Source organism: Tenrec ecaudatus, chromosome 1, assembly GCF_050624435.1.
Source record: "Tenrec ecaudatus isolate mTenEca1 chromosome 1, mTenEca1.hap1, whole genome shotgun sequence".
In the NCBI taxonomy this organism is placed as follows: Eukaryota; Metazoa; Chordata; class Mammalia; order Afrosoricida; family Tenrecidae; genus Tenrec; species Tenrec ecaudatus.
In genome coordinates, this window is record NC_134530.1 from 143,020,510 (window position 1) to 143,092,196 (window position 71,687).

Below are 71,687 nucleotides of genomic sequence, written 5' to 3' on the forward strand. Positions count from 1 at the left end.
GTGTGTTCTTCCATGTGGGCTTTGTTGCTTCTGAGCTAGATGGCTGCTTGTTTACCTTCAAGCCTTTAAGACCCCAGACGCTATATCTTTTGATAGCGGGTACCATCAGCTTTCTTCGCCACATTTGCTCATGCACCCACTTTGTCTTCAGCGATTGTGTAGGGAGGGTGAGCATCATGGAATGCCAGTTAGAACAAAGTATTCTTGCATTGAGGGAGTACTTAAGTGGAGGCCCAATGTCCATCTGCTACCTTATACTAAATCTATACTTATATACACATAGATCTACTTCCACATCCTCATATATAAATATAATTACATATGTACATGCCTATATTTAGACCTCTATAAATACCCTTTGCCTCCTAGCTCTTTCCTCTATTTCCTTTGACTTTCCTCTTGTCCCACTATCATGCTCAGCCTTCATTAGGGTTTCTGTAACTCCTCTCTGTTACATTGCCCTTGATCATGCCTACCAGGCCTCCTACACCCTCCTCGCCACCGATTTGGGTCCCTTGTTGTTCCCTTGTCCCTGGGTTTGTTAACACCACTTCCTTTCCTTCCACCTCCCCCTCTCCCATGTCCCCCCCGGAACTGTCGGTCCCATTGTTTTCTCCTCCAGATTGTTCATCCAGCCTATTTTATTTAGACAGAGCTGCGGATAGATTAACATGCACAAAAACAAGACAGAGCAAAACCAAGCAACAACATAAAACAAGCCAATGACAAAAAAAAAAAACACATGAAAGAAAAGCTTGTAGTTAGTACAAGGACTCTTTGTTGTCCTTTTGGAGTGTTTTCCAGTGGGGTCTGTTGGGGCTCCAAGCCCTGCCCCCAAGGTCTATTTTTGGTATTCCCTGGGGACTTCATTGCTCTGTTCCCCTTGCTGTTCTGTTCCACGTCCTTAGTGTTTTGCCTCCGTGTGGTGGGGTCAGATTGGGTGCAATTCCCACACTGTGTCTCCAGTGTTGTCCCCTGTAGGCCTATGGCTCAGTGAGGGATGTCGTCGTGTCTTATATGGGGCTGGCCGTGTGGTCCTCTCTGTGGACTGGCTGCTCTGAGCAGGAATATTGTCCTCATGGCCTGGTAGGCCAGGATGTCAGCACATTTTTAAATGCAGGTTTGCTGGTTAAATGAGGTGCCTTGGTGTGGATTTGTGTCAGCTTATACTCGAGAATGCACGGTGTATTAAGCAAAATAACATCTTTGCTTGGCATAGCAAGCATTTTGGGTAAACACCCAGGAACTCCTTGCAATCTTGTGTTTGTTGTTTATGTGTGTCACTGTGGACATCCTGACTCAAGGCAACCCGGTGTGTCACAAAACACTGCCCAGTCCTGCACCTCCCCCACAGCTGTGACATTGGAGCCCATTAAGTACAGCCACCAATATCAATCCATCTCCGGGAGAGTCTTCCTTTTTACTAAAACTGTGTTCTTCTCCAAGGACCGTTCCCTCCTGGTAACCTGTCCAAGGTTCCTGTGGTAGTTACATAATCCGGTGTCAACTTGTGAAGGGGTGGAGTCTAACCTGTCCAACAGGTTGCAACCTGATGAACTCATTTGGAGGCTCCACGGAGATAAATAGCTCACTGGAAGCTGATACAGGGAGATTCTCTCTGCTTCGTCTTTCCTGCTGACAAGCCACATGGAGCTCTGCTGATAGAACCAGAGCCCTGGAGCAGGAGGAGCACGTGGAGACCACTGCCAGGATTAAGATGCTTACAATCCTAGTGGATCCACAAGAATTTCCACCCACTGGCCTGTGATCTTCCATTACATGTGTTGTGTGAGGCTGAAGAAGGCTTTATAGATTGGTATCAGACATATGGGCTAATATTGGACTTAAGGACATGATCTGGACTGGACTGGGATATTGTCTTACTATCCAATTACTCTTTATAAAAAAGCTCTTTCTTATACATATATGAGGGTCTCTGGATTTGCTTCTCTAGTCCACCCAGACTACCACAGTCCTGTAATCCGGCTGTACTCTTTTCACGAAAGATTTGTTTGTGCTTCTGTCAGCCTGTGGTTCTTTCAACATTCTTCATCAACACTACATTCCAATGCACCTATTCTTCTCGGGTCTTCCGAGTTCTGTGTCCAACTTTCATGCATATGAGGCAGTTAATTAAAAACACCAGGGCTTTAGTGAGAAGCACTTTAATTTTCAATGTGATATTTTCTGATCCTTAATCCACTCCCCTTTTTTGTGTATTAGGTGGGGGTTTACATTTCAGATCATCAATTTTGTATTCAGCCGCTTAAACTATTCACCCACCCCCCTAACAGTTTACCCCTCACCTGCTCCTCGACTTCTCTTCTTCCTCTTGTGGCCCACCACCTTCCATCTGATCCATGTCAGCCCCAGTGAATTGTTGGCTCCTTAAGCCTTCGGAGACAGGCACGGAGGTGTCACTTCAGCACACACTGAAGGGACAGCCTAGAGGTTGGTGTTCACCACCAGCTCCAGCCTCGAAGAATGTCTTCCTTCCACTTTGACTTCTTTCTGACCTGGTCTGAACATGTACTTCCGAAATAACGAGTCTAAACTCTGTAGCACTACCTGAAACCCTAAACCCATCCCACTTGTGACCGCAACCAGTCACCAAATGCATGCACTAGACTGTCTTTGGTTTTTTATCTACATCAATTTGCATGACAAAATGTCAATTGAAGTCATCAGTTTTCCCTTGAAGACTGCTGTCCCCTACATCCAGGTACAATTGTCGTCAGAAGTGTTGTTGCTATTTTCAGCAGCAGCAGGCACAGGTGAACAAAACACTGTCTGGTCCGATGCCATCCTCACAGTGGTTGTGTTGGGATCTGACTGTGTCAGTCCATTTTGCTGAGCATCTTCCTCTTTCTCGTGAGCCCTCTCCAGTCCCCTCCCAGGCGCTGGTCTGTCCTGCCAACATGGCCACAGTAGAGGAGGCAACGTCTTGCCATTCTCCCTTCCCAGGACTCTGGGTGCACTTCTTTTGAGAGTGGTCAGTCTGTTCTCTCCGCAGTCCGTGGCACTTGGACTATTCTTTGCAAGCGCCTTAATCCTAATGCACCAATTCTCCTGCTATCTTCCTCATGCATTGCCCAACTTCCACGTGCATATATGACAAGGACAATAGCATCGCTTGGGTGGGGGCACCTCAGTCCTCAAAGTGACAACCTTGCTCTTCAGCACTTGAAAGAGCCCCCATGTGGCAGATTTACCCAGTGCAATGTGTCCTTTGATTTCCTGACTTCTGCCTCCATGAACACTGATTATGAATCCAAACAAAATGAAAGTATTGATAACTTCAATCTTTCTTCCATGTCAATTGGTCTATTTGTGAGGATTTGGGGCTTTGGGGTTTTTTTAACTCAGAATTGCTTTATGGACAATGCCCCAAGCTGTCCTCTGCTCGTAGAACAGCTCTCGGCATCAAGACCCCAACTGAAGCCACTCAGGTCCCTGCAGTTGGCATCTTAGCATGGCTCTCCTCCCTGCAGGAGGGCAGAGCACGCCCCCGCCTGCTCCCATCAGGCCTTTGGATGGGGAGATGCCTGAGCATCACAAAGCGCCACCCTCTCTGCAGCCGCGACTGCAGGGGTCACATTTACTGGGTTGCAGAGGTGGTGTGGCCCCTGCCTGTCCTGAGGCCACCCTAGAACAGTCACCCTGGGAAGGACAGAAACCAGACCCAACACACCCTTTTGCCCCCTGTCCTTCAGACTGTCCCCACCACCACTCCCCGAGCTCCAGGCCATGGCAAAGGGGCTGGCAAGGAGGGAATGGGGAAGGGGAGGGCCAGAGTCCCCCGTTCTGTTCCCCTGGTCTCTGAGGGGCTGGGTTTGGGGGTCTTCACAGTGAGTTGCAATCCTTACAAGGCTGCGGCCTTTGTCAAATTCTCAAGTCCTCCTCACTTTCAGTAAGCAAGCTTGTGTCATCTGCATATTACAGGTTGTGAATAAGCTTTCTTCAATCCTGATGCCACATCCTTCTTTATAATTAAAAAATATATCTTCAGTAAATGTTTACTTGCATGTAATATTAATTCTGGGAGCCCTGGTGATGTAGTGGTTACACATTGGGCTGTGATCCAAAAGGTCCGCAGTTCGGAACCACCAACCACTCCTTGAAGACAGGACTTTCCACTGCCATAAACAGCCTCAGACATCCTCAGAGGCAGTTCTGCCCTGTCCTACAGGGTCACTCTGAGTTGGCATTGACTTGATGGCAGTGAGTGAGCGAGGTAAGGACTCGTAATTATATTGTTAGATAATTTTTGCATTCTGTTGGGTCACCTTTCTTTGGAAGGGGCACAGATATGGATCTCTTCCAGTTGGTTGGACCTCTGAATTTCTCGATACTTGAACAAGCTCTTCCAGTTCCCGCGGCCTTGGTTTTTGTCAGGGCTTTCAGACACCTTCCTTCAACACACTCAGTTCTTGATCATATGCCACCTCTTGAAATGGACTTCCACTCACCAAGGCTGACTTGCCACTGCCACTGCTGAATGCCCCATCTGTCAGCAGCAGAGACCAACATTGAGTTCAAGATATGGGACCATTCCTCGGGGAGATCAACCGGCAACTTGGTGGCAGGTTGATTACATAGGACCACTTCCATCATGGAGGGGACAGCGTCTTGTTCATACTGGAATAGACACCTACTCAGGATATGGATTTGCCTTCCCTGCACGTGATGCTTCTGCCAAATCTACCATTCGTGGACTTCCAGAATGCCTCATCCACCACCATGGCATCCCACATAGCATTGCTTCAGATCAAGGAACTCACTTCACAGCAAATACAGTGCGGCAATGGGCCCGTTCCCATGGAATCCACTGGTCGTATCATGTTCCTCATCATCCTGAAGCTGCCGGCTCGATAGAACGATGGAATGGGCTCCTAAAGACACAATTATGGCGCCAACTAGGTGGCAACAACTTGTGGGGCTGGGGCAATGTTCTCCAGGAAGCTGTATACGCTCTAAACCAGCGGCCAATGTATGGTGCTGTGTCTCCAATAACCAGAATTCATGGGTCCAGGAATCAAGGGGTGGAAGTTGGCCTGGCACCACTCACTATTACTCCTAGTGATCCCCTTGCAGCATTCTTGCTTCCTGTCCCAGCAACCCTGTGTTCCTCAGGCCTGGAGGTCCTGGTCCCAAAGGAAGGAACTCTCCCACCTGGAAACACAGCACGGATTCCATTGAACTGGCAGCTGAGAATGCCCCCTGGCCACTTTGGACTTCTCATTCCTTTGGATCAACAGGTCAGGAAGAGTGTCACCGTACTGAATGGTGTGACTGATCCTGATTACCAAGGAGAAATTGGACTGGTGTTACATAATGGAGGTAAAGAAGAATATGTCTGGAATCCAGGAGATCCCATAGGCCGACTCTTAGTGCTCCCATGCCCTGTGATTAAAGTAAATGGTAAGTTACAGCAACCCAATCCTGACAGAGCATCTAATGACCCAGACCCCTCAGGAATGAAGGTCTGGGTCACCCCACTACAGCCAGCTGAGGTGCTAACAAACTACAGCCAGCTGAGGTGCTTACAGAGGACAAATGTAACACAGAATGGGTAGTAGTAGAAGGTAGTTCTACCTATCAGTTATGACCATGTGATCAGTTGCAAAAGCAAGGTTTGTGAATATTAATGTATTTTCTTTATATGTGCTTATTGAATATCTTTCCTTTGTTCACGTATGATATATCAGATACAATTAGACTCAGTGTGTATGAGTCTTAGTGTGTACTTCATGATAGATGTGTGATGTTAAGTATGTGTGATTTCCTTAATGTCTGGAAATTATATATGGCTACAGAATTGTGTACAGGTGCCAAGTTGGCATGGGGTGGATTGTGATAGGTAGGTTTGTTGTACCAATCTGCCCATTTAACACATGTGGAGGGAGAGAGAGTTCTTTAATGCTAGCCCAGGCTTTTTATATTCTCTGGGGACATGCAAGCCCCCTAATTACAGGTGAGTACAAACGTCACAGAAAGGGGTTGTGCTATAGGTAATACAGTAATGAGAGGGGGTGGTCTAGGGACATACAATAGGGAGAGGAGGGATTGGGACATACATAAGTCAAGATGGGCGGATCATAGATATGGGATGGCAACTTAACTTCAGATGTCACAGAGCCAGTTTGGCCTGTTCCCTGACTCAACTGATAGAGACCATTATTGGTAGGGTGTGAAGGCTTGATGCTTGGTCGCAGGCCTCAGGGAGGAATAGTTTATTGTCCCCAGTAGCAGGGAGTGAGGCCTACTCTGCAGTCTGGTGACTAACTGCCCTGGGGAGGATGTCTGTAAGCATCTGACCTCTCCCCACAGGAGCCCCCAATAAAATGATTAAAATAAATGAATAAGCAAAATGCCAGGTAGCTGTTCTCCTGATAGGACTACAGCCTAAAGCACACTTAGCCACAAAGTCAGAGGTGTCTTCAGGTGGCCTGTTTTATCTCTGCTGAGCTACTGTAACCAATTGCCATCCAAGCTCCAAAGTTAAAAATACCCCACTCACCAGCCAGCCAGAGAACGAAGCAGCTGCTTTGGTCAGCATCAAAACCGTCCAAGTGGGACTGGTGTCAGCCCCCTCCTCACAGTGATCCAAGTTCTGGAGTTCCAAGGAAGCAAGTGCGCCCTGTTTGGCGTGAGCGGGGCTGGGAGCCCTCATAAAGGGGGACCCGCTGCTCAGTCTTAAAGCAAGCAAACCTTGTTTTAGCAGCAAAAGCTTACTCTGACAATCTGTATTAAATGCTACTAATTAAAGAGTCTCTGCTTCAGGATCTGAATAAATTGTCTTCACTTTTACTACAGTCTTGTTTTGTTTGTTTGTTGAAAATATACACCCTACCCAGAACCCGCTCCCACGCCATCACTTCTAGATCTAATGATCCCAGTTTCCACTGTGCATCCCCTGGCTTCAAGAAATGTTTGTTTATAATCTACATAGGTGATAAGCATTTCATATACTACAGATAGCAAATACAAATAGCCTCCACAGCTTCCTGTTTTATTTTGCAAGTGCAAACACTTGAGATGTTTGTGTAACTTTGCAGAAAATGTGTACAAACCATACACAAATGGTCACACTAATGAAAAGACCAGTACGGATCATCTGTAAGATAGTGAATAAAGCAATTAAATCTCTCTCTCTCTCTCTCCCTCCACGTGGACCACCAAGGGGGGCTGAGAATAAAGCTGATGGACTCCCTTTAGAAGGACACAACCACATTTGGAGAAAGATGGACAAGGAAGAGATGGAGAAGCCACTAAATATTAATCATAAATCCTTTCTCAGCCCCAGAACGAGAGCCATCTGAACCAGCAGGGGCTAACATGGCAGCTAAGAGGCCAAGAGACCTGGGCAGCCATCTAAACCCTCCGGGATGGGAGGGTTGAGCCAAGTGATCAGGAGTGGATGCAGGTTAGATGTCCACAATCTTGGCCAATGCAGGACGGCGGTGTCCTGGCACTGTGGGAGCTGGCATCCTGAAGAGGGCCACCTTGAGGCTCTCTCTGTACATCTTGGACAAAGCAGCTGTCTTTTGGGACCTATGGCCGTTACATCATCTGTTGTCAATTTGAGGCTATTATGAGCAAAGGGGTAGCTTAGCCTGTCAATCAGGTTGCAAGGCACTAAAGAGATAAACAGCTCACTGGAGGAAGACATGCTCACTCCCTGTGACATTCCTGTGGACAAGACACATGGAGCTACTCTAGAGTCCTGGAGCTGAAGGAGCCATGTGGAGACCCCGCCAGCACTGAGATGCTTACACCACCACTGGATCCACAAGACTTTCCACCCACTGGCCTGTGATCATCCTGTATTCGGCGTCATTGCATGTGTTGTGTGTGTCTGAAGAGGAATTTACAGGCTGGTATCGGATATATGGACTCATATTGGACTTATGGACTTGATCTGCACTGGGATGGGATGTTTTCTTACTGTTCAATGACTCTTTGATATAAAACCCTCTCTCACACACATATGAGTGTGTCTATGGATCCGGTTCTCTAGTCCACCCGGACTCACACGGGACTATTTGAGGAGGCAGATCAGCTCACAGAAGAACACGGGCTGGGGAGGGCAGAGAGAAAGATGTTTTGGGGATAAGCAGGAGGAGCCTGCAGGAAACCTCTTTTGCCTCAACCAGCTCCCAGAAGCAAGACCAGCAAACACGTGGCGCAGGATAGAGGCCAGACTTCTGGACCCCCAGCCACCGGTGGGAGCAGCAAAGACCTATGAGACCTTGCAGGGTGCAGCCAACCGCCAACACCCGCAATGATACGCAAAGCACTGTAGCTATCAAAGATTTACATTGTGCCATGAGACGGGCAGGGGGTGGGGGTGGGATGAAAAGGTTCTAAAATTGATTGTGGGATCAACTCTGATGGAATTGAACTACTGAACTGAGTGATGTGTGGGTTAAGTGCCAATAAAGCTGTTTTAAAAAGAAAAAAAAGATAGTGAATAAAGCAATTGCTTTATTCACTATCTTACCGATGATCCGCGCTAGTCTTTTCATTGGCTGCAGAATATGAACTGTATACCTATGCTATTCTATTATGAATCGCTCATGGACAGTCTTTACAGTAGTGCGATTTGGGGCGAGCCCCTTGTAGACCTGTCATGGCATATTTGTAAGCGTTTTCCACAAATTCCTGGAAATAGATTGGCTGGTCAGTGGGTATGTGTTTGGGGAATTTTATAGACGATGGCTCTCAAATGGTTTCCAAAATTGCACTGATCTATACTTGGTGGACTGACAGCGTGGCGGCAGCAACGCCCTGGACGCAAAGCCGTTGTTTCACTCTGCTGTGCCTCGGTCACTGTGAGTCGAACCGACTCGATGACGCCCAACAACATCTGCAAGTGCCTGTTCTCTCCCAGCTGCGCTGCCCGCGAGGCGTTTCTACCCTGATTTGGGCAGGCTAGTAAACAAGGGGCCTGAGTGGCTCAGTGGTTAAGCACTTGGCTGCTAATCAAAATGCCAGAGGTTCAAGCTCAGCTGTTGCCAGTAAGCTAAATGTTGGCTTAATTGTTTTTATTTCCTTTATTGTGCATGAGGAAGAACATAGATTTGTCTTAAAATAAATACTTGTTAGTTGATTCTTTGCTTAAAAATCAAAGATACATTTTTTTCTCATTAAAGCACCTTCATTACTCATTTCTTACAATGTTGTTCTTTTTCTGGAAAGTCACTTTCCCAACTTGTGTAGCAAGTGAAAATGAAATCCACCCGTCCTTCCCACCTTTCTGTTCGGAAGATCAAGTTTTCTTCGTGGTTGGCCTTCTAATCCCGGCTGCCCGGCACGGAGCTAGTATTGGAGGCGTATCCTCTGCCTGCGCACTTTGTCCAGATCTTCTGCAATCGATTTGATCATCTGATCCGTCGTTTCTTTCAAAACGGTGGCCGTCCGGAGCGCGTGGTCCAGAGCCGAGTTTAGTGTCTACAGAGGAAGAGACCGCACATTTTAGCTCCCCACGCTGCCTCGCTCTTCCTGTTTATTGCGTTCTCTCCTTGGTGAAACACTGCGAGGTGGGGCTCTGGAAGTATGCTCTTTTCCACGCAGTCTATTTCTGTATTTGAGGACTGGTTTCCTAGGAAACTGCCCTGGGCTGGAATATGTGTGCTCAGGAAAAAGATGAAAAAGACTGGCATGTGACTGGGGAGCTGAATCAGAGGGAGGAGGCTGGCAGCTGGCTGGGTTTTACCCCTGCTGCGAGGCCCAGAAGGCAGGCTGGAGGGTGGGGGGCCAGAGAGAGGGCACCCCGGGTTTGCATGAAGTTTTTGAAAGAGGCCTGGAGAGTGGTTACTGGTTTGCTGGGGGGACCCGATCCTGACCACCATGCCACCATGTCATTGGATCAGAATTGTGACCACAGCCCAGGACAGACTCCAAGCTGGGCGCTCAGCCAATCATTTGGCTGAGGGGAAAAGCCTCATCCAAACATTTTCTCCAGGAATTTTCCAGGGGAACTAGCTGAGGAAGATTTAGGTTGGAGCTGAGCACAAAATTGTTTCCAGCAGCAATCTCTTCCAGCCCACTGTAGTCACTCAACTCACTGCCATCGAGTCAATGCCGACTCCTGGTGACCCTGTAGGGCAGGGTCGAACTGCCCTGTGAGTGTGACTCTTTATGGGGGTAGAAAGGCCCGCCTGTCTCCTTCAGGGTGGCTGGCGGTTTCAAACTGCTGGTCTTTGCGATCCCAGCCCAACACATAACTACTCCACCAGGATCCCCGCCCCGCACTGTAGTAGTGCCAGAGTTATCAGCGCTGTGACTTCCGATTCCCCCCTCCCCCCATGCCCTTCATAAAGCCTCACCTCAAACTCCATTTCGTCAACCCTCTGAAAGTCGCACATGGATTTGCTTGCATAACCCCTCTGGGCGTGGGCGCAGGGCGAGGATGCAGGCTGGTCTGCGAGGTAGGGGGGCAGCACCTGCAGATCCGTGCTGGGAGGGAAAGCACAGGGACAATGAGCGGCCCAGGTCTGCTCTGTGGTTCCGGAAGGCCCCTGCGTGTTGAAGTGAGGCCCCCTTATTCCCCACGGTCCTGTTGTCGCCGATGACCGCGCAGCTTCCAAAGGAGTTTTGCTGCCCTAACCAGGAAGGACGTTTCCTCTTGGGATGCGCCTTAACCTTTGCTATGGAGAAAGGCAAGGCTCCAGAGGGATTTGTACTCCACATTGATTCTTTGGGGGCCAACCTTCTAGCCCCTGAATGTTTATAAAATGTGCACACACACAAACAACATTGCAGGCGCCGTGCATGTGTGTTGGGCTCATTCTGGCACCAGTGGGCTGCCGTGGCCGGGAGGCAGCCGCAGCAGAAACGTGACGGCAGCACCTCTCCCCGCTGCCGCCGGGGCTGGTCTCAGGGTGCCCGCTAGGTGCCCATGTTCCGGCTGTGCAGGGCGCAGCTCTGGGAGGGGTCATTCGGCTGATCTGAAGGGCACTCGGTGAAGGGATACTTTGCCCAATCACCAATCCTTGAGCAGCGCGAAGGGGCTACAAAAACTTGCCTGCCTGCCGACCTGCCATGGATGCCTCCGACCCCATGTTAAGTCTTCCCCAAACACTTGGGAGGGGTGCCAGCACCAGAAAAGCTCTATGCAAACACTTGTGACCTCAAAACCTCCTAGCGTGCCTCACCCCCAGCACGTGACCTTGGGTTGGTTGCAAGTAGGTTGAGTTACCACGATGGAGAGGGGACTCAGCAGCTGGCAGGCCTACATCCAGGGAGATGCCTTGCAGGGCAGCGCCTGGAGCCCGGAGTCCTCCGTCAGCCCCACAGCCACCCCTGGAAACCAAACCCATCCATGGGGTCAACCCAGACTCACGGCGACCCTGCACGGCGCTCCGAGCCACGCCCTGGGGTGTCCAAGGCTGCTGTTTTCATGGGGCAGACTGGCTCTCCGTTCTCGTGTGGAGCTGCTGGTCGGTTCCAAGTGCCCCCCTTTCAGTGCACAGCCTAGGGCTTTAACCCCTGCGCCACCAGAGTCTACCAGGCGCTCTCGTACTGAGTGGGTATTAGGAGCCAGGCGCCATTCTAAAAGGTTTAAGCGCATGGACGCACTTTACCTTGGATGGATTGAGTCCTATCAGCAGCAGCAGCAGTTTCAATATCGGAAATGGGCACGGAGAGGTGGAGGAGAGAGGACCTAGATTCAAACCCAAGAAGTCCCGGGAGGCAGGTTCAAGCCTGGCGAGTGTGGCCACACAGTACTTAGAGCCTGGGTCTTCAGTAGCCCTGGGATCCATCCCTTCTCCATCTCCGCCTCTGGTACCCCAGGCGTGCATCCGCTCACTCTCACTGGGCAGCCTGCGTGGGGAGCACTGTAACCTGGCCCCCTACCCCCCATGTGTTCCAAGTCTCAACTCCTCTAAGCCACCCCCTTCTCTAACCTCACACCTACCCTCCAAGGCGATCTTAAAGAGACTGAAATAAAATATATGTTTTAAAAGCCTCGCCGGCTTCCCTTGTTCCCAAGACTAGAGACTGAGGTCCCTGATGTTCCCCACAAGGTCCACAGCCGACCTGCCGGCCTCGGGACCTTCTCTCGCCAGGCTCATCTTGCCGCACTGCGACCCCTCTTCTGGGGTCCAGTTCCAACGCCCTTGAACTTGCCAGGGCCTGCCTACCTCCACCTGGAGAGACCCCGCACGCTCAGTCCCTGGACCCCCATGCTTCTCATGCCCACCTCCACCTGCCTTGCGGCTGGCCAATGCGCATCCTTTGGAGCTCAGCCTCCTTGAAGCCACATCTGGCCAGTAGTGCTCTACGCCGCTGCCGCCTCTCACCATTGCCAACGCTAGCTGGCTCTGCCAGGAAGGCAGGGACGGTGACTGACCTTTTTTTGTCACTGTGTCTCCTCTGCACACTTTTGACATTAAAATATGATTCTCGAGGGAATGCATGAGTGCATCACATCTGAGACAGGAACTGGCTTGGATCCCGAGTCCCTACAGCTGTGACCTAGGTGATTTGAGACATATGCCTCAACCAGTGGTGAGGGTTAATGCTTCCATCGACTCATCACTATCGAGTACATTCTATCTCATGTCAATCCTGCATGGGTTTTCTGAGACTGTAAATCTTTAAGGGATCCAACAGTCTCATGTTTCTCCTGAGGAGCAGCTAGGGGTGTTGAACCACCAACCTTGTGGTGAGCAGTCCAGTGCCTAATCCACAGCCCCACCGTGGCTCTTTTTGGTACTGTTGCCATCAGGTGTGTTCGTCAGTTCTGATCCAGGGCATCTTGCATAGAACAGAACGACACTGCCTGGTCCCACACCATCCTCCCCACTGTGGTTATGCCAGAGCCCTGGCTGCAGCCGTGTCGCCCATCAGTCCGTCGGTCACTCCGTCTCCTCTTCACTGACGCTCCACTTCACTAAGCAGGATGTCCTTTTCCAGGGAATGGTCTCTTCCGACAACCTTGGTTATCATCAGAAATAGTAAAGGAACACTTACTTCTCTGGTGTGGGTTCATGTTCATCCTGAGGGAACTTCACCTTTGTTCTCTGGGAATTGATCCCTGTGGGTTTTGAATAAGCTGAAATATGGAAACAATGATTATACTCAGAGGATCAAAAGTTATCCTAATTATTGCTTCTCGGCCTTTTGGCTAAGATCAAGTGTAGTATCTGTTCTTATCAGTTTAATATCTGATACGTCCTCTTTCTGAGGGCAATATATTAAATGGATTTTTGGAATTAGGAGCTGGAATAGGAGCTTGCTCCGTCCACTCCACGCATCGACCTGGTATTGCAGTACTTTCAGGAACTGTGCACTAAAAAAAAAAAGTTATCCTAATTTAATATCCAGAATAAATGAAGAACTGGGAAAGGTAGCAACAAAAACCCAAGTCCCCCAGTCTGAACATGGGCACAGCACTTGAGTAGATTTCACCAGAGGATCTACAAATGGCCACCAAGCTCATGAAATGATGGTTGACATCCTAAGTCTTTACCCAAACCCAAACCTGTTCCCTCAAGTCCATTTTGACCCATAGGGCAGGGGAGAACTGTCCTGAAGGGGCTCCAGTGCGGTACTGTTCATGGTAGCAGGCTGCCAGGTCTCTCTCAAACAGAGCAGCTGGTGGATTCAAATCACTCACTTTGTGTTACCAGCTGAGGGCTTAACCACTGAGCCGCCAGGGCTCCTTGTCAGTCAGTCAACCCAAAGACCAAACCCACGGCCATCAAGTCTATTTCAACTCATAGTGACCTTCTACTGGGCTTCTGAAAGCAAATCTTCATGAGAGCAATCCGTCTCATCTTTGTCGCATGCATGGGATAGCTGATGGGTTTGAACCGCCAACCTTGCAGCTAGTCGCCTGACGCCAAAGTGACCATGCCACCATGACTCCTAAGCCACATCAAACCAAACGCACTACTATGGAGTCGATGTAGTAACCCCAACAGGGTAGAATTGCACCTGTGGGTTTCTGAGACGGTAACACTTAATAGGAGTAGAGAGCCTCATCTTTCTCCCTCAAAGCTGGCTGGTGGTTTTGACCTGTGGTTAGCAGACCAACGAATAACCACTATGCCACCAGGGCTCCTCCTATGGGGATGCAAACCAAAACCACGATGCAATACCACTCCATCCTCTCTAGAATGGTGACGACATCAAAGCAAAACAAAAACAAACAAGCCGGAGTGGTAGAGGGAGTGGAGAGATTGGAATGCTTGTCCATTGCTGGTCAACACGCTGTGGCTGGTGGTTTCAAACTGCAGATGTTGAGGGTAACAGTCCACCTCATAACCACTACGTCACCGGGCTCCTGGGACCTATGGTAGTTGCATGATTAACTATTTGAGAAACAGCCACAAAGGGAGAAAGATGTCCGATGCATGCTCTCTCTTAGCCAAGTCCATCGCCACCCCTCTCAGCCCCTCGAGGGTTCCCAAGGCTGGGATCGTTGGCAGCAGATCACCACTTTTTCTCCCCAAACTGCTGACCTTTGGGTTGGCACCAACGTGCTAAACTATTCTGTCACCAGGACTCTTGATGTACCAACAACAGGAAAACAGCTGAGTCAAACAAGTCCATCCGAAAGGACAAAGACTGGATGACCCCACATGCTGCTCAACTCATCAAGCGCAGTCCCCTCAGCACCCCGCTGCTGCTGCTGCTCCCCCTGTGCTCGCCGCTGCCACTTCTTCCCCAGCCTGATCGGGGTTGTGGGGTTCCTGCTGCCCCTCAGATGGTGAATCGCTGATTGTTCCACCACAGGCAGTTCAGACCTGAAGGGTCACTAGGGTCATTGTCTGGGATTCCCCCTGTCTCTATCTGACCAGTTACACATCTTTTGTTATACGTATTTTTATCACAATGAACAAATAGCTAGTGAGTCCCCCTAATGGGGGATATCATTTTCCAGAACTTTACTGTGGGATATTTTGTAAAATTTTTTTTAACAAGAGAAGGAGCATAGAAAGAAAGAGGATTGCACAAAGTGTTCGGAATTCAGGAAAAGACACTCGACTTCGAAGAAGTTATTCCAGCAGCCAAGTCCTGGGGAGTCTGGGTTCCCTGCGTGCGACCACGCGACCGGGCCTGCTGGTGACCACCTCTGTGCACAGCTCTGCCATCCAAAGGGCAGGCCCTAGCCTCTCCCTGGAGACCCAACCAATGGGATTCTGGAGGCCCTCTCCCCTGCGGACAGGATTCCTGGATTCTAGGCTAGTGATTGTTACCAGGAGGAGGCCAGGAAGGAGAGAGGCTCAGAGCTCTTGTGCAGGCAGTCCCCTGGACTCACCTCGATTGAAGTTCTCACCACAGTTGACCGAGACCAGGGGGCGGCAAACGTTTTGGCATAAGCAACAGCGGCCTTCCACTCTGGGACTTTGAGTGGTTATGTGTTGGGCTGCTAACCTCAAGGTCAGCAGTTCGAAACCACCACCTCTCCATGGGAGAACGATGAGGCTTCCTACCCCGGCACGGATTTCAGACTCAGAAACCCACTGGGGAAGCTCTCCTCTGTCTCTCACGGTCACTCTGAGTCAGCAGTGAGTTCAGTTACAGGGAGCTTCTTGCCAACTCTGTGCCGCGCTGGGTGTGGAAGTGTCCCTGTAAGCGAGCGCTGGGGACTTGAGAAGCAGAGTGGGGGGTGGGCAGGGGCACCCCAAGAGACGCAGTAGCCAGTGTACTGTGGGTCTGCTGGCAGCTGGGGCATGAGGCTGTGATGCAAGCGCAGGGGATGTCCATATGAGGGGATGTTTTCATTTAAAGAACGGAGCTGAACAAAGCAGCTTTTGCTCTAAATCACCCTATGCTGGGTGTTTCATCTAGAACAAAAATGTCGAAAGATAAAGAAGCCACGGCTGGTGGCCTGGGAGGGAGCAACAGCAGTCCCACGGCCACTTGCTTCCTAAGGCCCGAGTGACTCACCTTTAGGCGGGGCTTCGCGGCTGGCTCTTCGGGAGGGAGGGGTGTTGGCGCCACATTTCTCGCATTTGTTTCTCTGCAGCCCCATGCCCGAGTCGGAACAGGAGCTGTCTGCTGCTGCTTCCGAACCTGGGAGAGCCCAAGTGACACAAAGGGAGGGTGAGCTTCTCGCAGAGCTCTGGTTGGGCCAGGGGCGCCCAAGGCCAAAGTACCAGTCCCCCGGGCTGGGAGTCCAGGAGCGGCAGGTGAGATGCTTAGGCGCAGCCCTGACACATGGAAGTCTCAAGGTGGGCCTAGCACGGAAAACCAAAAGGGGACAGCCATTGAGAGGACTCTGATCAGGGAGACCCCTTCTGGGCCCCGGCGGTACTGCACTCCACACGGTTTTCCAGTATGGCGGCATACTGGTTACATGGTGAGCACCTAACCTCAAGATCGGCAGTTCAAAACCACCAGCCCCTCTGAGAGACAGGCAGACAGAGACAGAAAGAGAGAGAGAAAGAGAGCGAGAGCGAGAGAGAGAGAGAGAGAGAAGGCTTTCCATTCCCATAAAGAGTTCCAGTCTTGGAAACCCACAGGGGCAGGTTTAGCCTGTCCTACAGGGCTGCTATGAGTCAGAGCAGTGAGTGGGCTTGGTTTTCCGTGGTCCTTCAGAAACAGATCGCCAAGTCTTTCTTCGGAGGTACCTGAGAGGACTTACACCACCGTCCTCTTGATTAGCAGCTGAGCACGTGGCTGCTTGTGTCTCTCAGTGCAAACCTCCGCCACCGAGTCTGTGCTGACCCATGGAGAGCCCTGTAGATTGTGAGGCTGTAACTATTTACAGGAGTAGAAACCCAGTTGTTCTCCCTAGGAGTCGATGGTGGTTTCGAACTGTCAACCATGCAGATCGCAGCCCAGTGATAACCACCACAACACCCCAGGGCCTGTCTAGCTCATACCAGAGACTCCAAGCTGGGCAGAACAGAGCTGCCCCGGGGGCTCCCAGGCTGTCCGCCTGAAGGAAGCAGACTGACTTTCTCCCACGGAGCCGCTGCGGGTTTGCATTCCCGCCTTCTCTCGGCAGGCGAGTCCTCTAAGCCCTGTGCCACCTGCACTCCTCTGCCTGGCACACCCGGTGTTCAGCTAAGGTCTGCATGGATGTGGAAGAGCATCTGAGAACATTGTGTTTGTGGTTGTCTGTTCAGATTTGCCCCGACATCCTCATTCTTTCTCTCAAAACCTGCTGGGGCAGAGTTTGTGTTTTGTCAGGCGGGCGACTGGAAAGCCAGTTTCTCCTCCAGGAAATCCATGAGCTCTGTGGAGCTCCTCGCTGTGGTCGGGCGCATGGGCACACGGTGGACAGTGTCACACAGGCGTAGGAGCGGGCCCAGGCAGGGGCACACGGGCTCCAGAGGTCCAAGCAGCATCTCAGTGCCAGGCAAGGTGCAGCCAGGGAACCAACCTCCTCCCCGCCTTCCTGCCGTGGTGCATTACTGGCTGCACTCCTTGTCAGCATCCTCTTACAAAGTAGGAACCAGGGCTTGAACTTTAGGGAGACTCTTCCTCCAGACCTCATTCCGTGAGCCGCACTGAGGGCCCTCTCAATGTGAGCCTGAGGAAAAACCAGGAGCAGATGGGGACCCGCCTGAAGGGGGTGCTGTGAACCACAGAGAGATCGGGAGGTTCAAATGGGACGTAGTTAAAGTCTAGCTCTGTGAGGGCTTCAAAGAGGTCCACAAGTTGGACCAAGTGAAAATCAGGAAGGCTGAAAGAGAAATCGATGCGTTTAAATTACGGTGCCGGCGAGGAATATTGCGAGGGCCACGGACCGCCAAAAGAAGCAGCGCATCCATCCTGGGAGATGTCCAGCCAGAGCGTTCTTTAAAGGCAAGGATGGCCAGACTCGCTCTCACATATTTTGGACACGAGCGTGCAGTTGGTGGGGAAGTGCAGCAGGCTTGGTGACGGAGAGGGCCAGGGAATGAGGCGGCGGCCCTGACACAGTGGCTTCAACAAGGGGCCCAAACTAAGAACTATCGTGAGGACGGAGCAGGGTCGGCAGTGTGTCCTCCTGTTGCGCACGGGTGGCTGTCAGACCCAACTCGACGGCACCTAACAGTAACCCCCCAGGGTCTATTGCCCTCCTAAAGTCAATGAGCTGTATGCACGCGGCTTGACCTGCCACATGGCACATCCCTGCGAGCGTATCTATCTGTGGTGGTGAAGTCCCCTCCTGCCCGGGGCTCGCTGTCCTACATGCTCAGGGGTGGAGATGGGGAGGCCGTGAGAATCAGTCAGATCTTCCTGCTGGACCATCCTGTGGCTTTTAAAAGGAATTTAAAATGAGAAGCTTCAAAACGTTTTTCATTTTTTATGTCATTTAGAAGTAACACTAATAAATCCCTTTCATGTTAACAAAATACCATATTTTTTATGGAAAAATCATCATATTTTTCCAAATTAAAAATATGCAGTGAGAAGAATGGCATTGTTTTCTGCTTTGGCAGCTGTCTGGAGTGTCTGGCTTCGCCAAGGCAGCCTGCGGCATAGCTGCTTCTGCATACCATCTGTTTCAACAGGCTGCCTCTCGCCGTTAGGAGAGCGCCTCATGCCCCCCTTGAAGGGGTTCAGCAACATCTCCCCACCCCACCCACCCCCTCAAGAGCCCTGGTCACACTTTGGAAACCTCTCCTCCGTATCAGAGTCCCTTGGTGGGACAAACTGTTAAACCTGCTTGGCTGCTAACCGAATGAGGTGGGGGAGGGGGGTCCAAGTCCACGCAGAGAGGTCCCTTGGGAGAAAGGTCTGATGATCTGTTTCCCAAACGCTGCCCTTGAAACACAACAGAGCATAGTTCTACTCCAGCCCACTCAGGGTCGCCAAAACAGGATATACGGAGCCCGAGGTCAGGATTAGACTGGTGGCTTCACCAGGACGCTCGCTCAGGGTTGACAGTCTGCACCACCTAGAGACGCAGCGGAGGAAAGTGCTTCCACAAGGTGACCCTCCTGCAAACCCCATGGGGCAGATCTAATTTGCCCACCAGGGGTCACAGGACAACTGGCTTCATTCTATGCTCAGTAGTTTTTAGGATTAAAATGTGTCTTCTACCGAGAGGCCAGCCTAAAAGTAAACCTGACAGAACAGAAAGACGAGCTTGGGGAAGGCTCTGTGCAAACAGGCTGCCGGAAGGTGTGGGCAGGCCGTGGCCCCTGGCACATTTCCCCATGGATAAGCCCAGTAGACCAGGTGTCACCAGGGAGCAGGTAGCCCGGGAGCTGCCCGAGCAGGCAGACCTTTGGCCTCACCTCTGCGTGAACAAAGCCGTTCTGCCAGGTTATGGTTTTGGTTTTTGCTGTTGCTTAAGCTGTCTTTGGAGACAAGATCGTCTGACTCAAAACCCCTGGGTCTCAGGCCCTGGGTGCTCCTTCGGCAATAACTTCTCTGCTTCTATGACATGCGTGGACTAGCTGGTGGGGCCAGTAGGCTCACCAGGAGCACTGTGGGTCACGGCTCAGAGAACCGAGGGCCACTGGCCCCTGGGGCTCCAGTCAGAAAGATGGCTTGGCTGATTTGAATCTAGTCCATTGTGGATTCTTTAAAACATCATTTTGCTTAAAAAAATACAGCTTTCCATGCTCCCGTCTAGGGTAGTGCTCTGCAGAGTGGTGGGTGGTGAGCTGGCTCGCATGTGAACCAATCATATGGGTGGGTGGGTGGGTGAGTGGGTGGGAGTGTCCAGGCCCTCCTACTTACTGCAGCTGGAACACAGGTGCAAGGGGTTTTCCCGAATGATGATGGAAAACCTTCCGCTGTGGATCCTGCGGTGGCCTCGTCTCTCCATCTTTTGCCTCCTGCAAAAGGTGTGCACAACCCCATGAATGGTTAGTAGAAAGAAAATGTTTTGAGAATGGTGATGGCAACAAATGTACAAATGTGCTTGACACAATGGATGGACAGATGGATTGTGATAAGAGTTATACGAGCCCAATAAAATCATTTTTCTTAAATGAAAGAAATCCCTCCACCCCCAGAAAGGTAAGGTTTCTTATGTCACAGCCCAGGATAACATAGGAGTGGTGTGTCATTCTCAACCCAGAAATCACCACCCTCCCCACCTGCCTGTTTTTAGGGCCACCCCAGAAGAAATGATACTCAGGACAATTTGACCCAATGAGAACATTTACATATGTCTAAATATGTTTTAGAATGTCTAATTCTGGAGCCAATGAGTATGACTAAACCTTAAACCAAATTCTCTGTTGAATTTATCTTTAAACCAAATGAGATTTTAGCCTTAATAGAAAATAATGTCTGCATGAGCATTCTGCTTTTTTAAACAATGAGATCATATTGGTAATGGCAACATGAAGAGTTCAATAAGCAGCTGACCGGGCAGTGAGTCTATATTGCCGCTGGTGAAACAATTCAAGAAAGGATTTATCTGGGCACAACTTCAGCATAGCCAAGGTCACAGAATTGTACATGTAGAAATTGTTGAGTTGATGTATATTGTGTTGTAGATATCTTAACCCAAAATAGAAATGAGCAAGCAAATCAATAAATCTCTTTTGCTCAACAGAGGATAATGTCCAATCATCGCACACACGTGTACAAAACTGACATTTCAAAGTAGGGGATTATAAACTTTGGATTTTCCTTGCTGTTTCTCAAAGCTTCTACCTCATAAAATCAATTCTTAATAGAGGCAGAAGCTTCTAAAGGTGTCAATACCAGGTCACGTGGCCTTAAGTGCAACCTGAGTGTATTTAAATTTAAATTTTTGAAGTCTAGCCCCATGTGTTTGGCCCGTGTCTGGGGGGCTCAAAGCTATGGGCATGTGGCGTCGCACAAGGCCACCAGGGGCACCAGAGAGGAGAGACTCCCGCTCTCGGGCTGGCTGCTCCCCACCCTCTTCCTCCACAGAAACGAATTCTTCCAAAGGAATCCTAGTGAAGAAGTCTTGCTCAGCCCTGCAAGACAGTAGCGGCCCTGGGGAGAGTTGCTCACTCTGCATTTGGGGGGCTCTGTGCCCGCCATCCCGACCCGGCCCTGGAGCAGGGACCAGACTGGCTGCTGGGGATGAGCAGGCGGCTGTGCAGAGCAAAGGAGCGCCATCCGGCTGGGCCCGGGGTGGAGCGATGCAGGCTCGGCTTTGTGGCGTCAGGGGCTGCCAAGCCCGGCCACGTCCCTCTCGGAAAAACATGCTCTCCTTCTGAGTCATGTATTTTCTCACCTCATTTGCGGTCTCCACCCTCCCCATTCAGAGCATTTGAACAGCTGCTCCCCAAAGTGGAAACCTTGGATCTCACTCAAGGGACTTCAGTCCAACGCATGACTTTCCCGCCCCACCCCCTGATTCTTTGCAACTCCTCTGTGCATAAAAGTCTTTTCATTAATCAAAAATGTTCAAGGAAAGTTCTATTCCAAAAGGCTTTTTTTTGTAACAAAACGAAGTAGGGAAAATGAAATTTTAAATCCAAAGCTTCACACCAGAAAGAACACAGAGAGATAAAAGTTTCACATTTAACACGTACATTAACTGATCCGCACTCGCAAACACACACATAAGAAGCAGCTTGCAAATAATTCAGTAGTTACTTTGGCAAGCTGCTTAAGGAATGTGTTCTACCTGAGATATCTATAATATTCTGAAAGATTATGGCTTGTGAAGTATAACAGGTTTATGGCCCCCCTTTAATTAATGGTACTCATTGGGGCTGCTAACTGCCAGGCCAGCAGTTCGAAATCACCGGCTACTCCTTGGGAGAAAGATGGAGCTTTCTACTTTCATTCAAGGTTACAGTCTCAGAAACCCACAATGGCAGTTCTCCCTGTTCTAGAGTCACTACCAGTCAGCATTGATTCATGGCAGTGAGTTCATTTGTTTGTGCGTGTGTGTGAATTAATGAAGTCCCTGGGTGGTACAAATAGTTCCTGTATTCTGCTGCCAGCCCCAGTTGAAGGTTTAAGACCACTCAGAAAAAGCAAGCACTGAAAAGCCTGCTCTCGAACATGTGGGATTGCTGTAAATCGGAATCAACTCCACCACAAACTCCACCACTAATTAGCAATTTCTCAGGGATGATGTACAACAAGAGTCCATTGTCTGAAGCCTGTCTCGGCATCACTCCCCAGCAGCGGGATTCAATGTGAGGTCTGGTTTATACTTGGTTGTGTTTTTCTTTCTATCTTATAAATGCACCTCTGAGACTATAGCCTTGAGACACTCTTCATGCCTGGAATCAAACCCAGCCCTGAACTTGATGGCAGCCGAACAACCAAACCTACTGCCATCAAGGCGATTCGTTGTGGGAGCAGAGAGCCTCATCTTTCTCCCAGAGAATGGCTGGTGGGTTTGAACTACAGACCTTACCATTAGCAGTCCAAAGCTTGTCCGACAGTGCCCAGGGCTCCCTTTCGCCGTGCATGGGACAGGCTTATAAAGCCAGCAGTAACATTCAAGAGGGACTCACTTCTCAGAATCATCAAGCATAAAAAGGATTTCCCAGAACACAGCTCAGAAGGCGGGAAAGGAGGATGGCTGGAAAGAGAGCCGAGGGAGGAGTGGGAAGGTGCTGTTACATGGTGGGGTTGCAACTGATGTTACAAAGTGAAATGGGTATCAATTCTTGAACTGAAAACTAATCTGTTCTGTAACTTTCACCCAAACCACAATAAAAAGAAAAAAGGGTTGGGGGTTAGGGGTGGTGGTGAGAATGTAATCTGAGACAAGTCTCCTTATTTTGGTATTCAAGACCCTTCAGGGTCTAGATGAGAAACTTGAGACAGAAACATGTCGTACCTTAAATGCTTGAACAAAAGATTTCTTAAATGTCAAAATATTTTTCCCAATCATCATACTTAAGAACCGAAAAGGTATCTAAATGTCAAAATATTTTGATACATAATAAAACCTAAAAAAATTGCTTAGATTTTGCTTCAATAAATAAAAACAGGCCTGGGGTGGCCAGGGAATGAGACTCGCCAGCGCCCCATGTTAAGTAAAGGTGATGTCGGACACCTTGGTTGGAAGCAATGATCCACCGAGGTGACACAGAGTTATTTTTACCACAAACATCAGGCTGTTTCCTTTTTACGGTGAGGAAGCCCACAAAGGGCCTAGGACAAACGCCCGTGCCTGTGCTGGAATGCTTTCTAACAGGAAACATCCGTGTTTCACAGCTTTCCATGTGCTTCTCTGTATTAGAGACCGTTTCATGATGACTAAACAGGTCTCGCTCTTTTGACTCTTGCCCCTGCGAAGGCAAATTGGCCAAGCTCTGGACCAAGTCCACAGTGCCCCGTGAGCTAGAGGTGGCGCACCTCTAGCTAGCTCATAGATTCTCAAACTTAATTGACCTACTGTCCCCTTTCTGAAGAAAAAAAAACTGACAATTAAAAACGTTTGTATAGCCCATAATCCGGGATAAAGTCTAGGTATCTGCTTTTGCAGCCCCTTGAATTGCTCCAGAGTCCTGCAGGGGGCAGTATTGTCCACTGTGGGGCAGGGGAAAGCAGTTGCGGTAGAGTTGATCAGTGCACGGAGACCCCGGTGTCAGTGTGGAGCTGTGCTCCGCGAATTTTTGGAAATCGATTGCCAGGCCTTTCTTTCGAGGTGCCTCCGGGAGGGACTCAATCCTCCCGCTGTTCCCCCCGGCAGCCGAGCGCAGCTGTGGGTACCACCCGGGCTCCAACGTGAGAGAAGTTTGAAATACATCTGGATTCACACGTGCGAATGGTTGGTCCGGTGAGGGTTGCGAAAACACGGAGGACTTTACACCTGTAGTTCTTGGAAGGTGTCTTGCTTACGAAGGGGCAGAGGTCTTGAGGTGCGTTCGCCGGGACCCCACCGGAAGATTTTTGTTCATCCTGAGCAGTGCCGGCTGGGGCGGGGGGTGGGGAGCGAATACACCAACCCCAAACCCAGACTCACTGCCGGTGGATTCCGACTTGCGGAGCCACTATAAACAGGGCAGGGCTGTACCGGGTTGGGGGGAAGGGGGGTTTCTCAGACTGTAACTCTTTACTCTTTGCAGGAGTAGAAAGTCCCATGTTTCTCCCAAGGAGCAGCTGGTGGTCTCGAACGGTTAACCTTCCCATTCAGCAGCCAGTGCACCCTCATCTGAGCACTGTGAGCCCCCACGCCCATTCCCCGCAGCCGGCCCCGTGAGGCTTCCTTCACCCAGGGGCTGCTTCGGGATCGGGCTTTCTACAGGATTGCAGCCGCGGTTCCTTCCACCCCCGGCGAGGCTGACTCAGAAGGTGGGGCTGAGGCGTGTGAATTATTAGCAATTGCCTGGTGGTTTGGGCGCTCGCCCCGGCAGAGGGATTTGTCGGTGGGGACACAGGCCGGGCTCAGCGCCCAGCCCAGAAAGCGTGATTACCTGTCATCCCCGGGCCAGCGGCTCCTGGCACCCGCTCCATCAGCCGACTCCCACCCTCCCTGGATCAGGAGCCCAGGACCGTCTCCCCGCACCCGGGGAGGGAGGAGGCGGGCGGCGAGAGCGCTCACCGTTCAAGGGCCCGGTGGCAGAAGGCACAGCTGGGGCTTGGCGGCGCCGCCGCGGCGGTTTCCGCGCGCTCCTGCCCTCCTTCGGCGCGGCTGGGCTCCTCCTGCACCCAAGCACAGAGATGGGGTGGGACCCGGGAAGTGAGTCAGCCCCGCCGCCCTGGGCCCCACTCGCCCAGCTGCGGGACTCGGGGACGTTCGGCACGCCAGGTCCTCCACAGCGGGGAAACTGAGGCCTGGGCCCCTGCAGGGCGAGCTGGCTGGCCCGTACTTCTCAGACCTCAGTGGGACCTGGCGTCTGAATGACCTGGCTTGTAGGAAAGAAGCTCCAACACGGGCCAAACTGCCTTTCCTTGTCCAAACGGATTCTTAAATCTGCTTTAAGGATGAGGGAATTTTTCTCTTTAAAAAAAGTCCCCTAGTTTCCAGTTACTCCGAGCTCCACGAGATAAGAGAGTTTAGAAGATGATTGGTGACTAGTTTGGCGAACTCGTTTCCCTTCTCCCAACTGTGTATTCAGCCATGAATTAAAACAAGAGCCAGACAATCTAGAGGAAGAAATTGTGGATTAGAAGTCCTTCAGCACAAATATGTGTGTGTCTATCTATCTGAACTGAAATCACTGCCTCTATTCCACATGTATTTGTATTATCGTATCCTGTTTGCAAGCTGAAAATAAACATCTTCTTCCCACTGTCATAACCAAGTCAGCGCCATTGTACAGATCGCTTTCCCCATATTTTGGATTACTTCCTTCTGGGAAATGTCTGGGTCAAAGGTTGTAAATGTGTTTGTGTGACCATCCACACTGCCAAACTGCTTTCCACAAAGATTCTTGGGATTACACAGCCACCAGCCACCTGCCTGGGCATCAAGAATTATCCTTTAACATGTTTTTGTTCCTGTGGGTATGGGTGTGTGTGTGGGGGTGGGGGGAGCACCTGCGTTAATTAGCATTTTCTCTGTTATTAAAGGAGATAACCATTTTGCATATGCTTATCCACAGGTTGCATTTCCTGTATTGCTTGTGACTTCTTAGTTCTCCTCTGTGCATTTATTCATGTGTTTATTTCCTTTGGAGCATGTCAGCGTTTTTCTCACTAGGCAGAAAAAGCCACCACGTGCTGATCCTATGGTCTCCTGCTATTCCATCCAGTAATCCATGCTGCCCTCGTTTTGATGATGAATACTCTGCTCCGAGTAGGTAAGCAAGCTACTGAGGCCACAAAGAAGTGGCATGGAACCTTCACCTGCCTGGCTCATAAACATATGCTCTTAACCATAGTTCTGCTGCGTTGTCTACCTGTCCGAGTACTTTGCATAATGAAATCTCAACCTTGAACCTACCAAACAAAAACCACCACTGTCAAGTCCATTGCCACTCCTAGCGCCCCTACAGGACAGAGTGGAACTGCCCCTGTGGGTGTCTAAGGCTGTAAAGCTTTATAGGAGTAGAAAGCCTCATCTTTCCCCAGAGCATGGCTGGTGGGTTTGAACTGCTGACCTTATTGTTAAGTCCAACAGGCAGCCCCCACACCAGGGCTCCTGACTTGCCCTTAATATGTTCCCGGGTGTCTGCCTTTTTAAAACAGGAGCTGATTTCAGTTTTGCAAAGTAAGTTAAAATGTTGTTGGGCTCAACGAAGAGGCAGGACTGGCCAAGAAGCATGTGAAAATAGGCCAAATCTCACAGGCAAAGAGATCCAATGAAAACAATGAGACAGTGGCATTCACTTAGAACTTTAGTAAAAGGTTGAAAAAATAATAATCCTTAGGGTGGGCTCGGGTTGGAGTCACAGCCCCACCATATTCTACTACTGCCGCCCCGGGAACTGGCCCCACTGGCTGAAAGTATCCGAACTGTCCATGGGTGGCCCTTTTAAAGTCCACCACCGTCCATCAGTTTCTCATACTGTGGTGGCTTGTAGGTTGCTGTGTTGCTGGGAGTTACGTCACTGCTACTTCAAACACCAGGAGGATCGCCTAAAGTGAGCAGGTTTCAGCAGAGCTTCCAGACCAAGAACAGACTACAAAGAAGGAATGAGCCACAGAAAACCTTATGAACAGGGACAGAGCATCTTAAGACACCGGAGAGTTCATAAACAGCATTTCTCACACTGTCCTGGAGCCCTCAGGTCAGAAGGTACTCACAATATGACTGAAGAAGAGCTGCCTTCTCAAAGTAGAGAACCACAATGACGTGGATGGAGGGAAGCCTTCCGGATGTTCATTTGCTGATGGGACACGACTCAAATGTGAAGAAACTGTTGTAAACATCTATTGATGTTTGGAAAGGATGAAGGATGAATCCAGAAAAATGAAAGTAGTCAACCGTTAAATGGAACACAGTAACATTGACATGCTAGGCTTTAGTGAACTGAAATGGACTGGCATTGACCATTTTGAGTCCAATAAGGCTGTAGTTCATTGTGGCAGGGATTAACAGATTCAAGAGGAGTGGCAACGCGTGCCCCATTGAAAGGAACATGTCGAGGTCTGTCTTGAAGGGCGGCCCTGCGTGTGACAGAGTGATAGCTGTATGCGTACAAGGAAAGCCAGGAAATGAAACTATTGTTTGATTTTACACACCAACCCCTAGAGATGAAGAAACCGAAGGATTCTACCCAACTTTTTCAGTTGGTAGAATTAAGCAAACCTGTGATCCAGTCCCATTGCTAATTATTGGCAATTGGAATGCCAAAGCTGGAAACCAGGAGGAAGAAACAGTAGTTGGAAAATATGGTCGTGGGGATAGAAACAAAACTGGAGATCACAAGATAGAATTGCGCAAGACCAACAACTTGTTCATAGCAAACGACTTTTTTTCTGGCAACTAATCGTGGCCAGACAATACACAGCTATCAAATTGACTCCATCTGTGGGAAGAGACCATGGAGACACACGCAGTCATCATTCAAAGGAAGGCAAGGGCTGGCTGAGCAATAGGCCATCAGTTACTCATATGTAAATTCAAGTTCAAGTTGAATAAAATTAAGCCAAGTCCATGAGAACCAGAATATTGCCTTGCATATCAATTCCACTTGAATTTTGAGAACATCTCAAGAATAGATTGGACACATTGAATGCTAATGACAGAACAACACACACAAAGAAAGCAAAAGGTCATTAAAAAAGGCAGAGAAAAAAGAAAAATCCAAAATGGATGTCAGAAGAGACACTAAAAATTACTTTCAAGCCTATAGTGGCTAAAGCAAATAGAAGAAATGGTAAAGCAAAAAAGCTAAACGGAACATTTCAGCAGGCAGCTGAAGACGATAAAGTATTACAATGAAATGTGCAAAGACCTGCAGGTAGAAACCCAAAAGGCTGAAGACACTCAGCATATATCATGCAGAAAGAACTGAAGAAGAAAAAAAGGCAAGCCTCAGGTTTCAATACTGAAAGATTCCATGGGCAAACATCGAGTGATACAGGAAGCATCCAGAGAAGATGAAAGGATGGATGCAGTCACTGTCTAGAAAGAATTAGTCGACACGTAACTATTTCAAAAGGTGGCATATGAGCAAGAACCAGTGATACTGAAGCAAGGAGTCCAAACTCAAGCCTCTAGGAACTGACAGAATACCAGTGGAATGTTCCAACCAGCTGATGCAGCACTGAACGCACTCACTCATCGATGCCAAGAAATGTGGAGAACAGCCACAGGACTGGAAGAGATCCATTATTGTACCCATTCTGAAGACAGGTGACCCAGCAGAATGCTGAAACTACCAACACTATCATTCATAGCACATGCAAGTAAAATCTTATTAAAAATTATTGCAGCAGTACATTGACAGGGAGCCTCCAGAAGTTCACAGTGGATTCAGAAGAGACCATGGAGCAAGAGAGAACATTCCTGATGTCAGATAAACTTGGGCTGAAAGCAGAGAAAGCCAGAAATATGTTTACTTGTGTTTTATTGACTATGAAAAGGATGAAAAGGCATCTTTGTGGATAATAAAAATTATGGATATTATTGAAAAGAATTCCAGAACACTTCCCTGTGTCTTTGGAACCTGTGGCTTCACTGAGGCAGTCATTTGAAGAGCAGAACAAGCGACTACTGAGCAGTTTAGAGGTGTATACCAGGCCGTTTAAAGTAGTTTAGAGGTGTATACCAGGCCGTTTAAAGTAGTTTGAAGGTGTATACCAGGAAAGGTATATACCAGGGTTGTATCCTTGCTACACTTTCATTCAATCTGTGTGCTGAACAGTAATCCAAGACGCCGGGCTATGTGAAGAAGAATTCAGCATTGGGATTAGAAGCAGTCTTATGAACAGCCTGCGATATGCAGATGCCACAACCTGGCGTGCTGAATCTGAGGAAGATTTGAAGTACTTGCTGATGCAGATCAAGGAGTCAAGCCTTCACCATGCAATACAACCTAATGCAAACAACACCCAGATCCTCACAACTGGACCATTAGCTAACATCCTGATGGACGGAGAGAAGATTGAAGTGGTCGAGAATTGTATCTTGCTTGGCTCGCAATCAGTGCTTATGGGAGGCGCAGCAGTCACGAAAGCAAATGGTGCCTCGCGTGGGATCCGTCTGCTGCCCAAGACCTCTTTCGAGTGCTGAAGAGCAAGGATGTCACTTGGAGGACTAAGATGTGTCTGACCCAAGCCAGGACATTTTCAATTGCCTCACATGCCTGTGAAAGTTGGACATTGAATAAGGAAGATGGAAGAGCAGCTGCATTTGAATCATGGTGCCCAGGAAGATATCGGGAGTGCAGAAAGCCGCCAGAGAAGCAAACACATTTGTCTTGGAAGAAGTACAGCCAAGATGCTCCTTGGAGGCAAGGCTTCATGGTGAGCTTTGCCGCACATACATGGAACATGTTGTTAGGAGAAATCGGTCCTTAGAAAAGGATTTCATGTTTGGTAAAGTAAAGGGGCAGCCAAGAAAAGGAGGTTCCCCAAGGAGATGGATGGACACACTGGCTGCAGGAGTGAGCTCTAACCCGGCAGTGTCGTGAGGATGGCGAAGGCCAGGCAGTGTTTGATTCTACTGTACCTAGTGTCAATGAATGTTGGAGCCAACTGCGCAGCATCGAATACCACCTCCACTACCTTTTGAATCATTCATTGCACCCTGAAGGGTTTACCCTAAGTAAATACCCAGCCATGACCAAAAATCTGCATGGCAAACGATGCTGTTTAAAGAACTGCTGATAACACCAAAGAGCAGAGGGAAAACGAAATGCCCAACAGTAAGTGATTGGTTAAGTGAATCGGCACACTCAAAGAACAAGACACGACATAGCCATGAAAAAGGAGCTATAAATATCCCGGCGTGGAGGAGGGAACCGGTGGAGAGGTCTGGGAGGCTGGCCCCAGCACCATAAATTAAGTGGATTCCTGCCCCTCCCCCGAAAAGAATTTGTTCCAAAGGACGACATTGACTCTGCAGCTCTGGGAGATGGACATATTTGATCAGAGCACATGGGACCAGATGAAGGGGCAGGAGGAGAGAGTGGAGCACAGCCTGGCCCACCAGGCTGTGATGATGATGTTCCTGAGTAGAGCAGCCAGTCCACAGAGAGAACAACATGGCTGGCCCCACTATGAGACATGATGCCCCTCAGTGACTAAGGGCGATACAGGGGACAGCACCGGAGGCACAGTGTGGGAATTGCACCTGACCTGATCCCACCACACCGAGGCAAATCACTGGGGGAGTGCAGCGGAACAGCAAGGGAATGGAGTGGCAAGGTCCCCAGGGAATGCTGAAAGTGGACTTTGGGGCCAGGGTGTGGTGCCCCAACAAACTGGACTGGAAAACGCTCCTAAGGGCCAGCAAATGATCCCTGAACTAACTACAAGCTTTTCTCTTGTGAACTGTTTTGTTCTGTTCTTTATCAGTGGTTTGTTTTTGTTGTTTTGTTGTCTGGTTGTATACTGTTGCTTTGTTTTCCTCTGTCTAGTTTTCGTGCATGTTAGTGACTCCACAGGTCTGTCTGAATAGGACAGGCTGGATGAACTATCTGGAGGAAAAACAATGGGACCGACAGTTCTGGGGGGACTTGGGGTGGGGGGGTAAGGAAGTGGTGTTAACAAACCCAGGGACAAGGGAAAAACATGGGACCCCAAATGGTAGAGAAGGGGGAGTGGCAGGCCTGGTGGGAAATGATCAAGGGTAAGGTTGCTTAGAGAAGAGGTATACTCTAGCCCAGGTGGCGATGAAGCATGGTAGTAGGGCAGGAGGAAAGTCAAGGGAGATGGAGGAAAGAGCTAGGAGTCAAAGGGCATTCATGGAGGTCTAGACACAGACATGTACATGCAAATATATATAGGAGGATGGGGAAATAGATCTATGTGTCTCTATTTATAGGTCAAGTATTAAGGTGGCGGAAGGACCTTGGGCCTCTACTCAAACACTCCCTCAATGCATGAATACCTTCTTTTATTAAATTGGAACTCTATGATGCTCACTCTCCCGACACAACGGCTGGAGCCAAAATGGGTGAACAAGTAAATGTGCTGAAGAAAGCTGATGGTGCCCGGCTATCAAAAGAGATAGTGACTGGGGTCTTAAAGGCTTGAAGATAAACAAGCGGCCATCTAGCTCAGAAGCAACAAAGTCCACATGGAAGAACACACCAGCCTGTGTGATCGAGTGGTCCCAAAGGGATCAGTTACCAGGCATCAAAGAACAAAAAATCATATCATTGACTGCACACCTCCATGATAGGATCGCTGAAGACAAATGGGTGCATAAGCAAATGTGGTGAAGAAAGCTGATGGTGCCCGGCTATCAAAAGAGATTGTGTCTGGGGTCTTAAAGGCTTGAAGGTGAACAAGCGGCCATCTAGCTCAGAAGCAAATAAGCCCACATGGAAGAAGCACACCGGCCAGTGCGATCACGAGGTGCCCAAGGGACCAGGTATAAGGCATCATGCAAAAAAAAAACAACAAAAAAAACGATATAAGTATGTGTATGTATGTGTATATATGTGTATATGTATATATGTATGTGTATATATGTATATATATATCATATTAAATGAAGGGGGAAGTGCAGAGTGGAGACCCAAGGCCCAAGTGTCGACCAATGGAGATCCCCTCATAGAGGGGTTTAGGAGAGGAGATGGGTTAATTAGGGTGTGAGGTAGTATCGATGAAGAAAACAGCTTTCCCCCAGATCCTGGATGCTTCCTCCCCCCAACTACCATGATCCGAATTCTACCTTACAGGGCTGGATAGGACAGAGGCTGTACACTGGTGCATATGAGGGTTGGAGGTACAGGGAATCCAGGGTGGATGATACCTTCAGGACCAAGGGTGTGAGGGACGATGCTGGGAGAGTGGAGGGTGAGTGGGTTGGAAAGGGGGAACTGATTACAAGGATCCACATGTGACCTCTTCCCTGGGAGAGGGACAGCAGAGAAGGGGGGAAGGGAGACTCCGGATAGGGCAAGATATGACAAAATAACGATGTATAAATTACCAAGGGCATATGAGGGAGGGGGGAATGGGGAGGGAGGGGGAAAAAAAAAAGAGGACCTGATGCAAGGGGCTTAAGTGGAGAGCAAATGCCTTGAGAATGATTGGGGCAGGGAATGTATGGATGTGCTTTATACAATTGATGTATGTATATGTATGGATTGTGGTAAGAGTTGTATGAGTCCCTAATAAAAAGTAAAAGAAGAAAAGAGAAAAAATGATTAGGGCAAAGACTGTACAGATGTGCTTTATACAACTGATGTATGTATATGTATGAACTGTGATAAGAATTGTATGAGCCCCAATAAATTGTTAAAATAAATTTTTTTTTAAAAAAGGAGCTATAGGTTAGTCTAAGCCAGTGGTTCTCAACCCTCCTAATGCCGTGACCCTTTAATACAGGTCCTCATGTTGTGGTGACCACCCCCCAATCATAAAATTATTTTCATTGCTACTTCATCACTGTGATGCTGCTTCTCTTATGACGTGGGCGACCCCTGTGAAAGGGTCATTTGTCCCCCAAAGAGGATGCGACCCACAGGTTGAGAACTGCTGGTCTAAGTGATAAGGAGACATATCCTCAATATATTGTTAAATGAAATAGGTATATTGTAAAACAATATATTACAATTCCATATTTGCCAAGAATGCCTATTTTGTTATGTCCTATCGAGTCAATTTTCAATTCATAAATGAAACCAAACCCATTGCCACTGGAGTCAACTCTGACTCTTAGAGACCAAATTTAAAAACGCACAACAAAAACCTCACTGCCCCTTATAGAGGGGTTCAGGAGAGGAGATGGGTCAGTCAGGGTGCGAGGTAGTACCGATGAAGAACACAGCTTTCCCCCAGATCCTGGATGCTTCCTCCCCCTAACTACCATGATCCGAATTCTATCTTGCAGGGCTGGATAGGGCAGAGGTTGTACACAGGTGCATATGGGAGCTGGAGGCACAGGGAATCCAGGGTGGATGATACCTTCAGGACCAGGGGTGTGAGGGGCGATGTTGGGAGAGTGGAGGGTGAGTGGGTTGGAAAGGGGGAACTGATTACAAGGATCCACATGTGACCTCCTCCCTGGGAAAGGGACAGCAGAGAAGGGGGGGAAGGGAGACTCTGGATAGGGCAAGATATGACAAAATAACAATCTATAAGTTATCAAGGGCTCATGAGGGAGGGGGGAGCGGGAAGGGAGGGGAAAAAAAGAGGACCTGATGCAAAGGGCTTAAGTGGAGAGCAAATGCTTTGAAAATGATTAGGGCAAAGAATGTATGGATGTGCTTTATACAATTGATGTATGTATATGTATGGATTGTGATAAGAGTTGTATGAGCCCCTAATAAAATGTTAAAAAAAAGAAACCTCAATGCTGACTCACAGCGGCCCCTTGTGGCTTTCGGAGACGCTAACTGCTGACTGGAGGAGAAAGCCCAGTCTTTCTCCCTTGGAGCTGCCGGTGGTGTTGAACTGCTGACCATGCGGACCACAGCCCAGAAAGCAGCCACCCCACTACCGGGGCTCCTGTAGGACACAGTGAAACTGCCCAGAGGATTTCCAAAGCTGTCATCCCTATGGTATCAAACTGCCGCCTCTTCCTCCTCCAGAGCAGCTGGTGGGTTCTAATGGCCAGCCTTTCAGTTAGCAGCCGAGCACGGACGGCCACCCAGCAGGGCTGCAGGTGAAGGAGCAACAATCCCCGGGCTTTCTGTGCTGCGATGTGTATAGGAGTCCAGCGGCAGGGTGGCCTCAAAAGGCCAACCGTTCTGTTAGCAGCAGAGAGCTTCACTGCCGAGCCACCCGCAGTGTACGGAGGGATTTCTTCGAGGCTGGAAAGATACACTAACAGGTCAACGACTTTTTCTCTCAGGGAAATATTCTCTATACTTTCCTGTACTGACTGATTTTTGTTGGCTTGTTAGTAATAAGCTTATACCCGCTTTGTCATTCCTAAAAGGTTGATGTCTCCATTTTCCTGGGTTTTCTTTGATCTTCTAACCCTGAAGACCAAGCCCAGACCTCACAGCAAAGACCAGACTCACCGCCGTGGAGTCGGTGCTGACCCCACAGGCCGGAGTCGACGCGCCCGGTGGGTTTCGGAGACTAACTGTGTACAGGAGTAGACAGCCTGGCCTTGGTGCCACAGAGTGGCCGGGTTTGAACTGTGGAACTTGCAGCTCATAGCCCAACGTGTAACCACTGCGCGGCCGGGCCTCCCACGTCTAAGACAGGCTGTTTTAATGAAGTGTAGGGAGGTGCCAGCCCTGCAGAGTTGAGATACTTGTACTGTATCTCATGTCTTCTTCCCTGGGCAAATCTCCTCACCTTTCTAAGCTTCCAACTCCTTTTCTGAAAAACAAAAACAAAGTCTCTGTAAACTGTAGCGCTCTGACCCAACAGCACGTGTTGACTGTAATAGTGTTACCAGCACTTTAGACCAAGGGCTTGGGGTCCTCACGCCCCAGTTCATGCATGAGATCATCTCCAGGCCTGGCTACTCTATGTGTGGGCCGGAGACCAGCAGCCCAGGCATGCCCTGGCAACATGTGAGAATTGCAGAAAGGCAGGCCCCAGCCGGGCCTACAGAATTGCAGTCAGTGGGTCTGCCCTGTTCTAGAACGTGTCCCCCAGCGAAGTTTCTCCTGAGTGTTGCTAGTAATACCAACAGTACCGCGGCACTGATGCCCAGCATGCCAACAGGCAGGAGGTGAGCTTGGTGAATGGTGAGCACAGCAGAAACAGGGCCGGGCAGCTGGCTTTACCCTGGAGACAGAAGACAACCGGGTGGGTGTTTGATCCTGCAGGTCCTGGGCAGCCACATCACTGATCAGCCAGTCGAGGGAACTGGTGAAAATAGGTAACATCAAGAACCGTTTTCCGATCATTCGTGAGCTCCCCAAGAGCCCCTGAACTATGGGATTACCTGACTTCTTTAATCCAGTGACAAGTCCTGGGAGGGTGGAAACGTGCAACCTGAGGTGAGTGTGATGGGGACCTCATGTGACCCTCATGTGACCACTAGGCCCCACTCGCAGCCACCTGGCCACCTGAGACCCACCGTCTCTGCCCAGGGCATTGTAGAGACCCTCTGGATTTTGGGGTGCAGGCGGAGAAGCAAGGCTTGCAGGGCTTGTAACCTGCAGCCTAGGTTTGCTTCTCCTTTGGGGGCTCTTTGGGCCTCCCAAGGGGCTACATGAGGCTGTAGGGAGGGGCGGGGAGTAGGGGCAGGACTCACGTCTGAAGGTCCATCTTGCAAAGCTCCTCTGAAGGGCCCGGCTTGGCCACCCCTGCCCCCTCACTTCCACATGTGTTCGGAAGCTCAGGAGGATGGCCAGGGTGGTCCTTGGGAATCTAGGGGGAAGTACACAGAAGGACTTGCTGTTAGGGCCACAGTCCCACGGAAGAAACTCCAAATCAGTTCAGCACCCCCAAACTCGCTTCAATGGAGAAGATCCAGATTCAACGAACCCCCAGTACAGAGCAGGACTGTCGCTTGTGGTTCCCAAGGCCATATTCTTTCTAGAAGCAGAGTGCCACGTCATTCAACCAGGGAGGGGCTGGTGGGTCTGAGCTGCCCACCTGGCAGCTAGCAGCACCCCCCTCCCCTCCCCGCTTAACCACGGCACCACCAGAGCTCCTTTTGACACCCCTTGCCCACCCAGATGCACCATGACATCCTGGCAGGAGGGCCATTTCCTGGACTCAGCTTCAAACCTGCTGTCAGAAAGGCTGCATGACCACCTCACCCCCATCCCTTCACTGCCATTACCACGGAGCCCTGGGGACAGAGTGGCTAACTGCAGCAGTTTGAATCTACCAGCCGCTCCACAGGAGAAAGATGAGACTTTGGTCCCTGTGAAGACTGACAGTCCTGGTCACCCAGAGAGAGCAGTTGTACTGCACACCAGACTGGACTGGATGGCACTGAGTGGTCTGGGGACCTACCCAGTCAGTGCCCTGCTTTGAGCCAGGCCCCACTTAAGTACTTTACATATATTAACTCATTTCCACTTCATAGCCATCCTGTGAGGCAGGTGCGGTTCTTATCTCAATTTTACAGATGAGGAAACGGAGGTACAGAGAGGTGACGCAATTTTCCAAGATCAGAAAGCTAATAAATGACAGAGACAGTCTTTAAACTCAGGGAGCCCAGCTTCCTAGTCCTTGGGGCCTACCGTATTAATCTATACACAGAGTATTCTGTACTTACAAGTACGCATTGTTTGTTTCTTTGTATGTCTCCCTCACAGAAATAAAAGCATCTTAAGTGAAGTGTCCACTAAGTCCACATGGAAGAAGCACGCCAGCCTGAGTGATCCAAGGATTGTCAACAATAAAATCCAAATCCAAAGGAGGGAACCGGATCAAAGTTTCAATTCTGAACACCCTGTTTGCAGCAGGCTCTGGAGGACAGTGGAGCCCCAAATCCATTTGCAGGGTTCTCCACATGGATGAAGCCTCTGGTGAGACCCCGTATGACCTTAGTTCAGACAGAGCATTGTAAAGTTGAGTATGGCGGATGTAGTTAGGTTAAAATTAACACCATACCATCTTCCTTTTAAAAAAATAATTTTGTTGGGGGTTCTTACAGCCCTTATAACATTCCATACATCAATTGTATCAAGCATATTTGTACATATGTTGCCATCATCATTTTCTAAGCATTTACTTTCTATTTGAGCCCTTGGTATCAGCTCCTCTTTTTTTCCTTCCCTCCCCCAACTCCTTGTGACCACTTGATACATTATAGATTATTGTTGCTTTCATATCTTATACCAACCGCTGTCTCCCTTCACCCATATTTGTGATTTCCCTTTTGAATCATTTTTAAGTTTTCTGTTTTTAATATTTTCTGCTTTCTTTTCTATCAAAGTTTCTGTTTTGTTTTGTCATTGTTGGTGGTGGGTTTGTGGGTGTGTGTCATATGACTTTTCTGTGTATGAAATCCAGGACAGATGAACCTATTGAGACAGTAATTGGATTAATAATTACTTAGGGCTCTGGCAGGGGAGGGTTAGGGAAAGTGGGGAGCTAACAACCATGAGTACAGAAAGAAAATGTTCTAAAATTGTGGTGATGATTGTACCATTCTTCTTATTTTGATTGAGCAAGTAAATGGTATGATACGTGAATTATATGTCACTCAAATTATTTTGTAATGAAATGAAAGAATCTTGAGGCAGGTGTTTGTATGCCTTATCTAAACCACGTCCACAATACTCAGAAAGCTGCCTAAAGAAATTTGCTTGCTGTCCAGTTGATTCCAAAGCCTGGCAATCGTGTGTCAGAGTAGCACCGCGCTCCACACAGTTCTCAGTGGGCGGAACCTTTTAGAAGTCCACTGCCAGGCCTTTCTTCTGAGGCACCTCTAGGTGAAGTCCAACCTTTGTTAGTGGCTGACTGCTTTATCGCGATATGCTAGGAAATTGCCTAGCACACAGCAATAAATACCCATTGGATGACTGAAAACATGGACACGAGCAGGACTTTCCTCTCAGGATGACGCATCACAAAGTACGAGGGGTTGTTGTTAGTACCATCGAGTTGCTCCCAACTCATCGTGAGCTTGTGCCCGGTGCCCGACAGGAGGAGGCACTGCCCGGCCCTGCGCCGTCCTCACAAGGGAGGTTCTGTCTGAGCCATCCTTGCAACCCCTGAGTCAGTTCACCTCCTTGAAGAGCTTCCTCTTTTCGGCCGACCCTCTCCTTGCCTCCATGATGTTCTTGTCCAGGGGCCTGTCTCTCCTCATACTGTGTCCAATGTCCTAGAGACAACGTCTCTCCCCCGGCTTGCCAGCAGCATTCTGGCCGTACTTCCCGCGAGACAGATGCGTTTTCTTCAGGCAGGCTGCAGTCTTTCGGTTGTCCTCACTCACATGCACTGTACCTCAGAGACATGAGTTTTTCTTCAGTCTTCCTGGGTCAATGTCTGACTTCCATATGAGGGGGTTGAAATTACCCTCGCGGGGCTCAGATGCACCTGAGTCTTCAAACTGACCCCCTGGCTCTTTTCAGGGCCACCCGTCACCACGTAGTAGAGTTCTCTTCATTTCTGAACAGCTGCTGTAAACGTGGGGCCCAATGAAGATGAGCCGCTGGCTCAGTGTGCGTGTGCGTGTGTGCGTGTGCGTGCGTGTGCGCGTGCGTGTGAATAACACGCTGTAGAACTTGCAAAGCACTGAGGCTGATGCAGCCCACGGTGGCTCGGGCTTGACGATACTGAACGCCACACAGCATGGACTCCGGGCTGGACATTCACAGACGTTCAGGATCCGGCACTCACAGGGAGACCCAGGGCCGTGGGAACACGGCACACAACGGAAAGGAGCCCCGGGGGGAGGAGGGGCAGTGGTGACACGTTGGGCTGCCGATGGCAACGTCAGCAGTTCAAATCCACCGGCCGCTCCTCCGGAGAAAGAAGAAACGCCTGCTCCCGTCCAGGAAGTCCCCTTAATGAGTGGACTGACAGTGGGTGCCGCCCCTTGGGTCCGGCACAGGCACTCCCGCATGCACAATCCTGGGCCGTGACGCCGGCCTGGGCAGGGTTTCCTTGCGTCGGACGTAAGGTGGCTGTTGGTCGGACCTGGCTCAATGGCACCCAACAACAAGAAGGAATTCCAGTCTCAGAAGCCCGCCGGGGGAATTCCACCCTGTCCTGGTCCGGCTTCGGGGAGTGGGCGTCCACTCGACGGCAGTGGAGGTGGGGGCTATCAAGGTTACACAAGCAACCGAGCGCACTGCCGCCAGGCAGTTGAGTGTTTCGAGGAGGCAAACACACTTCTTGGGAAGACAAACAGTTACATAATCTACGTCGTGTCCTTAGCGCTGACCAGAGACCTCATTGGCGTTTGGAGCCTCAGCCACAGTCTGCGCCTTTCTGAGCTGTGTGAGAATTAAGGAGTGAGTTGAAGGCAGTCAGCCAAGTGACTCAGAGCTTCCCAGAACGGCATGTTAGCCGGAATAGTCTTAGACTTGACACACGCGCACGCACATGCACGCACGCACACGCACACGAGTGGAGAGCGATGGGGGAGAGGGGTGACTGCTTTCAACCCTCAGCCTTGCAGAGGTAGACAATCGGAGGGAATTTTTCTTGAGAGGAGGGAAAATTAGAACTGGGCTCCTGGGAAGGTACAGACGGTGCTCTCTATCCTTTATTTGGAAGGGAGAGTACAAAACAATCAAGAAGTAAAAGGATTTCTTCCAGAGCCAATCCACGAAACTGTCAGTATTCATCCCAAAGAAATAGCTCTTTAACGGGTCATCAGTTTCCACAGCATTGTTACATCCCACAACAGAGGAGACTTCGCAAAAGGCCAACGCTTAAAATAGCTTTTAATTTAGATTTTAATTTCTGTTTCAGGCAATGTGATTCCTAGGACTTTGGATGTTTCCATGAAGTATGAAAACAGGTTCCATAAATCCATGAAGGCGGATCTGACAAAGGCACTCAAGCCATTTCTTTCCAGCCAAATTAGGCTTCAGGCTGCTAAATTACCTCATTTGAGGGCGGAGATGCGCATGACAAGTCATCCAGGATGATGGGAGAGCCCGCAGGAAGAGAGGGAGGTGAGGGATATTTGTGCTCATCCATTTTCTCTTTAACACCTTCAAGTAGCATCCCCAACTTGAAGATTTCCCCTTCCACTTTCCTGAGTAAGCAGAAACAAACACAAGCACAATCAAACACGACCCTATGCCCTGCTGCCTGCATTCTGACATAGTAAACACAGTGAACACGTTCATGCGTGTGCTTTCATCTCTATTATGAATGCCCTGCGTGGCATTCTGTTTATGGTTTGCCTCTGAAAGCCAGGGCTCCAATCCTCATTTTACTGTTCATTGGTTCTGTGACCGTGGATAAAGAACTTTCTTAATATTTCTGGGTCGAGCCCCCAGTGGGTAGTGGTTACGTGTTGGACTGCAATCGGCAGGGCTCCCAGTTTGAAACTACCTGCCACGCCGCAGGAGAACGACGAGACTTTCTACTCCCATCAAGAGTACAATTGCGGAAACTCACAGGGGCAGTTCTACCCTGTCCTGTAGGGCCGCTGAGGGTTGGCATCAATTCGATGGCAGTGAATTTGGTTTGGGTGTCTTAGCTACAGCTTAGAGATAACAGTCCCTTGCTTACCAATCTAATGAGCTCGAGATGCCTTCCAATTCTAAGGAAGCCTGGCGGTGTCACGGGCATGTGCTGGGACGCTGACTGCAAGGTCAGCAGCAGTTTGATTTGGGACTTTCTAATCGCATAAAGAGTTACCGTCTCAGAAACCCGCGGGGCACGTGGGCCCTGCCCTATAGCGTCACTATGATCTGTATCCACTTGACAGCAGCAGGCTTTTTTGTTTTTACAACTCTAACAGCTGTGATCATATAGGAAGTTTTATCTTAATACAAAATGAGAGCAAACATATTTTAATGAAAAAGAAGTCAATATTTTTAATAATTTAATAAGCTTGATCCAATCTATATTATTTTATGTGTATTAATTTAAATATGTTTACCCAAAGAACAGAATCTATTTTCTTTAATCCATTACATTTGCAAAAATGTACTTCATATTTTTAATGTACCTCATATTGATTCACAAAGAAAAGCTCAAAATAATCAAAAGTACTAAAACTCATACAGCTAACATTCTCTGATCACTAGAAAATAATAGCAAAAAGATTACAAAACAAGACAAAATGTATCTAATTGTGGTTAAAAAAATCACCCCCTAAAAATCTTTTGAGTTAAAAAAAAAATGAAGTGGAAATTAGAGATAATTTACAAGGAGACCATATTGAGAAAAAATATAAAAATCAAAGTCATGCAGCTAAAACAGTACTGAGGAAAAATTATAGTCTTAAAATGAATAACTAAGGAAAGATTCAAAAATTTTAAAACTAAGTATTCAAAACAGGAAGAGAGAAAAATATTGCAAAGTAAACATAAGAAAAAAGAGATTCATGAACGTAAGCATATATATATATATATAAAAAACTTCAAGAAATTTGATGGAAAAAATAAAGTGTTTTCTTTGAAAATACCTATAAGATAAACTCCTGGAAAAAGTCTGCTGAGAAGCAGGGCTGAGAAAGACAAAATGATGGGGGAAATGTTAAAAGGCAAAGCGTATCAGGGAAAGTTTTTAAATCAAAAAGGATTAAACAAGTTCATGTAAACAGTTTAATATCAAGATAAAATGGACAAGTTTCTGGGAAAATATGTTATAAAAATTCACTCAAAAGAATGGAAAGTCTGAGAAAAATAAAATACCCAGGTAAAAACAGAATCAATTAGCAAAAGTCTACCTTCAGGAAAGAACTAAGCCCAAGAGACATTTTTAATAAATTCTGACAGGACCTGAAAGAGCATGTGACTCCTGTGTTACTCCACTCTTCTGGAACAAAACGAAAAGAGAACGTTCCCTAGCTCGTCCTTGGTTCAATATTAGGGTATTTACTCAAATGATTTACTGAATAAAAAAGAAAGACAAATCTACCTGGCCTTCTAAGATGATGTCTAAAACCCATTTGATTAAAACTTTCTAAAATAGGCAAATAAATAAAGCTAGTAGATTCTGGAACGGAAGAAATCTTCCTCGATAAAGCTTATCTCCTTGGACCTACAGAAGTCACCACATTTAGAAGCATTTTCATCAACACGAAGACCAGGACAAGAGTGCTTGCTTTCACTAATATGATTCAGTATTGCCCTGGAAAGAACAGCAAATCCAATAAAGCAATAAACACCAGGAGGCTTCAATAATTCATGAAAATATTTCATGATATTTTTAATTCCATTTTCCCACAAACTTTTGGAAGCCTCTCATGTAAGTGATTTCTCCCAAATGCGTGGGAGGGGAAAAAAGGAGTGGAAATATTAGTTTCAGATGTTATGATTTTCATAACGAAAGTACCATGGGCTGCCAGCAGAACAAATAAATCTTTCCTGGAAGAAGCAGAGCCATGCTCCTTAGAAGAAAGGACAAGGAAACCTTGTGTCTCATACTTCGGAAAAGGACCTTAGTCACGTAGAGGGGCAGCAAGTGAGAGGAAGACCCTGGGCTAACGGACTGACGCCGTGGCTGCAACAGCGGGCTCACGCGTAACAGCTGGCATGGCATGGGGCAGGACCAGGCAGAGTTCATTTCGCTGTGCATGGGTCGCTATGAGTCTGAGCTGACGCAACAGTCCCGGGCATGGTTTTCAAACTTCAAACTAAAATGCTCCCAAACCTCACTGCCCTCCAGTCAGCTCTAACTCACAGGGGAACTTCCCCTGCCGGTTCCCAAGACTGTAATGCTCTACAGGACCAGACAGCCTCATCTTTCTCCCTCAGAGTGGCTGGTGGTTTCAAACAGCTCAGCTTGCAGGTACCACCCCCAGGGCATAACCACTAAGCCACAACTGAAAAGCCAACAAAACAGCCTAGGAGAGAGTGGCATAAAGTAGCCGCTGTACAAGCTAACTGTGTGATGTTAGTATTCCCGACGTACCACTTAAAGAAAACATTCACAAGTATCAGAAAACTATAACAAAGCGAGGAATGCTTAAATGTATAAAATCAACATAAAGAAAACACATTCCTGGCTGGGCATGTTCACTGCAAAGATTACAACTGCTTCTAACTTAATCTGTAAATTTAACACAACCCGAAATCAAGTTCTAATAGGATTTCATTCAGAAAACTTGGCAAACTGCTTAAGAAGATTGTTAGTAAGAGGAGTGCACAAGAATAGTCAAAAACCAAAAACGTTTTGGAAAGAAACACTTTAAAATATACACTAAGCAATAGCAATTACAAACTATGTGGTGGACATAGAAATCAGACCATAGATCAACAGCATAAAATAGGACCAGGCCCATGTACATGTGAAAAACGTGGTGTCTGACACAAGCGACCTCTTCACCCCATGGGTAAGGTAAGGGCTGTCCTATCCTTAAGCAGTGAGGCAAAGAAGATCTAGTAAGCATGAAAAACCAAAGTGATTTTAAAAATGGAATAAGATATAGGAAAATATGTTCAAAATCCAGCAGGCAGAAGCAGTGACCAGGAGAGACATTGAAGAGTGAAGCGTGGAGGGAGGCAGTCCAGGTATCAAGGTCACGGGAAGGGACGGCTCCCAGGGGGGACTGGTGAAGGGTGAGGGGGAGGGGTGGGTAAAAGCACCACAATTTAGAGATGGATAGAGGGCATTTCTGAGAGATTCGGGTTTGTTTGTTTGTTTGTTTTTCCTGTAAAGCAAGAGGCAAGATTATCTACTGAGAGCCTCAGGGAGAGAGGGTTGATAAAGGAAACCCCCACTTCTTGCCTCTTTGGCTTCTGGTGTCAGTGTGTGCGCGAATCCCATGCATGGTGATGGTTCTGCGAAGGCCATCCCAAATACCGAGGTGCCTGGAACCCAAGCAGGGCTTTCTGCACAGGACCTTTTAAAAGCGGCATGTTGCAGGAGAGCGGAGCAGCTGGCTTCCAACCTACCAGGGATTCCTCAAATACTGTGCAGGATTCTTACATCTAGAGAGCGGTCCACAAAAAACCTGTGGGCTCAGTGCCTGAAAAGTTCTTCGCATACCAAGCCGCCAGGGCTCCCAGCTGCACCAGGCCACCCCAGTGCAGTGGCCACCAGCCCCAAGCTGCCCCCGCTTCTGCTGTCCTGAGGTGGCTTTTGCTGCGTTTGGGAGGAGCTGGGGCCCTCCCTCGCCCCATGGAGAAAGCTTCTTCTGTATATGGCTTGTAATTGCAGTTGAATCTCTTGATTCACGCTGGTGCCAGGCACTGTGGTTATAAGGAGGCTATAAATAAAGCATTGCCTAACTTCGGTCTTAATGTGCAGAGAGGCCGTCTGTAAAATGTCTACCAAATGAGTGGGATGCCATGAAAAATAAATGCCTTGACTCTATAAAACTTTTAACAAATTGAAAAAGCACGTGGAGATCTTTTCCCCCGGTCCCCCTCAGGAGGCAGGGTGTGGAAACAATAATAAGCTTTGAGGGAAAGCCAATATTGAAACGCATCTTTGTTGTCTAAATGACTCCGTATTGAAATAATAGCAGACAGGCGTTCCATTCTTTTTGAAAAAAGAAGTAAAATTGTACCTCAGGGGAGGAGAGGTGGAGTGGCATAAAAGCACTTCAGGGTGCTAGTGCCAACATAAAAACCACGAAAATATCTTGGCATCAAGGATGAATGTGTTAGAAAGCTAGGCATAGAAAGAGCTGAACACACAAATATTAAACTTATTAAATGGACCCACAGCAGGAAATCATATGGAAGTAATCCTAGCCCGGAATCCATCTTAAAATGATCTGGCTTGGCAAGAGAAGCGCACACTGCTGTAACTGCCTCCTTTTAGGTGCCTGTGACCCCCAGCCTGCAATGTGAATGAACGCAGAACCTACTCTCAGTGAGTCAGCGCTGACCCGTTGCGACCTGCTGGGCCCCGTGGGTTTCCGAAGCTCTCATTCTTTGCAGGAGTCAGAAGTCGCCTCTTTCTCCAGGGATCCGCTGGTGGGTTCATTCTGCCGACTCTGCAGTGAGCTGTCCCGTGGAGCCTAGCCCACTGCCCCACAGGGCTCCTTGAACGACTTCACTCTAGGATCATTTAACTTTAAGATGTAATATTTTCCCTTTATCTTGGCCATCGAATCCATACCATACTTGTAGCAACCCTCTAGGACAGAGCAGAACTGCCCCTGTGAGTTTCCAAGACTGTAACTCTTTACAGGAGTATCAGAAAACCCCATCTTTCTTTCGAGTTCCCAACATGACCCAAGCTCATAGTAGAGTGATGGAAGAAGAGAAGAGGCCTGTCGGGCCACACCGGCCAGTTTGAGGAAAGAAGAGGAGAGAAGCAAGCAGAGAGTGGGTGGGCTTGGGAGGAGAGAGGGCCCTCGGGGTCTGCATCTGAGTTTCTCTAGGCTTTCCGTGGCTTCTCTGAGCTATAGTCAAGTATAATGACATCCAACAAATGCAAAATCTTGCCACATTTCTCCTTGTGACTCTTGCTCCTATTGGCTGCACCTCCACATCCAGAAGAGGACCCTACACATAACAGGTGTGTCATAAGTATTTGTTGACACTTTGTTCATGAGGGGTGGGGGTGTGGGGGGGGCAACACTTTTTGCGAACTCATGGCTATCCAAAAATTAAGCCAGAAGCCACCACCAGAATCGCACCTGAAGGAGGTCAGCTCTGAACGCTTCACCTCAAGCAACCTGTTTAAGCCTGACCTTTCTGGATCAAAGTCACCGACAGCTGGGGACTTGTGCTTGTAGCTTTGCTGCTGCCAAGTCAGATGCTTCTCCTTGGTGGCCAGAAACGCCTGCTCCAGCAGTTCCAGATGTCCTTGCAGTTTCTCCAGGACCTACAGCAATAGCACCACTGTCATCATCCGCAGGCCAGCCTGGGAGGGCCAGGGCTTGTCCCCAAATATACGGAGGGTATACCTTCCCGAAAGCAAACTCACCACCATCGAGTCCATTCTGATTCGTAGCGACCCCATAAGGCAGAGCAGAATTTTTCCCTTTGGGTCTCCAAGGCTGTACGTCCTTACGGGAGCAGAAAGCCTCATCCTTCTCCTCTGGAGTGGCTAGTGGGTTTCAACCGCTCACCTTGTGGTTAGTGGCCCAATGCATAACCCATTATGCAACCAGGGCTTCTGTATCCCTTACAGGACACCAATTGTTGTGTTTCTGAATCTGATATTTGAAAGCACACGACCTACAATCCAGCTCAACCGTCACAGCGTCTCATTGTGCAGACGGCAGAAGCACAGTTACTTCTGACCGTCTGCCTGGAACCCACTCAGAGGCCACTGAGCTTCCTTACTGGGACGTTGATTAGCTAACGTACTTGCAAGATGACTTTTCCCTTACCAAACACTTGCCCGTTCCTTATCCTACCTAATCCACACAGCAAAGTTGTAAGCGCTGGAAAGTAGATCTTATTCCCATTTCACAAAGGAGGCACTTGACCCTCTAGGAGGGATGCCTGAAGTCCCTCGAAATTCAAAACAGAAATGAAGTGAGAGGGCCTGGGCTCTTGGAGGGTGAACTGAGACGGGAAGAGGAGGAAGACCTAACCCACAACTGTGATGGGGTCTCCCAGACTTGACCAGGCACAGCCTCGTGCAGCCCCGGGCTCATCTCGAAGATGTACCGCATCATCAGCACTACTGTGTCTGGGGCGAGTGTGGGGTGTGAGGGAGACAAAATTTGTGTCAGGCATCATCCCTAAAAAATATCCTGGATTGGTTCAATGGAAGAAATGAGACCTAAATTGGGCTTGCATGCTGGTCAGGCGGTCCTGGAGCAGGCAGCACTCATGGTCATGGCAAGGAAGGGGTGACTCAGAGAGCAGTGGCCAACGGGAGCCCTGGGCATAGGACAGTAAGCCTACAAGGGGGTGACTCTAGTGCTCAAACTCAGGCTCCGTCACGTACTACGTGTCAGACTCTGGGCAACTTGAACTCCTCAAGATTCCATTTTCTTGACTGTAATCCCAAGATCATAAGAGCCTTCGCCACATATGGTTGTGAAAGTTTAGTGAACTGCGGTATGCGATGCACTTGGCGTGGCCCCAGAAGCAAAGGCACCCTTGACGGGAGTTAAGGTGATGGATTAATGAATAAAAATTCAAAACCATTCCGACTCTCGGGCACCCCAAAAATGCACGTGTGGTGGATGGATTCCACATGCCCCTGCAGACGCATCCTCCGTCTTTGTCTGTGCTCAGGAGGCTGACCCGTGACGGATGAATTGTATCAACAGGCTCTCTTGTCCTCACACAGGGGTCATTTCAGCCAATGGAAGGCTCGGGCAGGAGAGAGGGGTTTGGAGGATGAGAGAAGAGATCTTTCTTTCCAGGACTTCCCCTCTCTGTGTCATCCCGGATTGACTGGGTCCCTCTGTCCAAAGACCCTGGAGCTTGTCAGCTTCTCCTGCAGCCACAGCTACTCCCTTCAGGCCGCAGCACCCGCTCCTCCCCTGCCTAACGGTGAAGTCGAAGTCATTCCAACGGTTACCTCCGGGAGAGGCGTCTCCATCCCTGATGGGTCCTCTCTTGTAAATGATACTTTATTAAATTCTCCTCATTCAACTGAGTCCAAATGGCTCCTACCAGCCCCACGGCTGATCACGTAAGCATCAGATGCCTCGTTCAGGAGCTGGGAAGACTGCGCCTCCTTTGACTTCAAACGAGTTCAGAAAGGCTGGCACATCGGAGCAAACGTGTCATGCTGGCCGAGTCTGTGGTGAAAGTGAGTTCTCCAATGGAGACACAGACAAACATTTGGAACGTCCAGTGAGAAATTCGGACTAGACACTTAGGAAGTTGTAGCACGAAAGTGGCGGTTTGAAGCCCGGAGGGTGTTAGGTGCTCAAGGGAAAGAGAATGAGGAGGACAGAAAGGAGAGTGGCTGTGGATTAGAATTGAGGACCTTGGAACTTCCATTGTGTTGAACAGTTGCTAAGTGTACCTCATTTAATTCCTATGGAGAAGTCTTCCACAGGGTGACATGTTTCAACGGGACGGCCATCATACAACCAATAAGCAGAACCAGAGCATAAACTCACGGGCATGCTCCACAATCCAAATGCTTTCTGCTGTGCTGGGTGAATCAAGCTGGCAGGTTTCAGTCTCAGCCCTGTCTTCCAAGCCTGGACCAAATAAGCCTGGAATTCTAAGACCACTGCCAGGAGTCACCTTGACTCTGTTCTTAGCTCCAACCAGAATCCCACTGACCCTCCAACACCAGGAAGAAGCTTCCCACTGACGGCCTCTGACGACCAGTGCCTGAACCAGTTGTCTCTGCTTTGTCCACCATTTTTAGTCCTATGTTCATCCCGTTCTTGAAACCCGACTTACTTGTGATCTTCTTAAGTTTTCATTCCTTCATCCCTTAACTCCTGTCACCTGCCTTCCCCGCCCCCACCACTTCACTGAAACCGGCCACCTGAGGTTTCTCACGACCTCTTCGCTGTCAATTCCAGAGCACATCTTGTCTTCTCTACTTGCACGAGCATTTAATAGTGTGACCAACTCTCCCTTCTTAAAGACCCCTTTTTAAAGACGTGTGGTGTAGTGGTTTCTCATTTGGCTGTGATCTGAATGGTCTGGAGTTCAAAACCACCAGCTGCTTCTTGGGATCAAGACGGGGCTTTCTACCCCAGTAAACAGTTGCCATCTCAGAAACTCACAGGGGCAGCTCTACCCTGTCCTACAGGGTCACTATGAATCGGCTTCCACTTGATAGCAGGGAGGGAGGGGCTCCACAGCTGTGCCTCCTCAGGACCACCAGGCCTCGCCAGTCGCTTCTCTGGGCTCCTCCCTCTTCTTTCAGAGCCGCCTGGTGTCTGTTTCCCATGACTCCATCCTTGGCCCTCTTCGCTGCTCTCCAGGTCATATCCAGTTACTCTCAGCCACCCCATCGTTTCCACCCACAACAATATCCAGATCTACATTTCTGGTCCAAACGATCCTTTGAGGTCCAGATCCACCCTTCGAAGAGCCCACTGGATGTCTCCACTTGTATTACAATAACAACAATGATGACGACAAAATGCTTTGCTGGCAGGACAACTCTAATTCACGGGCAGCCCAGGGTGTTACAGAGTAGGCCTGATGCATAAGGTTTTCTTGACTGTGATCTTTATGGAGGCAGCTCACCAGGCCTTTCTTCTGTGGCACTTCTGGGTGGGTTTGAACCACGAACCTTTTAGGTTAGTCGTTGACCCAAACTGTTGGCATCATCATGGACTTCTACATGTCTTCCAGGGAGCTCAAACTCGATATGTCCCACACTGAACTTGCTATCTTGCCTCCTGCCTTCCTCCCACACCCATTCTGAGCAGCCCCTCCACTTTTAGTTCTGACTTTAGTTGCCCAACCCAGAAATCCAAGTCTCCTCCCTTCGTTCATTCATCCCTTTCAATCTTCCACCACTTCCTCAAACCCTTAGCTTTGTCTCTCCATTCTCACTGTCAGCTTTGTGATGTGGATGATGTGTCCTGATGGATCTCTGTGTCTACGGTCTTGGCCCATACTGCTTGCCATTTCCCAACATTAATTTCTTCAATGCTGCCCACATGGAAGAAGCACAGCAGCCTGTGTGATAATGAGGTATTGATAGGATCAGCTATCAGGTATCAAAAAACAAAAAAAAATCACATCATTGTGAATGAGGGGGAGTGTAGAGTGGAGACCCAAAGCCCATTTGGACATCCCCTTACAGGGTACAGTATAGCACCGATAAAACATACAACTTTTCTCTAGCTCTTTAATGCTTTCTCCCCCACGCCCCACCACCACTATCATGACCCCAATTCTACCTTACAAATATGGCTAGACAAGAGTATGTACCCTGGTACACATCAGAGCTGGCAATACAGGGAATCCAGGACAGATAAAGCCCTCAGGACCAATAATGAGAGTAGAGATACCAAGAAGGCAAGGGTAAGGTAGGGAAGAAAGGACAAACAGGTCACAATGATCTACATATAACCCCCTCCCTGGGGGATGGACAACAGAAAAATAGGTGAAGGGAGACATTGGATAGTGTAAGACATGAAAAAATAATAATTTATAAATTACCCAGGGTTTGTGAGGGAAGGAGGGTGGAGAAGGGAGGGGAAAAAATGAGGAGCTGATACCAAGGACTCAAGTAGAAAGGAAATGTTTTGAGAATGATGATGGCAACAAAGGTACAAATATGCTTGACACAATGGATGGATGGATGGATGGATGGATGGATGGATGGATGGATTGTGATAAGAGTTTCATGAGCCCCCAATAAAATGATTTAAAAAAAATTTCCTCAAAGCCCCTATCACTCAAAATCCAAACTCCTTAGCATGACTTACAGTAGTCCTGATGGTGTAATGGTTACCTGTGCTGCTAACTGCAATGCCAGCGGTTCAAAACCACCAGCCGTTCCAAGGAAGAAAGAGAGGCTTTCCACTCCCGTAAAGAATTACAGTCGGAAATTCACAAGGGTGGTTCTGCCTTGTCCAGCGGAGTCGCTATGAGTCGGCATCAATTCAACAATAATGCGTTTCTTTTTGTTTCTTCAGTTCCGCGTGCCTCAAAGGTCTTTCATGAAGGGGTCTTTGCTAGCTCTCTGGTATGTACCCTTGTACTGTGCCACACGTACCCTGAGCCCCATCGGTGACTGAGTGACAGTCTGATGGGGCTCCTCACACCAGCAGCACTGTCATGCTCTTCTGCCACTGTACCTGTTGTTTCCCTTTCCTATGACACCCCTTTATCCTCGATTCTGCCTATACTTGTCTCCTTCCCAATCCATTCTGTCTAAGAGACTCCAAGACACGTGAGAGCGTCTTTATACATATAAATCCCTAGTGCCTGGCAGGGGACCTGGGGTATAGGATTGCTATTACATGCCAACAAGCTGATTCCCAATCATGTGATTCCAAGTCCCGGGATAGTACACCTTGAAAACCCGATGGAGCACAGCACCAGGGAGACGCTGTAAACATGGGTGGCCATGCTGGGACCGAGGAAGTGCCTGGCACCTGCCGAATGGTCAAAGGAGTTATTTAGTTAATATGATGGGTGGATGGATAAGAAACGGTGTCTTTGAGCACTTAGGTCCCCTTAATTTTTCTCGAAACTGCCTGGTTTCTGAAGCACAGCCTACTCTAAATCTTGCTTACATCCAGATCAGAACTTCTGATTGCTTGCCTTGTTGCTGACCCAATGGCTCAAACCACATCTTCAGCACATTTCTGATTCTCATCATCTCAGCTTTCTGCCTCATTGCTCTGGTCCAGCCCCGCTTCCTATAGGCCTGGCACTGATGATTCAGGCTGTTAGGGGGACCACACAGATCAGTGATTCTGCTAACTGCAGAAGCCAGCAAGAATGTCAAGGTGGAAAGATCTCGCATAGCTTCAGGGAGTTGATAAGTAGTTTAAATTGTTGGATGCAAAACTGATTATCCACAATGTAAAATCCTCATCTCATTCACAATTTAAGACTTGGTTTCTTAAAAACCTAGCTTCAAGATCTATTTAGAAGTTTTTTAAGTTACCTATTTTATTACTGAATACCGGCAATTTTTATGACCTCATGTCCACCAGGTTGCCTTTTATAATGGCTCATAATTTCTTTCCTTAAATCTACCATGTTCTTAGATGTATTACTAGGTGACAGTGGGGAGTAACGGCCAGAGTGATAGTTCCCTTGATGAGGTAAGAGGGCCAACTAAATACAGAAACAGAACACTAAACTCTTTTAGGGCCTGTAACACACAGATAGTTATACTTTGGAAAGGCATTTCTGAGCAGTACATTCCTACCCCTCTTCATGTAGAGAAAATGCGGAGTTGTAGTCATTAGAAGACTCTTACTGGTGTGTTGGGTTATGGGCTGTAACCGCAAAGTCAACAGTTCAAAACCACTGGCTGCTCCACGGGAGAAAGAGGAGGCCTGTTCCCATAAAAATGTACAGCCTCAGAAACCGTATGGGCCAGTTCTACTCTGTCCTGTAGGGTTGTTATGAGTCAGGAAGCAACTCAATGGCAATCAGTGAGATAAAGTCCTTTGTATTTACCCCTATCAAATTTCCTAATAACAAAAAAAAAAGTTAAGTGGATAAAATTTATTACCGGTCTCCTGTTTGATGAATAGGAAGAATCCTGTGCGATTCGTTTAGAGAAATCGTGAACCTACAGTGAAAAGAAAGGAAAAGAGTCAGTCCTCACTGGGCACTTGAACTTGTCTACATTTATCGTTTATCAGGAGTGTGAAGAGCATTACTTTACTAAAGCCCATCTGTAGATGATTGCATGTCCCCCCACAGAGGGGTTACAAGGAAGGGATGATTCAACCAGGGTGCAGTACAGCACCGAGGAAACACACATCAATCCTCTAGTTCCTGCGTGCTTCCTCCCCACCCCATCTCCAAATTCCCAGGACTCAGTTCTACCTTACAAATCTGGCTAGACTGGAGTGCACACATTGGCACAGATAAGATCACTGGACACATGGAATTTAGGACAGGTAACCCCTTAGGGACAGTAGTGGGAGTAGTGATATCATGAGGGTAGGGGCATGGTGATGACTGGGGTCAGGGCCCCACCCAGGGACAAATAGCAGAAAGGTGGGTGAAGGGAGACAACAGACAGTATAAGACATGAAATAACAATACTAATATATAATTCACGAGGGCGGGAGGGTGAGGAAGGGAAGGGTAAAAAAAGAGGCGGTAATGCCAAGGGCTCAAGTAGAAAACATGTACAAATGTGCTTAAAACTAGGGAATGATGGATTGTTACAAGGTTTGTAAGAGCCCCCCCCCCCCAATAAAATGATTAATCCTTTAAAAATCATTTTATTGGGGCCTCATACAATTCTTATCACAATCCCTCCATCCATCCATTGTGTCAAGCACATTTGTACATTTGTTGCCATCATCATTCTCAAAACATCTGCTTTCTACTTGAGCCCTTGGCATCCATTGAGTTTTTTAAAAAGAGCATTACTTTGGCCTCCAGTTGCTCCGTCTCTTCTCTTAACTTCTGACACATCTGTTTCCCTTTTGATAGCTTTTGAAATATGTAGGAGCTGGAGGATGAGCCTTCCTGAGAGGTTGAGGACAATTTACAGAGAGCTGTCTCCGACTCCGCTCCTGTATAAGAAAGAACAAGTTGATCCAGACGTCGGTCAACTTCTCATTGTGCGATGACACCAAACCGGTCCGTGGCAATCACTGCCATTGTTTGTTTGTTTGTTTCAGCCCATAATCCCTCCACCAAGTTAAAAACAATAGTACCTGTGAGGTGGTCTTGGTGGGTAGGTGCTGTAGGCGCCACCTGTACGATTAAGGATAAGAAAACATTACTGTTGACCAGCAGAGCCGCTGCCCAGAAGGACCAGACCAGTTCCAGGCATCACAGAGGCAGCCAGCGGTTGTAGTCAAGAGGCAGGACACTGGTGTCCAGGTTGAATTCCAGGTCTGATACTTATCTTTTGGGTGACTCGGGTCAATTGCTTAATCACTGGAAGCCTCGGGTTTGTTAGCAGCAACATCAAGAGAGTCATAGAACCTGTCTCGCAGGGCTGCTGTGAGGGTTATATGCTCAATATGTATCAGAGGATCTGGCATATGGTAAGCATCCAACCCATGCCAACCGTCTTACTGTTGCATCTAACGGGAGGGTGTGCAACGCTCCAACATTTGTCCCGAGAGTCAGCCACTAGCTCCATGAGGACACAGACCGTTGTTGGTCTGGTCACAGCTCTGTCACCGGTGCTCTCCGTGGCACCAAACACATAGTAACCACCCTCTAGAAATGACAGGAAACGGTGCCCATTAATTTCCAAGATGTGCATAATGATCACTGTTGACACCAGACTTGATCCTTTCCTGCTTGATACAGGATGGCTGGACCACCCCCAACCCCACTGTCATTGGATCAACCCCAACGCATCGCCACCCGAAAGGATGAGTAGAACTGCCCCTTAGAATTTCTGAGACTAAATCTTCACGGGAGCAGCTTTATAGTTCTCCCACAGAGCAGCTGGTGGATCTGCACTGCCAACACTGCTGCTAGCGGCCCTGTGCTCGACACAGCACCTCCCTCCGGTGTTCACTGCCAACTACACGGGGCTTTGTCATTCCAGGGGAATCACCTGGAGGGCTTTATCATTGTCCCCATCACATAAAGCCCCCAATCCCAAATACCCTAGGGACCAAGAGCTATATGATTAGCAGTCATTAGGAATATCTAAGTCATATTGTAGATGCAAAACCTATAGAGCTCTGTTTGCCAATCTGGCATCTGCCCTCAGATCCCCGCTGCCACAGGGAAACAAGCCCCCCTGTTCCCCGGCACCACAGGCCCTGAGAAGGCTGTAAGGTGGGAACCTCCCTCGCCAGCAAAATGAGGTGCCCCAAGGGCTCTCAATGTCAAGGGAACATAGCACTCTCCAGGACCTAGTGGGGCTGCCAGCCCAGGAGCAGGGTTCTCTGTCCCAGAAGGAAGCAGCTGCATGAAGGATGGAAGAGCATAAAAATAAGCCCCCCAGCCCCCCGCCCTGGAGGTGCCGGTAAGGAAAATGCTTACTTTGATCAATGATATGAATTTGCCTCATGAGAGACCAGAAAAAAAACAAGATCATGTTGGGGAGATGGGTGTGTGTGTGTGTGTGTGTGTGTGTGTGTGTGTGTGTGTGTGTGTGTGTGTAGATAAGTTAAGAGGGACATGGCATCGTTCCAGCAGTAACAACATTTTGCACCGAATGATTACCAATATAAGAACTTGAAGTTTGGTAATTAAGATCTTAATTCAAGTTATCAGTAAGGGTGTAAATATGTAAGACTCCGGGTCAACCCTCGGAGGGTAAAAGTTGGGCAATGGAGAGAAGGGTTAAGGTGCTGCTCTCCTGAGTGTTCCAGTCACTCTGGATTGGCAGGCCCCTGGAGCCCTGGAGACGTAGAGGTTACCCATAGGCCTGTTAACAACAAGGTCGGCAGTTCAAAACCTGTGGGAACAAATGGGTTTTCTACTCCCATAAAGAGCTATAGTCTCAGAAACTCTCAGTGGCAGTCCTGCCCTGACCTCTAGGGTCTCTAGGAGTGGGTGTCACTGAAAGGCAGTGAGTTTGTTTTGTTTGGGTTTGGTTTGGTTTGGTTTGGTTTGGTCCAGTTAGCAGAAACAGGTATCCCATCTCCAAATGGTTGGCACAAAGCATCCTGAGATAAACATTCTGACCGAAGTAAAAGAGAGGGTGGCTTGGGGAGGCTGAGAAGTCCCATGGCACAAGGAGCAACTGACGAAGGCCATGAATATCAGCAGGCCCTGAGTCAGTAGAGATGGGACAGTTCATGCAAAGGCAGGTACTCAAAATCTTCAGGAACTGAGAAGTTCAGAGACGCCAGGGAACAGGATGAGAGGCCTGGCAGAAAGGAGCTGCAAATGGAGGCTAAGCTGCCGCGCTCCTGTCTGTTTTGACTCACGGCAATCCCACGTGTGTCAGAGTACACCTGTGCTCCACAGGAGTCGTCATGGCTGATTTTTTAAAGTAGAGCATCAGACTTCTCTTCTGAGCATGGAATGAAACCTCCAACTCTTCAGTTAGCTGCCAAGCATGCAGAGCATTTGAATGACATTGGAGAGAGGAGGAGATGGAGATGGAGAGTTAGAGAGAGACAGAGAATTTGGATTTTGTTATCTTAGGTATTATTGTTAGTCCTGCCCTTGATTTTTCCAACAAGGGCATCCACCAATATTCTGAGAGGCCCTTTACACAGGGTGACCCAGAACGAGAACCCAGTTCAGTGCCCCCTCCTGAAACCCACATGGAGAGAGATGAACTATTTTCTCTTACCTGTATTTGTTGTGAAGGCTCAATAATTTCCTTTTTCCCCTCTTGATGTTGTTTTTCTGCACATTTTGAGCTAGGCATAGTTTCTAAAAGATCTTGCACAAAAGATGGTTTATCTTTCAAGGTCAGAGAAGATATGGTTTGCTTAGATACTGTAAGTGGCTTGTTAATTATGTCCTTTTTAGGGATTTTCACTCTGGGAGCAACTTTAGAGAAATCAGGAAGCCGATAATGAACTTGACCTTGGCCATACTTGAACCCGTTCCCACAACTTGCAGTCTGTTGTTTCTGGAGTGTTAGCCCTCGGACAGTTTTTTGATTGGCATTTGAACTCTCTGTTGTCGCTGGAGACTTTGAATTCCCTTGAATGCTGCTACGTCCAGCAACCACGGGCTCTTTGAAGTCAATGACTGGAGAATGCCTGGCCTTCTCATGGTCTTCACCATCCCCTTTGGGATTAAGTTGGTCATCAAGTTCTGGGGTTTGTTCATTGGACCAAGAATTCTTAACATAGCACAAAATGACATTTTTAATAATAGCTTCTTCAAAATTATCAGCATTGGTGATCTCTGGGAAAGTTTCACAATCAATGCCTTGCCCTTTTAAGAAGTCCTCTTTGGAAAGATGATTGAGTAAAATTTCAGAAATGTTCGACTTCGAAGTTTTCTCCTTTCTGGGTGGAATATGAAGAATTATGGTGCATTGTTTCTCTCCGTGGTCTCTTGTGTTGGCAGCATTTTCAGTCATTTTATCCGGAAGCATGGGCCTATCTGCATTTCTATGAGTCTTTTGTTGGATAACTTTTCCCTGAGGGTCTACTGTGAAAATAATTTGATCGGAGACATCGAGAACGTCATTTTTCGAGGGAAAAGTGTAACCATTGCGTATCTTGGTTGAGGGGATGGCCCCATCACTAGGCCCATCCTCCTGCTGTGTGTCGATCTTGTCATCTGAAAAGTCAGTTTCATCCATGTATGTGCAGGCTTATCTCTCTTGTCCTCTGACGAGCAGGATGGATGTTCTTAATTGTCACGAGAGATCTTCTACTTCTCATTGGTCATCTTCATTGCGCGTCCTCGCCTGGGGGGAATGAGAAGAGCCTTGTGGTTAAGTGTCAAAGACTGCGCTTAACCTGGCATCTATGGCAGACGAAACAAATGACTCTCACATAGAGCAGTTCAGTTACGAACATGAGAGCAAAGTCAACCGAGCGCCAAGCAGCGTGCTAACACCACTAAGGGTGTAAAAGCGAGGAGTCAAGAAGGAAGAGACCATTTCATAAAGTCTTACTTTTTTAATTTCTGAAATTCTGAGGGAGACTTTGCTTAATGATCTAAAATTTTGCATAGTATCCATCTCGCTTAGGAAGTACTTGTTTGGAATTTGTTCTCTCAAAATAGGGTGCGGGGCAAATCAAGGAGCCCTGGTGGCACAACAGTTAAGCACTTGGCTTCTAACCCAAAGGCTGGTTTGAAACCCCTCCCCCAACCCACCCCCTACTGCAAGCCTCTATGGGACGAAGACTTGATGATGGGCTCCCATGAAGATGACAGCCTATGGCCTTGCTCCAAGTCTCGGCTGAGTCAACAGCACGCAACGACAATAACAATCCTCAAAATAGAAGTTTGGGATCCAAGTAGAGGGTTGATTTTTTATTTATTTTTTTAGTATGGTGCCGGTGACATATCTACAAATGACTAAGTTGGGTAGCCTGGAAAGCTGACTGGGCTGAAATACAGACTCCCATCTTCTCTGCCCTGGTGCTTTTTAGTCTGTGCCTCCAGACAGTCAGCTCCTCTTGCTCTGGCTTCCCCTTGGATGCCAAGAAGGGCCCACAAAGGCTGATGGCAACATAGCCAGGAAACACGAGGGTCTTTTGAACACCTGGAGGCAAATCTGCAGCCAAGCCTCCCTCCTCTACTTGTGTAGCTCTCCCAGCCAGATGCACATTGCAGGACACAGCAGCAAATCTTGAGAATTTTTTTTCAGGAAATGGTTCGAGCACAACTAGCCACTATCAAATTGCACCTGTCTGTGTTCATGAAATTGAAGCTGGGACGACACCCCTTTACATAGCTTCTGCTTGAGGGGCGCTTTCAGAACAGCTCTCTTAGTAGTGGTAATATGGATTGTCTCAGGCTTAAGGTACAGTGACCAGAGACCTGGGAGCATCGTGGGCTATTCAGTGGGCTGCTGACAGCAAAGTCGGCTGTGACTCCATGGAGGAAAGAGGAGGCTTTCCACTTCTGTAAAGATGTAGTGTATTGGAAACCCACAAGAACAGTTGTTCTGTTCTGTCCCATCAGGTTGCTGTGAGTCAGAATGGACTCAATGGCAGTGAGTTTGTGTTTTGGTGCACAATGGCTAAGCTCGTGATGGCTAACTGAAGGGTTGGTGATTCCAACCCACGCAGTGGCTGCCTGGGAGAAAGATCTGGTAAACTGCTCCTGTAACATTGCTGTTGCTGTTAGGTGCCATCCAGTTGACTCCAACCCCTAGCAGCCTTCTGCATAACAGAATGAAAGGCTGCCTGGTCCGAGCCATCCTCACAATGGTTCCTGTTCTTGAGCCCATGGTTGCAGCCAGGGTGTCAATCCATCTCCTTGTGGCACTCCCTATTTTTCACAGTGAGGGAGGGGAAGGCCCTGTGTTAGTCCAAGTTGACCGGAGAAACAAATCCAGAGACCATGTGTGTGTAAGAGAGAATTTTATATCAAGAAGTAATTATACACCAATAAAACAGCCCAGATCAAGTCCATAAATTTGATACTAGCCTATGAATCTGATATTAGCCCATGAGCTCCCCTTCAGACTCACACAGCCCATACAAAGATGCTGAATGCAGGAAGATCACAGGCCAGTGGGTGGAAAGTCTGGTGGGTCCAATGGCAGTGGTCGCATCTCCAGGTCTCCGGCTGCCATCAGCGTGGCTCCCTGTGGCTTGTCAACAGGAATATGTAGCAGAGGAAGAAGTAGTTCCTGCCTCCAGGGAGGAAGAAGTAGTTCCCAGAATCTTCTTGAGAAGGCCAAACCTACAAGGAGGGATCCATCAGGCTGGGGCCTGATTGACAGGCTAGACTCCACCCCTTTATTCTTTTATCAAGTTGGCATGAAACTGTTTAACTACCACAGCCCTCAAGGAGATGGAGTGACACCCTGGCTGTAACAGTGGGGTCCAGACTAGGAACAATTGTGAGGATGGCAATGTTTCCTTCTTTTGTGCACAGGATCGCTAGGGGTTGGAACTTGGGTAGGACTTGATGACATCTCACAACCTAACCACCTCCACTTTACCAAACATGATGCCCTTCCCCAGGCACTGGTGTCTGCTGACAATATTTTCAAAAGATGTAAGACCAAGTCTCACCATTTTTGTCTCAAAGGAGCACTTAGGTTGTCCTTCTTCCAAACCAGATAGGTTTGTCCTCTTGGCAGTCCATGGGACTTTCAACATTCTTCTCCGGCACCACGATTCAAGTGCATCAATTCTTCTTCGGTCTTCCTTCTTCAATGTACAACTTTCACATGCATGGGTGGCGATGGAAAAGACGATGGCTTGGGTCAGCCACGCCTTAGTCCTCAAAGTAACATCCTTGCTTTTCAAGACTCTGAAGAGGTCTTGTGCAGCAGATTTACCTAATGCAATGCACCTTTTGATCTCGTGACTGCTGCTTCCATGAGCATTGCCTTCTAGAGCCAAGACAGACAGAATGCTTGGCAAGGCCAACCTTTCCTCCACTTACCATGAGGTTACCTATGGGTCCAGTTGTGAAGGTTTGGGTCTTCTTTACATTATGGTTTAATCCACACTGAAGGCAGCAATCCTTCATCTTCATCAGCAAGTGCCACAAGCCCTCCTCACTGTCAGCAAGCAGGGCCAGGTCATCTGCATACCGCAGGTTGTTAATAAGCCTTCGTCCAACCCTGATGCCACATTCTTCTTCATGCAGGCCAGATTCTCTGATGATTTGCTCAGCTTGAATAAGTGTGGTGAGAGGATACAACATGCCAGCCCAGAAGACCCTGTGGGGCAGTTCTCCTCTGTCACAGGGTCTCCACGAGTCAGAACCATCTCACCAGCACCCAACAACCAGGCTTTGACAAAACCTGAGAACCCCACGGTGCTGTTGTTTACAAGCCCAGGGCAACCGCAGGTTGACCCTGTCTGAGGAAACTCCACTCTCCTGCCCACCGTGCCACACAGGGGCCAACCTGATCTCCGAGGTCCTCGCCACAGCTACAGTCTTCTTTTCTTAATAGTTTTATTAGCATGTATGTTACCTATCACATCATTTAATAGTTCAATTATGCTAATGAGAGTCATGTAATTATCACCACAATCAATTTCAGAACATTTTCTTCTATCTTATACTCATTGTTAGCTCCCCTGTCATTCACCTAGGTAATTATTAATCCAGTTACTATCTATAGATTTACCAATCCATAGTGAATGAAGGGGGGAGTGCAGAGTGGAGACCCAAAGACCACTGGTAGGCCACTGGACATCCCCTTAGAGAAGGGTCTCGGGGAGGAGATGAGCCCGTCAGGGTGTGATGTAGCAACGATGAAACATACAACTTTCCTCTAGTTCCTAAATTCTTCCTCCTCTCCCATTATCATGATCCCAATTCTACCTCACAAATCTGGCTAGACCAGAGGATGCTCACTGGTACAGATAGGAACTGGAAACACAGGGAATCCAGGGCGGATGATCCCTTCAGGACCAGTGCTGAGAGTGGTGATACTGGAAGCGTAAAGGAAGGGTGGGTTGGAAAGGGGGAACTGATTACAAGGATCTGCATGTGACCTCCTCCCTGGGGGACAGATAACAGAAACGTGGGTGAAGGGAGACGTTGGAAAGGGCAAGATATGACAAAATAATAATTTATAAATTATCAAGGGTTCATGAGGGAGGGGTAGCAGGGAGGGAGGGGTAAAATGAGGAGCAGATGCCAGGGGCTTAGGTGGAGAGCAAATGTTTTGAGAATGATGAGGGCAATGAATGTACAAATGGGCTTTACACAATTGATGCATGTATGGATTGTGATAAGAGTTGTATGAGCCACTAATAAAATGACTAAAAAAAAAACATACAAAATACAAATAGAAAAAAAACCTCAGCAATAATGATCAAACAAAACAGAGAGAAACCTCAATTGAAAAGGAAGCAGAAAATATTAAAGATTGAAACTATTTTAAAATAGGTCATAAAGGAGATCAAGTGATAAGGTGTTACATTTTAACCTAACTACATCTGCCATAACCAATTTTAAATCCTCTCTGCTTGATAGCAAGACTATTCACCTCCCTGCACTATGGTCAGAGGGAACTCACCAGAGGCTGACTCCACCTTGAACTCTGCGCATGGATTTTGGGCTCCCACTGTCATGCATGTGGTTGTTGTGGTTGTTAGGTGCCAGCTCATAAGGGACCCTATGAACAACAGAGCCAAACACGCCTGGCCCTGCACTGTGAGTTACATAATTTCATGTCAACTCAAAGATATATAAAAGGATAAGGGTGGAGGTTAGTCTGTCAATCACGTTACAGCCCGATGGTGACTCCTTGTGGGTGTGGCCTTCTCATAAGGAGAACCCTGGGAACTGGCCCACTCTTCATCTTCCTGCTGGCAGGCCACTCTGAGAGGAAGGTCCTCGACAGTATGGATTGACACAGTGGTTGCAACAATGGGTTCAAACATAAGAACGATTGTGAAGATGGTACGTGTGTTAGGCTGGGTTGACTCGAGAAACAAATCCATTGACATTCATATGTGTGCAAGAAAGAGCTTTGCATTAAGACACAATCATACATCAAGAAAACATCCCAATGTAGTCCAACTCATGTCCATAACTCCCTCTTTAGACTCATGTAGCCACAGCAATGACGCAGAATGCAGGAATAGCACAGGTTGGTGGGTGAAAAGTCCTGTGGATCCATACTCTCGAGGGCCTTTCTCTTGTTTCTCTGCCCCTCTACTTTACCAAGCACTACCACCTGTCTGTCAGCTTGCTGTTCTGTGGTTGCTATGTCATTGTGGGTTGTTATGACGCTGGGGGCTATGTCACTGGTATTTCAAGTGCCAACAGAGGCAACCAAAGTGAACAGGTTTCAGCAGAGCTTCCACATGAAGAATAGATTATGAAGAAGGAATCAGCTGCCAACCTTGGAGGAATTAACCACTGAAAACTTTATGCATCATAGCATTGAAACTGTCATCCATCGCTTTTTGCAAACCAGGTGTTCATAATTTAAGCTCTCATATGATTCCCTCCTTCAGATTTGGATTTTATTATTGACAATCCTTGCATCACACAGGCTGGTGTGCTTCTTCCATGTGGACTCACAGTTGACAGTGGTCACTTAGATAGTTGCTTGTTTGAAGACAAGCCTTTAAGAAACTATCCTTTCTGATAGCTGGATACCATCTGATTTATTCAGCACTTTCTTCTATAGTACCTGTACCTTCAGTGAACTTTTCATGATGAATATATAGTAAGGCAAGGTAATAAGGACTAATTGTTCTTAGATTAGGGCTATGATTAAGTGCAAGCTTCAAATCCATTAATTTATCTATGATTTATATATGTCTCTTTAGACATATTTTTAAAATAGAACATTAAAATCATCCCATGGGCATAAGGTAATTCTATTGATAGCATCATTAATTTAGCCAATGATATAGAATTTAAAACAATGTTGAAAAGTGAAACTTTACGTGTGTGTGTGTGCATCAGCTTTTCAGACCAAAACACATGAATTATTGATTTGTACAGATTAAAAGTTTAAGGGACTGGACCCTATTTACACGAATGATGAGAGTTGAAAATAGGACAAAACTTTCAATAACACTCATTCATTCACAAAGGCAGAACCAAACTACATTTCCCTGTCTCTTACTTTGTGACTCATTAAATAAGCTAATGGTAAACAAAATGAAATATCTTTGAGTTTAATTCTCTGAGAAAAAGGAGTACAAAGGGGCAAAGAGACTTGTGAATCCTTATATAAAAATCTTAAATTATAGACATATACTCTTGTTTAAAGAACCCAAATCCAAAAGCATGCTTCACTCAGAAACAGAGATAAAAATCAAAGATATCTTTAAATTGCTTATATTAAAAACTCACTGTCCTCAAGGCAATGCTGGCTCATAGCAATCCTATAGGACAGGGTAGGACTGCCGCTGTGGGTTTCTGAGACGGTAACTCTTTACAGGAGTAGAAAGCCCCCTTATTTTCCCCTTAAGAGCCACTGATAAGTTTGAACTACTGTAGTGACCTTGCAGTTAGCAGCCCAGTATGTAAGCATTGCCGGGCTTCTTAGTAAATTACGTATAGTGCCTAACATTTACTCTCAAATGAGATACAGCTCATCAACAGAACTATAGGCTCCTCTAACCCAGCTGAAGGGAAAGGAGAATGCTCCAATGGACGCCAATGTTCCCATTAGAAAGAGGAGTTGAGAGACCTGGATTCCAGTCCCAATTTATTAGCTACATGCTCTTGGGCAAGTTATTGATCTTTTCTGGGTTTCCGTTTCCTTTTTTGAACAATGTGGTTAATAATACCTAGTTCCTGAGATTGCTGGTTGATCACATGGGTAACTTTTGCACGTAAAGCACTTGGCATGGTGACTGAGTCATAGTGCCCGTTCAACAAATGGCAGTTTGAATGTGGGGGGGAAGGATCAGAAGAGAAATCCTGAGGAATGTCCAGATATTGAAGGCGCCTTCTATTTGTGGGGAGATGTTACGGACAAAGGACGAAATAGCACATAGGAAACACCATCTCTGAAAGAGCTTTACAACTGGTTGGAATCTACATGCAAATGACTGCAGGAGCGCTGGCGGTAAGCCTTGGGCTGCGATGGCGAGGTTGGTGGCTCAAATCCACCAGCTGCTCCTCAAGAGAAAGATGAAGCTGTGTCTGCTGCCATAAAGATTTGAGAGCCTTAGTGAGTCACTTAGATTCAGAATTGACTCAATGGCTGTGGGTTTGGGTGGGTAAATGAATGTATGGTTTAACCATTTAAAACTCATTAAGGGATTTAAAATATTGATAACCACTAAATGTCTACAGAGAAGAGGAAAATAAACTCAGATTCCAGGTCTGCAGAGCATCTAAGGACCCAAGCTACGGCCCCAAACTCACCCTCATGCTCTCTCTGTGCCTTGAGGGGTCCTGGGTTGAGCTCCACCCCTTCTGGCTAAGGAAGAAAGGCTTGTTCTTTGGCAGCCAGATCCCAGTCTCTCAAATATCATTCCATTTACACCTTTAAAAAGAGAGAAATACCACCCAAATCAGCTTGGAGATTTCTGTCATCACATTCAAGGAGATGGCTTCTGTCACCACCATTATCATGGTCACTATGACGATTACAATCTTGCAAACTATCAAGAGGACTTTGAAGAAAAATCATCCACATGCTAAGCACTGAAAGGGGGCCCTTACAGGTAGCTGGAAGAAACTGGAACATCTTCCCATATCCACAACCAGCTCAATCTTGGAATCCAAAGACACCTCCAGACTCCATTCAGAACCTTCCAACAGAACCTTCCTTCCTGTGGAGCCCAGCTGGCTTGACTGAATGCTGGCGCTGTGATGCCCACACAGCTCCAGGGCCCATTATGTGCTCAGCAACAGCTCACAAGTCCCTCCGAGCATGACCACGTTGAGCCAAGGAAGCTAAGACAGGCCAATCACCAGCCCTTCAAAACCACCCCCTGGGGCCTGAGCGGGGATGAGCACCAAGGTGATCACCATGCTAACAGCTATCCCCTGTGTGGTTTACTTTATTATGAAGTCTGATTTGGGCCCTGAAGTGCTGACTTAAGCTCATTCACTCAACCCGTTCAAGACAAGTGGCCCGTGACTGCGATGGCTGTGAATCTACCACCAGACTCCACTAAGCATGTCTATAGATGGGGGGGATAGGGGGGGAGTTCCTTCATTAGAGACCCAAAACCATCATCAACCCATTGTTTCTGCCTGGTAGGTGATGTTTCTTTTACTCAATCAGCCCATAGAATGTAATCCAATGGTGTATCTTGGAATGCTTTTCATCAACTAAGATTATTATGCCTTTGAGGATCTCTCAACCCTTCCCCCCATAGCCTCTGCTCCGTGTGTAGACTTCTGTTAGCCTCCAGGTCAACCAGGAAGGGCGTACATGATGCAGAAGTCCCGGAGAAAGCAGACGGTGTTTCTGACCAGCCTTCCTGGCCTGTCTCCACTCGAAGTGGTTGGCACAGCCAGACAACACAGTCAGATCCTCAATTTACTCTGCGACCATGAGCCCTACTGACTTGACAGTGGCCATAACTCTTGTGTGGGATGATTCAACTGGGCAAATTCTTCTTAGTGCTTTTTAGTGTTTCTAGAATGCGCATGGACGACAGTTAGGCCCTGTAGTGATCCCTCCTTATTTTGTGCAGCACAAGCCCGCAGGCCGCTCAATGTCTTCAACCAAGACAACACGGGCATCGGCACGCAGAAGGCAGTCAAACAAAGGCAGTAGCAAAGAAACTCACCCAAGCCCTGGTGTCTCTGACATCACAGGCTGAACGACTTGAAGGGGCTGTCAACACAGATGAGCCGTCCTCTAACTCGAAGTCATCTCTTCCCCATAGTTGGAAGCTGACTGCTACTGAACTCCACAGGAAGCTGACTGCAACAGAAATACAACGTCTACACCGCGCAAGATATCAGCTTTGTCGACCACACAGGGATGCCAGCTGTGATCTAAACTTTGGTCTTTTCTTTTTTGTCTTTTGAAAGCATTAAAAAAAGAAAGAAAAAGCTGGTTGACTCAAATTTTAATTTTCACATACCCTTCCTCGATTCCTTGCTTGGGCTTTCTATTTAGCAGTGCAGGGAAATAGGGGATGGCTTAACTAATGTGTCCCAGGCCACACCCCAGGGTCAGATGACCATGGATATGTCTTTGGTGTATGACATTTTTAGATTAAAATATTTTCAAAGGCAATGTGATACAGGCCCCCCCTCTGCACTGACTGCCTTGGATTACACCCTGGTAATCCTATCTGCTAACTTTATCTCAGAAAAGTAGGGCGCCCACAAATACAGTGTCTATGACTGTAACTATATACCATTCAGTGGCTTCATCCCGCTATTGTTGAGTGGCAGAAGGGAGGCATTGTGATGGGTCAAAAACCAATCCAATCCTCCCTCGAGAGCCAGATGGCTGTATTATTTATAGTCAGCCTGCGAGATGTATTCCTTCCATGTGCGTTTGTGAATCTGATGACCAGCTGTTACAAATTATTTATCTCTAAGTTATTTTAAAAGTCGGGGGTGGGGGTGGGAAATCTGGTAAAACTGTGAGCAAATGAGTATTTGAGGAAGCTGCTTCTAGGCCTTTTACCGGTAGTCTGTGCTTGTGTTTGTCAGCCTTGTTCTGTGGAAGGTCACCACTGTCCTTTCGTCCATTCTGCTTGTTTGACCCGGCCATGAAAACATGACTTTCCGCCTCATTTGTACTGCAGCCCAGGGGTTTTTGCTGTGCTTTTGAACTTTAAGAAAAGGCTTGCCAATTGTTTTCAAATTCTCAGTGATACATTTCCAAACACATAGCTTTAAAGAAGTGTGATTAAAAAGAAATCAAAGCGCCTCATCCCTGAAACATCCCCTCCCTAAATAGTTCTACTGTGATTTCAGCAACCCCTGCCTAGAGATAACAAGGACCGAAATGTCTCAGGGAAGTAATCTACTTTTATCCAGGGACAACTCTCTCTCTTCCTTGCCTCTCTCCTCGGCTAAGAGAGGAGGGAATATTGGGTTGAAATTATTTTTAAATTAAGATAATGACTAAAATGTCCACCCCCAAAATTCTATGCTCCTCAGAATGATATTTCCAAGTTTTTATTTTGATGAAAGTCCTCCCTTTTTACTCATTTTTACTTGTTCAACTTTTTGTTATTTTCTGCTTTCTTCTGGGAAAAAAAAGAGGATAAATTCCCCAAATCTCTATGCGGTGGGGTTACCGATACATTTCCCCCCATTGTCAATCATGTATTAAAAATATACTCATGGAGCATGCCTATCAGGTGCTAGGAATAAAGACCGGAGTTCAAATCCATCAAGCAGGTCCGAGAAGGGAATCTTGGAGATCTGGCTCCATGAGGATTCTCTCATTCACCGCCATCAAGTTGGCTCTTTCCCCTGGTGGCCTGTAGGACAGGGCAGAACCGCCCTTGGGTGGTTGAGATTGTGACTCTACTGTAACAGTAGAGTGCCTCCTTCGTCTCCCACGGAGCAGCTGAGGGTTTAGAACTGCTGACATTGCAGGTAGCGGTCCAACACAACCACAGGGCTCCTCTAAAGAGAGCAGTTAAGAAAAGCCCATGGGGCTGGGCCGCTCTACTCTGTAAGACAGATTTGCTGCACGCACACACACACCCACACACACTCACACCCCGGTATTTATATGTATAATTTTGGTGAGATATATATACACTGGTGTTAATATGTATAATTTTGACTCTGTTTTCATTTGGTGTATTATAAATGGTGACAGGTGCCATGAAAGGCAGGAGGCAGCGCTGAGAGAGAAAAACCTTCTGGAGGTAGGATAGGCAGCGGCTACCTCTGAGAACGTGACTCTCCGCGGGAGTCTGAATGCTGCAAGGCCAGCCATGCCCAAAGGCAGGCTGAGTGCTCAGGGGCTGAGAGGACAGACATTCCAGGGACTTGAAGACTGAAAAGAACGTTGCATCTTGGGGAAGCTGAAAGGACCTAGTGTGGGTGGTAGCAGTGAAGACTGAAGAAATGCAGGCATGTGAGACATATATTTTGAAGCGAAAAAAAATCAAGAGAACTTGGCAATATGCCTGTGAATGTGGGTATGGAGGAAGAAGGAATTAAGGATGGCCCCGTGGTCTGTCTTGTCTTTTCCAAGCATTTTATAATAGGACTCACTCAAATCAATAAGAAGAACATGGCCCCAAAGGGCAAAGGACATCAAGGGTGGACAGACAAGGAAACATTCATGGCATGTGAAAATATGAGAAGATAGTAGCAACGATGAAACATACAACATTCCTGTAGTTCCTAAATGCTTCCTCCCCACCCACTATCATGATTCCAATTCTACCTTACAAATCTGGCTAGACCAGAGGATGTACACTGGTACAGATAGGAACTGGAAACACAGGGAATCCAGGGTGGAATATCCCTTCAGGACCAGTGCTGAGAGTGGCAATACTGGGAGGGCCGAGGGAGAGTGGGGTGGAAAGGGGGAACCGATTACAAGAATCTGCATGTGACCTCCTCCCTGGGGGACATACAACAGAAAAGTGGGTGAAGAAAGACGTTGGACAGGGCAAAATATGACAAAATAATAATTTATAAATTATCAAGGGTTCATGAGGGAGTGGGGAGCAGGGAGGGAGGGGAAAAATGAGGAGCTGATGCCAGCAGCCTAAGTGGAGAGCAAATGTTTTGAGAATGATGAGGGCAAAGCATGTACAAATGTGCTTTACACAACTGATGCATGTATGGATTGTGATAAGAGTTGTATGAACCCCTAATAAAATGATTTTTTAAAAAGAAAGAGAAAATATGAGAAGATAACCTCCTTCCTTGGAGCCAGACAAATGAAGACTGCGGTGAGCTGCCTTGTTCACCTATAGAAGGGGCGCATTTGATAAAGTATTGGATTAAGGAAGGGGTAGAAAACAGCCCAAACCCAAACTCGCTGCCCTGAAGTCAATTCTGAACTGCTGATCTTGCAGTTACAGCCAACATGAAACTTACTCTGCCACCAGGGCTCCTTAAGGGCGTAGAAAGACAGGCATTAGTAGATGTCAATAAACTAGTTGCTTTTAGGTACAGCCAGCTGGCTTCAACGAGTACCAACACCATGCGGCGCTGGAATGGTGCCATGGGATTTTCGAAGCTGGAATCTGTACAGAAAGACACTGGCAGTCTCTCCCCTCGAGCCACTGGGTGGGTTTTTTAGTTCTGTTTTTTCAGTTTTGAGGTTCATTTCCTTTATTCATTCTCAAAAAAATCTACTGATACAGATTTACCACAAATGCTACTTACCACACTATTGTAACTAAAACGCAGGAAAGACTCCAAACACTACGCGTGCGTTCGTGATTACCGTGGCGCCCATCACAATCTCCAAAATGTGAAACAGCCCAACTGCCCCTCGGCTAATGGGTGGGTAAGGAAACTGGTACATGCATTCGGGAAACATTGTCCAGGCGCCAAAAGGCATGAAGTCGGGCATGGAAGAGACCCCAGAGCATTGTGCTGAAGGAAAGAAGCCAGACACAAAGGTTACATGTTGTGTGACTCCTTTTCTATACAAGATTCCAGGAGATACATGCATAGAGGCAGAATGCAAAGCTATAGATGGAACCTCCTTGAGTCCAGACAGATTTGAAGAAACAAGTGGAATAAGTGAAAAACGTGTTGCTCTGAGAGATTAGCCGCACTCTCTTGACTGGGGAGGGGGGGGGAATAAAGCCCAAAGGTTGGGAGCAGAGTTTCCCAAGCAAGAATGTGAACTTGGTAGCACTACCTCTCAAATTAAAAAAAAAGAAAAGGGGTGGGGGAGGGGCAAAAATAAATAAGAACTTTCCAAAGGAAATCTCAGAAGCAGACCTCAAAATGCAAGGAAAACAGTCTGTTTCATTTGAAATCTAAAATGAATCAATACATGCATCTAGCTAAGATGTAGGGGTGCTCAATTCATGCCGGGCACTGCTCTAAGTACTTACCATGTGTCAGGATGAGCTCGGAGCCCTGGCTGATCTCAAGGTTAAATGCATGAACATGTGTAAAGTGTGCTGGACGCTGCCTGGGATGCTGTGGTGGCACTGGGTGCCATGAAGTTGGCGCTGACCCCATGATGACAGAATGAAACTCTACCAGATCCCGCACCATCCCCGCATTGCTGCAGCCAGTGTCCATCCATCTCGTTGAGGGTCTTCCTCTTTTTCATTGACCCTCTACTGAACCAAGCATGATGTCTGTTTCCCCCTTAGGCACCGATCCCTCTGAAAACATGCCCAACGTGTGCGAGATGATCTCTCAGGAGTCTCACTTCTAAGTAGCATCTGGCTGTACTTCTTCCGAGACAGGTTCGTCTGTTCTTCAGGCAGTCCATAGTTGTGGGGCAGTGATGAACTTGACATGACTCTCTTGGCCCTCGTCTTTGTAACTTCCACCAAACTAATGGGTGGGACCATGCAGGTTGGGTGTAGTTCCTCTTTTCCTGATGAGTTTGGGTAAGAGAAGGCGGGGGAAGATGTTGGTAGGATGATCTGATTCAGTTGTGAATGGTTGTTAATGGGTTAATTGTGCTTGTAAAAACTTGGAGTTCTACTGTGGGATTGATCACTTTTACCATCCTGCTGGATATAAAATGAGCCATCTCTGAAGTAAGAAACAGGTATGGAATCTCATGACCATTAAGAAAGAAGAGCCAGGAGTTGAGAGTGTCCTTTGCACCCCCAAATCACTGAGCCTTCTGAATCCAGGAGACAGAGAATGGTGACACCAGGAACGTCATGAAGAAGTGGTGCCAGCGGAGGCAGCAGCCCCAAGAGCACAAGAAAGAGTGACGGATTTCTCAGCTTTAGCTAATGGAGTGAAAGGCTGAATGCCTTTGGGCAGGAGGCTTGCTTGGGGAGCAGGGTTATTCCGCACATATAATCAAGGTTGCTAGATATGATGACACATTGAGCTAGAGCCAAGTGCTTTCAGACTGCGCTTACTTTCAGGGTAGTGTGCCCTTTCAGTATTTAACAGCCTAAAAGACCGTGTGACAGCCTGAGCAGGACAGAGGACAAAGGGCCAGATGGCTGAGAAGTATGCTATGGCAGTGGCTGAGAAGAGGTGCTATTGACCAAAGAACTGTACCCTGAGCATTTCTGATTCTGAACTGGAACTTGTTAAAAAACAAAAAACAAACTCAGTGCAATTGAGTCACTACTGATTCATAGTGACCCTGTAGGACAGGGTCGATCTGCCCTGTGAGTTTCCCAGACTGTAGAAAGGCCTGCCATTTTCCCTCGGAGCCACTGGTGGCTTCCACCTGCCCACTTCATGAACTGCAGCCCAAGGTGAAATCACTAAGCCACCAGGGCTCCTTAAAACTTATTAAACTCAATCATAAACCCCATAATTTGAGTATTGTCTGTGCGTTCTGTGAGAACATTGCAAGTGGACAGTAGAGAAATGCAGGGTGCTGGGGAAGGGGCAGTTGGTGTCAGAACCGGTAAGAAAGTTGGAGGATGGAGGCATGTTTGATCTCAGCCTCATAGGAATTGGCCTTGGGCTGATGCTCAGTTTGACTGTCCTCTCTCTTTCTGAAGTCCAAGGAGGTCAGACACTAGCACTATGCCATTCTTCCTATAGTACATTCAGGACTTCCCACCAGTACAAGGACTCAAAGGCATCAATTCTTCTTTATTCTTCTGTGTTCGCTGCCAGGCTTTCAAACAAATATGGGGCATTTAAAAATACCCTGGCTTGAGTCAGGTGTGCCTTAATCCTCAGAGCAATATCTTTGCTCTGTGACCCTTTAAACAGGTCATGTGCCGCAGATTGGTTTAATGCAATCCATCATTTGATTTCCTGACTGCTGCTTCTGCGAGCATGGATTATGGATGCAAATAAAGTGAAACCCATAACAACGTCGACTTTTTTTCAGTTTATCAAGATGCTGTTCGTTGATCCAGTTGTGAGGATTTTCATTTTCTTTACAGTGAGGTGTGAATCATACTGAAGGATATAGTCTTTCATCTTCATCAATAAGTGCTTCAATCCATTTTCGCTTTCCACAAGTAAGGATCTGTAACTTGTATCACAGGTTGTTAATGAGCCTTCCTCTATCCCTGGTGCCATGTTCTTCTTCATAGAGTCCAGGTTCTCAGATGATCTGTCCTGAATACATATTGAATAAATATGATGAAAGACTAGAACCCTGATACACAGCTTTTTAGATTTTAAACCATTTGGTATCCCCTCATTCTGATTGAGTGATTTCTCATTGTTCAAAATGTTATCCATAGTTTTTTATGATCCCTACAGTTAAATACCTTTGTATAGTCAATAAAACACAAACACAACACAATTAAACATCTTTCTGGTATCCTCTACTTTCAGTCACTATCTATCTGTTATCAACAACGAGATCCCTCATGGCAAGTCTTCTGAATCCAGCTTGAATTTCTGGCAGCTCGCTGTTGATGTACGACTACAACCTTTTAAAAATGACCTTCAGCAAAATTTTACTTGTACGTGATCTTAATGATATTGACTGTTTTCACACTTTGATGGGTCACCTTCCTTTGGACTGGTACAAACATGCATCTCTTCCATGTGACTGGCTAGATACTCATCTCCCAAGTGTCTTGGTCTAGATGAGTGAATTCTCCCAGTGGTGCATCACTTTTTTGAAACATTTCCATTGGTGTTCCATCGATTCCTGAAGCCTTGTTTTTCAGGTTTGAAAGTGCCTTCATTTTC

The 71,687-nt window shown here is 47.7% G+C and overlaps 1 protein-coding gene and 1 non-coding gene across 2 annotated transcripts; one reads left to right on the plus strand and one right to left on the minus strand.

Annotated features, from left to right (window-relative positions):
* Positions 1 to 8,594: 8,594 nt before the first annotated feature.
* Positions 8,595 to 56,154, minus strand: AKNAD1 (AKNA domain containing 1). The gene is made up of 13 exons (XM_075540279.1): positions 55,186 to 56,154; positions 52,628 to 52,667; positions 52,338 to 52,483; positions 51,463 to 51,522; positions 45,068 to 45,201; positions 39,346 to 39,499; positions 35,084 to 35,199; positions 24,401 to 24,541; positions 19,642 to 19,739; positions 15,907 to 16,032; positions 12,982 to 13,063; positions 10,332 to 10,461; positions 8,595 to 9,453 (listed from the first exon to the last, which is right to left on the minus strand). Exons 1-13 carry the CDS (start codon positions 56,152 to 56,154, stop codon positions 9,322 to 9,324), a joined length of 2,328 nt encoding a protein of 775 aa, XP_075396394.1. The 3' UTR covers positions 8,595 to 9,321.
* Positions 13,116 to 13,306, plus strand: LOC142438049 (U2 spliceosomal RNA). Its single transcript, XR_012782516.1, has one exon. It is a non-coding gene; the product is annotated as a U2 spliceosomal RNA (small nuclear RNA).
* Positions 56,155 to 71,687: the final 15,533 nt, after the last annotated feature.

Bases quoted from the DNA above. Each gene is read 5' to 3' on its own strand.
- AKNAD1 (XM_075540279.1), bottom strand. From the start codon at position 56,154: ATGGATGAAACTGACTTTTCAGATGACAAGATCGACACACAGCAGGAG. The intron at 35,200-39,345 runs GTAATTTAGCAG...ACTTCCCCCTAG, and splicing joins CATCTCCGCCCTCAAATGAG to ATTCCCAAGGACCACCCTGG. The intron at 10,462-12,981 runs GTAAGTGTTCCT...TTTCCCTCCCAG, and splicing joins CATGAACCCACACCAGAGAA to CACGGATCTGCAGGTGCTGC.